General features: G+C 40.9%; 3 protein-coding genes across 3 annotated transcripts; 1 reads left to right on the top strand and 2 right to left on the bottom strand.

Moving 5' to 3' along the window:
• Nucleotides 1-10,726: 10,726 nt before the first annotated feature.
• dusp7 (dual specificity phosphatase 7) lies at nucleotides 10,727-19,171 on the bottom strand. Its single transcript, XM_015959100.3, has 3 exons — nucleotides 18,586-19,171; nucleotides 14,002-14,430; nucleotides 10,727-11,269 (listed from the first exon to the last, which is right to left on the bottom strand). The coding sequence occupies exons 1-3, from the start codon at nucleotides 18,992-18,994 to the stop codon at nucleotides 10,953-10,955; spliced, it is 1,155 nt and encodes a 384-aa protein (XP_015814586.3). The 5' UTR covers nucleotides 18,995-19,171; the 3' UTR covers nucleotides 10,727-10,952.
• A 16,992-nt stretch (nucleotides 19,172-36,163) lies between these two features.
• On the bottom strand, nucleotides 36,164-68,671 carry poc1a (POC1 centriolar protein A). Its single transcript, XM_015959101.3, has 11 exons — nucleotides 68,511-68,671; nucleotides 66,779-66,863; nucleotides 66,477-66,648; nucleotides 66,097-66,276; nucleotides 65,802-65,909; nucleotides 64,797-64,912; nucleotides 61,757-61,890; nucleotides 57,519-57,587; nucleotides 57,188-57,337; nucleotides 41,371-41,652; nucleotides 36,164-36,414 (listed from the first exon to the last, which is right to left on the bottom strand). The coding sequence occupies exons 1-11, from the start codon at nucleotides 68,523-68,525 to the stop codon at nucleotides 36,304-36,306; spliced, it is 1,422 nt and encodes a 473-aa protein (XP_015814587.3). The 5' UTR covers nucleotides 68,526-68,671; the 3' UTR covers nucleotides 36,164-36,303.
• b9d2 (B9 domain containing 2) lies at nucleotides 67,205-68,326 on the top strand. Its single transcript, XM_015959102.3, has one exon. The coding sequence runs from the start codon at nucleotides 67,643-67,645 to the stop codon at nucleotides 68,168-68,170; it is 528 nt and encodes a 175-aa protein (XP_015814588.1). The 5' UTR covers nucleotides 67,205-67,642; the 3' UTR covers nucleotides 68,171-68,326.
• Nucleotides 68,672-72,089: the final 3,418 nt, after the last annotated feature.

Below are 72,089 nucleotides of genomic sequence, written 5' to 3'. Positions count from 1 at the left end.
GTCAGCAACCTAGCTGCTGAATTCTGGACCAGCTGAAGTCTAGAGAGAGCTGCTTTACTGATGCCATATAAGCAGGAGTTAGAGTAATCCAGCCTTGAGGTGATAAAAGTGTGGACCACCGATTTCAGAAGACGTACACTCAGGATGTGCTTTAGTTTTGAGATGCATCTTAGTTGGTAAAAACATGATTTAACTGTGTTATTGACCTGGGCATCCATCTTCAGAGCCTGGTCCATTTTTACTCCAAGGTTGGAGATTACAGAGGATACATTAGGTGAGAGATAGTTGAGGTCAGGTTGTTGAGTTGCCGTGATACTGTTAGGACTGAAAACAATTAAGTCAGTTTTGGAGTCATTGAGATGGAGGAAGTTGTCAGCTAGCCATTGCTTGACCTCAAGGATACAATCAGACAGAACTTTCGTTGATTGAGTTGGCTTAAATGAAAAGTAGATTTGACAGTCGTCAGCGTAAAGATGGTATGAGACAGCGTGCTTTCTGAAAATGGCTCCTAAGGGCAGTATATAGAGGTTGAACAGTAACGGGCCGAGAATTGAACCTTGTGGTACACCCCAACGTAGAGGCTGTGACTCTGATGAACAGCCGTCCAACATGACCCTAGCAGACCTGTTACAAAAGTATGACCTAAACCAATCCAGGGCAGTGCCTGAAATGCCAGCCCAAGTGTGAAGTCTTGTGATCAAAATGTCATGATCGATCGTGTCGAATGCTGCAGATAGATCCAAAAGTACCAGAACCACAAGGAAACCTGAATCTAAAGCCAGAAAAATGTCATTAAACACCCGAACATGAGCAGTTTCAGTGCTGTGCTGTTTTCTAAAACCAGACTGACAGGTGTCAATTACCTGATATTCATTTAGATGTTTCACCAACTGTGCATAGACTATTTTCTCAAGGACCTTAGATAAAAACGGTAATTTGGAAATTGGTCGTAGATTAGCGTAATCGGTGGGATCGAGGCCGGGTTTTTTCAAGATTGGTTGTAGAACAGCGTGTTTAAAGGCACGAGGAACTTCAGCCAATGTCAAGCTACAATTTATAATGCCTAGCACGTTATTGCTAATTAAAGGAAACACCTCTTTCAGGAGTCAAGGTGGGATTTAGCTATAAAATAAATAAGCTATATAGCTTATTTAGCTATAAATATATAAACTAATGAAAACTAATGAACTGGTTCTCTAGCATTTGTCTAAAAACCTCCACCAATAGCACATTTCGGACCAAAAGTTGTATTTCCCTGGGTCCTCCACTCATAACGCCCTTGTGTATTTAGCAACAGAACACCACTGGTGTGAAATGTTCTCCACTCAATCATATCAGAGAAGGAGGAACAGCCGGCTGCCACCACTTCAACTTTAGAACAAATTACCAGAGTCCCAAAATGACAAACACCATTTGAAGTCACGGACAACTAAAGACGTTTGGACCTAGAAAACAGTGACTGGTGTTTAACACCATTTTGTTTAGTCTGGCAACATGGGTTTCTTGTTCCAGTGGATGCAGATTCAGTGTTCTGTGACCATGTTTACCTTCCAAACCGAGCTTGTTTGCATATTTGCTATAACCGAATATCTGCACGTGACTTTTATTTTGAAAGTGTTTGGCTGTTTTACACTTCTTTCATGCTTGACTTCCTTTCTGGCCTTGACATGAGCTTGATGTGTTCTGGTGGTGTAACGTGTAAAAAATAGTCAAATAGACACAAAAGTGTTGTGTAGCGAAATAGCTACGTTTTACACGTGAGCTCCCTTTGAACTGGGAGCAGTTCTAACACAAAACGAGAGCGAAAATGTTCCACATAATGTTTCACGTGAGGTCACAAAATCACGAGAGAGTTGGAGACACCATGCGTGATTTCAGAAGTCAACACAATACAAAGCAAGGTGAACATCAGCTGCACGTATCCAAATAGGGCTGTGGTTTATTTTCTGTTTTGTTTACATCAGCTACAGGGGGTTTCACAGGAATTCACTTTTATTATGAAAGTTTCCGGACGTTTTACACTGCCTTCGTGTTTGACTTCCTGTCTGGCTCGATCTGAATTGTGGAGTTTGACGTGTTTTGGAAGCGTAGCGCATAAAATACATTTGAAACGTAACGGACACGTCCAGAACGTTACACTTAGCTGCCGATGGAAAGAACCATGTCCACCAGAACAGCTAATTGCTGTGTATTTTGTTTCGCTGCCGTTTTGCACTGCTTTCAATTCCAGTGGAAGGAAGAGGTAGTTGCTGTGCACTATGTTTCGAGAATGCTACGTGATGCTTTGGTGGGAAGGCCCGGTATGACACGGGGCCTCGCAAGGCAAGGACTCCCCCCACTTATTTAAAACTTCTTTCCAAACAAGTTCATTTGTGTTGCAACCTCGCTAACAAAGATCTTTCCTGAGAATGTGAAGGTTTCAGAAAGCATCTTACGTGTTTAGCTACAATGTTTGTGTTTCACATGCAGCTAAAGTTGGAAATAATGTGTAACAGAGAGAATTAAAGACAAAAGGACACCTTTTTAATGACACACATTACTCATTGTGTGGTCTTGTTGGCTGTTTTCTAACCAGCTACTGCATAAAGAGTCATCTCCCCCAGGCGTTAATGCGGTCTTTTAGAAAACAAATGTAATTCATGTTCTGCTCAATAGATCAAGGTATGTGTTGTGGCAGCAAAACATTTAAATATTACTTTTAGGAATCCTATTAGCAGTCCTGTTATCTGAGGCGAAGCTAGGCTAATGGCTAAGTTGCAGAGAGCAGATAAGTTATCTCTTCAAACCCATTGTTGTGAGGAAAAAGGAAGTTATGTAACATCAGCATGAGGAATCTATGTTTGTGTTGTGGCAGCAAAAATACTGTGTTGCATAAGCAAAAAGAAATTTTGATTTTCCCTACCTCATTATACCACTCCCTCATTTTTTTAATCATAGTTCTTTCACTTAAGATATAAAGCTCATGAGAAGATGGCAGTGAGGAAGTGAGAAGTAGAGGAGCAGAGCTTCCTAGAGGCATCACTGTAAGATGAGCTGACTATAAATATCTCCACTTCTCTGTCCTCGTCTCTACCAGCGATACTGTTTTACCTCTTCTCTCTCCTCCAGTGTGGTGGGAATTTCTTCTGCTGGCATTCAAATGAGCTATTCAGTTGATAGTAATCCAGACAGCAAATTAACCTGACAGCAGGGGTGAAATAAAGGAAATTAAAACCCCATCCTATTGAAGGTCAGCTTCCTGACATCATAAGAGCTTCCCACATCCTCATCATCACCTTGCAATAACTATTTCCTTTGCCGTTTTCTGGATTTTATCTTCAACTAAAACAATGACGTCTTGTTATTAAGCCTAATGAACATATTTCAGCCTAGTATCCCAAAAAGGAAGATTACCGCTCCCTGCAGAGTAGTTTAGTGGACGACAGATAATTACAAGTAGATTGAGGTGCAACTGACGTTGGGATGTGATCGTTCTAAGATGTTATTATCCCCTTCTAAGGAGACCAAGCCTCTACACTTTTAAAGCCGAACACCAAGAAGATATAATTTAGAAATGGGACAGTTTTGAAGAATTACATAGAATAAAATAGCTGTACTTTCCTTTGTGGCACTGAAGGAGATGGAAGGAGCTTTTCATTGATCATTTTCCAGGCTCCCCCTCGGTGTTTCTGTTGACAGCTTCTAGGGAGCACATCACACTTAAGGTGTATTTAAGGCAAAGTAAGGGGACATTATCTCACATTAACTTAAGCATCAGTTGCATCCTCTGTGTATTTGTGTTCAGATGTTAATCATGCAATTATTGGACAAAGAAGGCAAAATGTGGTATTGACTGCACTAACAGACCATCCAAGAAGTCTATGCTCCATTTTTTCGGAAAGCAAAATTATTTTTCTGTTCTTTGATGGTTGAATAGGATAAACAGATGGTCATGTGTGTATTTTCCCTGGCGAAAGGGGGCAGCACATACTTAAATCACTGCAAGCAAGTGGTAATTGTGTGTTTGAGTAAGACCTTACCAATGGATAGCCATTAGGGTCAAAAGTCCCTGGGAGCTCAACCTCCAGCAAAATGACAAGCACATCAGACTCCCTTTAATCACTGGCAACGAGCAAAAAGGTAAATGTGTAAAACAACAATGTTTATGAATGGTGAAAGTTTTGTAACCGCTTGTTACACATCAGTAAAGGCATTTTGTCCTCACAGGCTCACGTAGGAGGAAACATGTCATCTCATATGGCATCACCCAGAGATGTATTGATATTCATGTTACAAAGCTGCAAATACTTTTCAACAACTGGGCATCATTTTATTCATTTTCAACAACTTTTTGATGGATATTTCCAGAGATTAACGGTAAAAACTACACAGTGTCTCTTTAACAAAATGCTGCTTGGTAACAAATGGGTTGAAATATGACGTGCTGGTAGGGCTGGGTTCCAAAACTCTGTACCGTCTCTGTAGCTGCATTTTTGCGGGTCTCTGACCACGGGTGCAGTGCACTCTGGCCATCCAGATCTGATAGCTGCTCCGAGAGACTGTAGCCATGCTGGCCATCTTTGGAACTTAGAGTTGCTCAACCATGATTTTCTGGCTAAAAGTGCCCACAAAGCTTCGTTAGCTTCAGCATGTCCCCCATTTCCCCCTACGTCTATGTCTCATAGCTTTCCACATCCTCAAAGCCCCAATCTCAGCTCCACCTCTTTGCCCATTTTTGAATTGTCCAGGAGTGATGAGACATGTGACACAGCCAAGATGGCGGTGGTGGTGGGAATGCCCATTGGGCTCCAATTCAGCACTTCAGAAACATAAGGAGGTTCGGTCCATATTTTCCACAGTCGTTGGTGAATTTTGAAATAAAAAAAATAAGCTTAGCCCAACTTTAGTCAGATGTCAGATTGTGGCAACAAACATTTCAGATCAGCTTGCCCAGAAATGAAATGATTCCCACCCCCTTACCTCAGAGGTCTGCAGTAACCCGTGAAAAGTGCACATTAGATGTTATGTCACCTGTGTCAGCTCCTGAGCTAAAGTGGTTATGCAACAAACTCCGGAAGAGCACAGATCACTGACATTTCATAATACTGCATGACTGCAAACACCATTTGTGTCTCAGCTGTGTGAAACAGGATCAAATTTATTTCTAACCACTATTAACATGAGTGTAAGTGTGATATCTCTGTGTGCATGAGCACTCGTGTGTGTGTGAGCTTTTGACTTTGACCCTGTTCTTGCAGAACAAACATTCAGTTTTTTTTTCTTTTTGTGAGATCAAAAGAACGCTGTAGGATTTGTATAGAAGTTTCAGATATATTTAATTCATTATTTTCAACATTAAATTCCAGTTGAAGCTATTTATTTGTATTTTTTAGTCAGAAAATCCCTATACTGGAAAGAGATGAACAAGTAGATCCACACAGAAACAGCAGCACAAATGAGAACGTAAACAAATTATATCTGAAACTAGTTCGATTTCTCTTTTTTGTCGTTTCTTTGTCCGATTCTTTCCCACCTCCTCCTTTGGGTGGTGCAACACGAGGTCCACGTGTTTGAGGGTCAAGAGCTCAGTGAGCAAATAAAGTGGAATCACACATCCGCTTCTGGGTTAATGGTTAACCGCAGCAGGTGATCACCACACAAGTAGGTTACCGTCAGCTTGACAAAACAAACACTCAGGTATCTTAGAAAAGCGAAAAGAAAAGCTTTGTGTCTGAATGTCCATTTATCCATCCGAAGTCGGGTCGCGGGGGCAGCAGCCTAAGCCGAGAGCCCCAGACCTCCCTCTCTCCAGCCACTTGGGCCAGCTCTTCCGTAGGAATCCCAAGGCGTTCCCTGGCCAGCCAAGGAACATATAGTCCCTCCAGCGTGTCCTGTGTCTTCCTTTAGGTCTCCTAATGTAAAAGAATGTCCATTTAAACCGTATAAATTCTCAGATGATCTGAGAATATCCAGTTTCATGGCTGTAGAGTTCTAAAACCCCTTTAAAACAGCCCTAAAATTTAAAACCACACCAATCTTCTAAAGGTGTCACCGTTTCAGTGAGGTGCATCTGGTTTATTAAAACAGTGTCTCATTATTTTTGCTGTCTGTTTCTTTTATTATTGACAGTGATATTAGTTCACAGTGTATGTGTCAACGTTATTTTTTACTGATGTGTTTTTGAATGTATCGTGTCAAATTTCTAATCATCTCTTGTGGGCGCAGATATCCGGAGATGTTCAGCACAGGAATCAGTCAGTGAAACCAGAGCGCCGCCGTACAGCATTCAGTGAGAAACAGGCTTAATTTAGCTGTCTGTGTAGACTCCAACCTGCATCCCTATGTAAGTCAGTAATGTTGCAATGGTTCAGTCTGACAAAATCTGGTTTAATATGACTTAAGCTTCAACACACTACCTTACATTTGAATCTCCCAACACACCTCAGTGTTGGCAATATACAGTATACACCTTTGTGCTAATGGTAGAACGATAGCCTGAGCTCTGCTAACTAGCTTGAGCTATTGCTAAGGTCCTTGTTGGACAAGAAAAAAAAAGGATGTAAAGGGAATACCCAGACCATGAATGAATGCCAGAACCTGCCCTCTGTTGTAGGACTTTATTATGGTGTTGTGGTTGGGTATTTATTAGGGATTATGGGCCATTGTGAGCCACAACAATGTTTTATATGATTTGTAAAGATTCAAAGAACAGTCTACAATAATGACAAACCTCCTTTTTGTTCACCTTTAAATTTTTCTGCAAGATCTGGCAGTGCTAGTCCAGTAATCAGGTACAATTAACTTTGGCTCAGCAGATTGTTCAGCTCGTTAGCCTCGGCCACTTAACTCCTCTGCCTCCATCGGCCCATGATCGTCAAAATGATCCCAATTCCATTTGTTCAAGATACCTGATAAAATGGTACAGCTGTTTAGAAGTTCTCAGACATTAACATAAATGGTAAATATTTACTATAGCACCTTCTATGGTGATACGACCTCACGAGGAGCTTTACAGCACAATCAGTCATTCACATGCTGGTGGTGATGAGCTACAGTGTAGCTACAGCTGGCCCAAGGCACACAAACAGAGGCAAGGCTGCCAAGCGTAGGCGCCACTGGTCCCTCCGACCACCACCAACATGAAAAGCTGGTTGGGTGTCTTGCCCAGTGACACAACTGCTACAGGCGGGCCTCGAACCAGCAACCCTCCAGTTTTGGGGCGGGCACTTAACTCCTCAGTCACTGCCGTCTCCGTAGAAAGGTGTAAAAAGCTTTACACTGGTCTATTTTTTCTTTAAGTAAATAGGGAGAGAAAAATAAGTGGCATACATGTTAAAAGAAAAATAATATTTCAATATTTATTTGCGGTACAAACATGTTTGTGTCGTTTCCATACACTGTACAATACATAAAGTCAATCATATTTCTCTCGACAGACAGAAAGGTGAAACTGCCCAGTCAACACACCCCTCAATATCTTTATACACTGACGAGATTGCATCTTTTAAAAACTGTTTACAGCACGATATAAAACAGCTACTCAACATGACTTTGAAGCTGTAACATGACGTAAGATGCATTGTCCAAAAAAAAATCCCTGAAGATTTCCTCACTGAGGTAACATTTTTCAAACTCATTCACTTTTTTCATTCGCATCACCACTCCTCAGTCCTCACTTAAACACACCTTCCCCCTCACAAGCACATTCTTTCTAAGAAGTACTGCGGCTACAGGTTTAAGGACACAGAAACATCCATTCCTGTGATCTGGCAAATTTACAAACAGAGAAAAAGACTTTCTCTTTCATCGTTAAGAGACAAAAAACACCAAGAAAGCAGCTCTAAATCAACTGCATTCTTCTTAAGTAGCAAAAGCTGCGTCCCGAACTATATTCATTCCTTGGGTACAAGTGATTAAGTCCTCGTCATATTTTTATTTTTCTCTTGTGAGTGGGCTACGACTCCAGGAGAAAAGTCCATTTGGATATGGTCGTGCTGTTTTATAACAGGAGAGGAACTTTGCATATGAATTTAAAACGCATATACTGAGATATACAGTATAGTCATATTAAAGGCCACAGGAATAGCATAGAGCACATTATATCAAAACATGACAGGGAATACTGTAATTACTTAAGCCAGGTGGTAATGTCTTCTGTTGTGAAAGCGTAGCACGCTGAACCACAGCTCTCTCTGTGTGTGTGTGTGTGTGTGTGTGTGTGTGTGTGTGTGTGTGTAACGGCCTGACTGAAATCTGACTGATGGGCTTTAGGTGAAAACTTGAGTCCACCAGCCACAGACAAGCTGGATCTAATATAATTATTTAGAGCAAATACTGTACAAAAGAAGACAAAAATAAACAAAACCACGGAGGTCTTAAGATGTACAAAATACTGCAAAATAAGGTGTTCTGATATATTGCAGAGTAACAAAGTTGACCTCGTATGACCCGTTACCGTAAGTGATGTTCTTTTTCAAATAACAGAAACATATTTCCAACGAGTGATATAAAGATTATTGAACAGTCAGAGCTTGAAACAAGTTACAAAGGATATTTAAGGCCAGCTAAAACCAACAGATTCCACTGCTGCAAAGCTCCAAACCCCCAGATGGTAGTGTCTGTTCACTTTGTCCACAGATGCACCTTTTTCCAGTTAATTGTAAACGTTGGATCTCGTGTGATGTCCTATAGGGTCTTGAAAAACCAACCCTATTCCTAAAATCAACCAAAATAAAACATCAATAATGAATGTTATTGTAAAATCTTTGCCTCAGATTTAATCCTATAAAATTAAAAAGTCTAAGAAACTTTGTTGGTTTTTCTGTATTTAGGTCTCAACAGGAAAGCAAACATGCTTGTTTTTCAAAAGGTCTCAATTACATCCAATCTGAAAACAGAGTGACATGAGGTACATTTGAGTTTCTATCAGGATGCTCAAAGCACCAGCAGATGTTACCCTATGTGTCTAATTAGTGTGGAGTTCTGTTCATTAAAAATGCTGCAGAAGTGCTGAACTTAATCACGTTTTTAGAGTTTCTCTTCGAATCACAGCAACATATCCATCCCTAGTTAGTCTGCTTCTTGAAGGGCAGATGTGGGCGAAAACTCAGAAAATGCGCCAACTATACGGACGGCGGTGGTTATCATTAGCAACAGAAGTTTAGCAGATAAATTCAAAAAGCAGGTCTGTTTGTTTGCAGTCCGACATGGTAAAGCACCATTCCACTTGTGATTCTATCTATGGTCAGAGCCTACAGCTCCACAGCATGCTCAGGTGTAAGAAATAATACCATTATGTTGACGATATGAATTCCTTTTGTTTACTAATTGATCTATTCAATCCTGCCAAAGCTTTGAGGCAAAACCTTCTTTGATAAAACGGGTGATCCGGACAAAGAGCCATCTCTTGCTGGTATGGGACATGAATCAGTCGACGTGGGTCTGTGGACGAGGCCGAACCCAGGATCCTAACACGAACACCAGCTTTTACACCCACAGCCTCCTGTTCTGGTTTCCTGTTGGCAATTGGCTCTAAAATAAGTGCTTTAAAGATATGAAAGTAACTCTCTCTTCTCTCGATGAAGCTATCTTTAAAAAAAAAAAAAGAAAGTCAGAGCTGGCAGAAAACTGTGATAACTGTAATAATACAGAGCGTTCTTTTTTGGGGAGCTAAACAAACAGCTGGTGGCAACAACTGGTTCTTCTTCTTTGGCAGCTGAATGAACAGTGATGAGGAGAGAACAAGAGGAACTGGGAGCTGTGGGAGGAATGGATCCATCCTCTACAACAAGTCCTACCTGCAGGGCTGACTCCTCTCTGCCTGTTTGAATCCGGACCTGCCCTGAGCTCAGTTCCTGCCCCCCCACCATACACACATCGCTGTGCAGCTGTCAGGACTCGTCGCAGCTTGGGAATGGCTGCTCCTCTGCTCACTCCTGCTGTCTGAATGTCTCTTTATCTGTCCGCTTCCAGCTCTAGCTTCAAGTGCCAGCAATTCGATGGCTTCACCACTGTGCAAACTGCATTGTCATAAAAAAAATCAATAATAAAAAGTAAAAATAAAAACCAACCATTCCTTTTCTTTAGTCTTACAACCTCTTAAATATTTAAAAGATTGAATTATTTTGTTTTTGGACGAAGATATGAGTATATATATATATATATATATATATATATATATATATATATATATATATATATATATATATATATATTTATATATATATATATATATACACATATATATATATATATATATATATATATTTATATATATATATATATGGTATAGATCTGTGTGTAAATGTACATAAAAATATACAAAAATGTGTATAGACAAACTGATTTTAAGGACTTCTCATACATGCTATGCTATGTACGTTAACATACATACAGCACAAACATATATACTTGGTTTAGTTGTGTGTGTGTGTGTGTGTGTGTGTGTGTGTGTGTGTTAATTCCTTGGTTTTTAAAAGCTCTACATTCAGTAGAGTCAGACTTCCATCGAGTACCTCTGCCCTAACAACAGTGGGCTCAGCTCCTGAGCCGAGACTCGGTCGCCTACATGTTCCCATCTTTGAAGCGGTCGCTTCGGATGCGGCCGCTCGGTGTCTCACCCTGCCAACTCAGTCACCCGTGCTCTTTGTGGCAAGACAAGCTGATCGGGACTTTTTTTTATCTTTGAATTCAATCAACACAGAGAACAACTCAGTCATGAACTCACAGTTCCCCTCTCTGGGTTAAAAGAAAATCCTCGTTATTCTCCTTAGGAGTGGCTTCCATTACCCCTCCTGTCGCTCCATTCCTGGGCCATGGCCAGGCTCTTAGGCGAGAAGCCCCGGGAGGCCGAAACATTCAATAAAACCGGCTGCTCTCATCCAGTGCAGCCACTTGTTACCATGGTAACCACACCATCTTATAACCCCTCCCACCTCTTGAAAGAAGAGAGGACAGTTATCGAATGTTCATTTTCAAGTGGACTCCAGAGTGTCCAGCTGAAACACGTTGTGATTGGTCGGGGTGGTGAAGAAGAGCTGGTCGTGTGGCGGGGACGCCGCATGGTTGTCGCAGGGGCTGTTGAGGCCCAGCGTCCGCTCAAAGTCCAGAAGCTGGCCCATGAAGTTGAAGTTTGGGGAAATGTTGGACTTCTTCCGCTTGACGAAGTCGTAAGCGTCGTTGAGCGAAAGGTTGAGCTTCTGCATCAGGTAGGCCACGGTGACGGTGACCGAACGGCTGATCCCGGCCAGACAGTGCACCAGGATGCCACACTTTTTGGAGCGAGCCTCGTCTGGTGGGAGGCAGAGATGGAGGAAAAGCAAAGAAAAAACAGATTTTAAAGTAAATCGTTCTGACCATTGCCGTGGTTATCTAAGGCAGTATCAGTATTCTGGTCATTTAAATAAAAGACATTTGTATCTTTTGGTTTACATTCCTTCGGAATTAATTATAATTACCATTAGTGACTCAGACTTTTGACACCTGTACATCATAACGATCTAACGTTAAAGGACTCGTAGACGGTGGAGCACGAGATAAAAAAAAATACACAAGAAAACATCTAAATAAAACAAAAATCTGGGCAGAGTGTAGTCGGTGGCATTTTACAGATCTAGTTTTAGAAACTGACCTCAACATGTCATTACGACAGCTAACTATACTTTAAATGATGTCATTCAAGTGTAGCCATTTTACCATTTTCTCCTTTAGTGTATGTACTACTACTGTGTTGGATCATTTTTACCTACATAAAATAATTACAATGGCATTACTTTAATTCAGATTATCTACTGAGTGACCTTTGCTGTATGAATGCCAAACACTAGCCGGTTCTTTAGGTAATTTCATAGGAAATTTCTAGTGTTAGTAAACATCAACAGGGACAAATTCAAATTCAGAAATACTTTATTAATCCCAGAGGGAAATTGATTAACAGTACTTTGTTACCATTAGAATTTAATATCTGCTTCATGCGTTCCAGAATGGCTTTCTCATTGACAATGACGACTATTCCGTGTCTTTTTTTCAGCTCTCTCTCTCTCAAGCAAACTGTGAATAAAAAAGCCTCCTACATTATTAAGCGCCTGCATCCATCCGCCTATCAGTTTCGAGCCCTTGCACTTGCATCCAGAGGCCATTAGAGCGAGAGTTAAGTGCTTCTTTCCTTCCTTTCTTTCATCCTCTTCTTGCTCTCTTTGCCCGCGTCTCCGGTTGTAAGATTGAGGTCAGCTGGCTCATGAGCTGGGCCCGCTGAGCCGACGCCAAATTACATTTATGAGGGATGTGTGCTCAAATTCCACAATAGAAGAAAGGGCTGAAAATCCTCGCCGGGAGAATAAAAAAAAACTCCACAAGGATGAGAAGTCAAATAAAAAGTAGTTAATCTGCTGGGACTGATCGGGGGGGTTGTGGTTTAAATACACACCAATGACACAAGCCAACATTGATCACGCTTTTTAGGAGGCAGAAAAACAATCTTGTCTCTTTTGACATTCTTTCCTACATGGAACATTATGTTCAAACAGGTTTTTTGGATATCCCAGAAGCTCCCAGCCTACAGTGGCTTGTTTACATCTTTGTTTCTTTGCTGTAACCAAACAAATCTGATGTAAATCCTAGAATATTACAGCTCAGGTTAACATCAGAGTGGCCTAGATGTGCCACGACCTGCAGGTCTGAAACGTGTCATGATTACTCCGACCGAAGACCAATCTTTACTTGAAAAGCAAAAACCGAAGGTCTGGAGAATCTTAAATAAGGTTTTTGGCAAGGACCCATCATTAGACGGGGAATCCACTGGCTCTAAGCGAGTTAAGTCAGATGGAATGAAGGGAAACATTCATGAAGGCTGAACTCTTCACTCAATCTAGTCCCATGTTTTGTTCACAAATTTTCAGTTTCAAATCAAAGTCTTCGGGGTGGCTGAGCAGGAGTAAAACATTTACAGATGAACATTATCTGCATGTATTTTAAAAAATCCTTAAAAATAGCTGTGGTTCAAAGGGAACCTTATGGCCCTGAAAGCGGTAGGACCTGATGTGAAAAACTGTTAAAAATACATTATTTGGATAAATCGTTCTCAGGCAAAAAGGTACTCGTAGTTGCTGCTTCCAGTTCGTCCAATTGTACTGTTGTAGTCCACAGAGTGAAGTTATGGAAATTAGACAAAAACAAGTCATTTAATGAGCTCTTGGGCTTCAAAACTACAATGATGTCATATTAGTCATTAACTCTCTGGAGGCACCTGGTAACTCCACATACATATTTCTATATTTTTTTACTCAGAAGTACCCCTGAAGAACTTAGTTGTTCATCCTGTAAACAAAACTTAATTTGAGCCTGAAAGGGTTAAACAAGATATTTCAGGACATTTTTATACAAATAACACGCTTTCCTACTTTCAAAGTCTTGTATATGCTTGGGTGAAAATACTAGTTGGTTATAAAATGATGTACTTTCTATGCACCTGATCTTAGCAGACACTTGCCTCCACTACTGCAGAGTGTGTTTACCTAAGGGGATGGCTGTTTGAACGGTTTGAACACACAGCAAGCTAAACTCAGATTAGCAGTTTTTAATTTGAGTAATAAAATTTCCCTCATCAGCAGCTCAATATGTAGAGATTCGGTTATTAAGAGACATAACTTGAACCGATTCAGGTTATTTAAACTTGGACTGTAATTAAACTACCAGCAAGATAGTCAACACACAAGTTGAACTCAAGTTTTATTTACTCCATGAACCCTGGATTCATTGAGAGGTTTATTATTTTTTTAGGAAACCTAAGAAACCCAAAATGTTTTTGTTAGTTTCTGACTAGATTTTAAATTCAAACATTAAAATATTTTCTGTCTAGCAAAGAGAAAGTAAACATTGTTGTGTTCTTACTTATGTGTCCCTTTAAATCCAGTGTACACTAAAACTCCGATAGTCTGACACACCCATGTATTCAAAACAAATGTGTGCTAACTCATATCCGCTACTGACATGGGACGTGACAAAAGCAGCTCCACTGTCACTTACCGATAAATGAAATGGCCTCGGGGAAAAACTGTGAAAGATTTTGGCTCCAGTGATCAGAGATGGGAATCTGTTTGTACTTGAAGTCTCCCTCGTGCTCAAACATGTTGGGCAGGTTGGGCGTCACGTTGAGGATGTACTTGATGTTGTGCTTGCTGAGCACATCAAGGTTTGTAGAGTCTTTGGCACAGCCCAGGTAAAGGTATGGCAGAATCTGGACGGGGAACGCTGACTGGTTGTTGGGGAGTGGGCTGCCCTCCGATTCAGTGGCGCTTCCCGGCTCGCGGTCGGACTCTCCATCTGAGCAGTCTGAGCTGATGCGGAGCCCTCCCAGTCCGAGGACAGAGGTTGGTGGAGAACTGCTGGGAAATGAACAGTCCAGATTGGTCTCGCAATGATCGGGATACTCTGACTGGAACTTGTTGAAACCTCCTGGAGAACATAAAAAACATAAATAATGAAGGAGGTCTAGAATTTAAAATCGCATTTACCTTGTTGAATATAGACAGCTTAATGTACCATACCAAAACATCTATGCCATCATCGACCTGCTTTCTTATGTAAATTAGTGATGTTGTAATGAGCACGGAGAAAGGGTTTGTTCTGGGAAAAGCTGGTTTAGCCCGTCATATGTGTAGACACATTACCCTGAATTTTCAAGTCTAACCCTACTTCATCATCTGCAATAGATAAAGGTTGGTGGTAGTAATGCTAACCATAGAACAACAGTAGCCAGAGCTATTGTTAAACATGCCATATGTAAAAATTAAGTTAAAATGACACCCTGTGGTCAAATTTGGTTACTGCGGGTAATTTTTCTAAGCTGCTGATCCATGAATTTGTGGCTGTTGCCATCTACGGATCAGCGCTAGAAGATAATCATACACAGTAAGCTGATAAGTAGCTAAATACATTGTCAAATCTGCTGCTGACAATATTGACCCTTTGCACCGACGTCACCTAATCACGTGGGTCCACCATGCTGGACGGCAAAAGCATGTAAACAGTGAGCAACACAATTACTAAACAAAGGGAAAAGTAGAGCCTGAAATTGTTTTTGCGATCAAAACAAAAACAAAACTCCTCCAGCATTCCTTCAACTAGTTCATGCCCAGTTCAGTTATCAGAAGAAGTAGCGCATCTAGCCAGGGCTCATAGAGAGCGGTATGTTAACTATTTTCTCACTTTATTTTAGTAATTGTCTCGCTTTACAGTACAGTAGACGGAGCGCAGCCTCCGTGGTGAAATACCCATCCATCAGGATTATCAATAACTAGTATAAACACATCACATTTATCCCTGTCCCTGTCCTCCTCGTGAAATAAATGAACGTTAATCTTACCCGGTAAAAACACGTTCGCTGCAAATCTGAGGCCTGCTAGTCAGCTTGATTGATTGATCGCTGCAGTTCATCTCCGTCCTCAGCCTCCATCAAAGTTATTAAAAAAACAAAACGAGTTGAGTTTACGTCCTTGTCTGTTAGTGCAGCAAACCACGCAGCAAGCTAAAACCATTTTACTGTCAAATCAACAAAATAAAAGCGATAAAAGGCTACAAACTGGCTTGTTTTCACTACCTTCACTGGAGTTTCTATGGGTGTAAACGGTCTTTTTGCCGTCGATCATGGCAAAGGGGGCGGTCACACGAGTGGCGTGACGTCACGTGCAAAGGGTCAATTGGGTGTAGGAGGCACCTACTACACTTATTAAGGTAATATGTCTCCAGAAGACATATGGTATTAGAGGACATGTGGTTATTTGCCATCTCGCTGTTAGCATGCTGTTATAGTTCTAAACGACCCACTAAAGGAAGTAAGACGTCACTATTGACTCATAATTCCTTTCACACATACATTTCACTGTAATATTGTGTTGTTGGTAATTGAAAAAGTAGCTTGAGATATTTTTAGAAATGACTTTTTGCTCCCAATTCACCATTAGCATTGTTTGTTCTATGTAAGCCTCTAGCCTACTTTACCCGCTATTAGAGTAACAAAAAAAAAAGATACCGTGGCTTCTGAGGGGTACAAGAAATAACTTCTGAGTAGCTCCGGTTAACTGGTTTTGCTGGTGTCGAATTACAAATGCTGGTGCTGCAGCAACGCAGACTCAGTGCTCGGGGCTAGGGACAGTTTTGCTGCTGTGCGTCGGCCATGAGAGCGGGGGTAGGGGGGTAATTTCATAGCCATGGTGCTAGAATTTCAGGCGTGGCACAGCACCAGCCTAGGTAGGGTCACACTTCTTCCTTCCAACAAGATTGAAATATTAGACTCTTTTGAGATTATTTCACTGTATAATTCTAATATTGCTCCTTTGCTGGAAGCCCAACCTACTGCTAAGAAGTGTAATGCTAGGGGTAGCCTAAGCTACTGCTAATGTCTTTGTTGGATGAGAGGAAAACAACAAAGAAGAATGTTGGAGCGCACATTTAACATTCCAGAATGTAGTGGGAAAAACCAGACTCTGAATGAGTACCAGATAGATCCATCGGCTTATCAAAATAATGCACACAGCTGTACATACAGATTGTAGCTTCAGGTGCATCATCGAGCCATCGGGGTATACCGACCAATCAGTATACAGCTCATTTAATATTCATATCCAGTCTTTCCATTGTAAGACTTTAATTTGAGGTTGTGTTTGATCATTTATCAGGACTCCAGGGTCATTTTGGGCCTTAAAGTTTCACACACAAATTTTCATTTCATTTCATCCTCATTTCATTTATTTATAAAGCCCCTTCTGCGACCAATGCAGACACCCAAGGTGCTGAACACAACACAATAAAAACATAAAACCATCAGAATAAAATCGAAACCGGGTAAAATTTGCTAATCCTGGAATGCCTTGACAAAAAATGGGTCTTAAGGCGAGTCTTAAAAAACCCCAATGAGGGTGACTGACGCACCACCAAAGGCAACTGGTTCCAAAGTGCAGGTGCCAGCACCGAGAACGCACGGTCCCCCCTTGACCTGCACTTAGTGCGTGAACGATCAACAGCTCCCTGCCGGCTGAGCGAAAGGCCCGCGAGGGGTCATGTCTATGCAAAAGGTCGCCAAGATATGCTGGAGCAGTTCCTTGTAAGGCCTTGTATGTCAGTACCAAGACCTTGAATTTTGCCCTGTATTGCACAGGCAGCCAATGAAGGGATGCCAACACAAGGGTGATATGCTCCCTGTGCCTAGTACCTGTCACGAACCTAGCGGCTGAGTTTTGTGCTAACTGCAAGCGTGCTACCGCACCCTGACTAAGGTCGGCATACAGTGCATTGCAGTAGTCGAGCCTTGAAAGAACAAAAGCATGTGTGACAGTCTCTAAACGTACTCTGGACAGCAGGGGCTTAATTCTGGCTAGTCGGCGTAAGTTATAAAAACACAATCGCACAACCTGGTTGACTTGTGCGTCGAATTTAAGGGGCTGAGTCCAGTTGCATCCTTAAAATAAATGTACACAGACCATCCTTAAAACAAATGTACACAGCTCATAGTAACATCGATGACACCTAGTGTCTGGAACTTTACAGGACACAATCATGACCTTAGATGACATAAAATGACTATTTTGTTTAATTAAGCAATGATCTATATTAAATTGTTGCTTTAAACAAAGTAAATATTTAAGATCTTTTCAAAGATGTTTTCATCTACATCATCGTTAAAATGCACATTCAACTCTCTTGTAGGCTGAATCAGAAGGATAATTATATTATTATAAACCCCGTATTAAAGCCTAGCATCAGAACACAGTAATACGTCCGATGAAAGGATGTGAACATGAAAACATGCTGGACAGTCGCGCTCCATTGATAAAAATTGCGGAGGATCAGGACAGTCAGCTCCAACATCACTGTTTTTTTGTGAATGGCAGCTCGGTATGCGACTCTTGCCAAACACATCTACTATCCGCGGCTCTGAAACACCCCTACCCGCTGCCACCCTCGAGTTTTTATCTCCGCTTTGTTAGTTTTTCGAATAAAATGACGTATTATGCCTCTGTTGTCTGAACTGAGTTGTCGTGTCCTCGTTTCTCTGTTCATTCATGAAAAAAGAGAAGCGGCTGTCTTGCTGAAGGAGAACAACATGGCGGGCCGTTTTAACCTAATTTAATTGAAAAAAAATTGCACTTTGCTTAACAAAAGCGATTTAAAACGGTTCAGCTTCGGGTTTAACCAATTACTACACGAAATTGTGATACTGTTAAATTGTGAAATAGTCACAAGACACGGCGGGAGCGTGAAACATCTGTCGGACATGAAAGTTGAAAAAACATTTTAAAGCTAAACAATCAGCAGGAAACGTCACGGACTCGGTTTTTATGTCAAACTTTAGCTTATAGATGACTAATAAACAAAATTATTTGTCACAATTAAGATTTTAAACCTTAATAAGCACCGAATAAAAGTAATAATCGTGTTGTGAAGGTTATGAGACATAAGTTTGATTTGTCAAAATAGACTTAAGACTTTCTGTTTCGGAATTACGAATTTATTCAGCACTAATAAACTAGTTCTTTTCGGTTTGGGGTGAAATGACATTTAAAAGATTGATTACTAACAATAAACGTTAAGAAAGGATGTGTAGGAAGTTACCTTCCAAAAAGAAAGCCTTGCACCCGTCGTCCCGGAGCTTCTGCAGGAGCAGCCCCATCACGGAGCTCCCCATCCCGGACTCCTGCCGCTCCGACGTCGCCTCGTCGTACAGAAGCACCACGTCCGTCTTGCACCTCTTGACAAATTTCTCCTTGTCCTCGTTGTTAGGAATGATAGATCGGATGGGTAGGTTGCCCTTCTTGAGCCTCCGCAGCATGAGGCCCGGGATGGCCAGGTTGATGGCCGACTCGATGTGCGAGGACTCGAACAACTCATGGGATCTGCAGTCCAGCAGCAGCAGAGAGCTGGCCCCGGACTCCAGCTCGTCCTGCAGCCACCCCACGCTCTTACTCGACATCATCATTACAGTCACGATCACCGAGCCTCTGCACAGACGATTAATTTTCATCAGGGAAACGTTAATCCACCTGTCCCTTGTTGTGACATGACAACAGCACGATAGAGAGGAGTGAGGAAAAAAAGAAGTCAAAAATCACTGCGTCCAACTTAGTTTCCCGCGGCCACCACCACCGCCGCTCCTGCGAGCGCAACCCAACACACACCTCCACACACACTCACGCACATCCAACACACACGCGCACCAATGCCCCTGTGGTCTGAGCAGGAAACTTGAACATGTAGATGTTTCTTTCGCTCCCTCGCTCAGTCCGGTATAAGTGGAAGTCACTCCAGTCCATCCACGTCCATTCAGCGAGTCAACTCCCAAGTTTTGAGGCCGATAAACCAAATGACGGGCGGACGGCTCGTTGACTCGTTCACATGTCCCGTTCGGGTGAGCGGCTCGATCTAAAGCTCATGATTACTGTTGTTATTTGACAAGGTGGCCCGCGGAGCGCCTCTGGTTTGTCGTTTCCTCTGGATGTAATGAAGACGGTCTGCGGGCTTGTCACGGTGAAAGGGGAGGAGCTTAGAGATTTAAAGGTACAGAGCTGCTGGACACACACACACACACACACACACACACACACACACACACACACACACACACACACACACACACACACACACACACACACACACACACACACACACACACACACACACACACACACACACACACACACACACACACACACACACACACACACACACAGCCTTAATGACCGAATCCATTCATGCAACCACTAGTTAACACAGACTCAGAGATGGCATAATAACTGACAGCCTCTGGGTCCTCGTTTCTTCGCAGCAACATTTCAATTGACTGCTTCAATAAAGGAGACATATAAATTTTTTAAGTTGTACTAGTTCGATGGTCTAAATAAAATATAGGGATTCTTTCAACAAAATAAGTCTCAAATAAAGCAATTTCAGCAGTTTTATTCTTGACCTTTTCAGTATCTTCCAGAATGAGTCTTTTGAGGGCTCTGTCACTGAAAGTAGGTGAGCAGTTTCCTGCTCTTCCGCCCTACTGGTTAAAAGTATTACAACGGTCGTAAATAACCCTGCAGTAGCTAGTGCTAATAACAAGCTAACACTAACATGAGCCAACTAATACTTAAATAAACAACGAAGTAAAAAGATCCTCAATGTTGGACAAAAACTATTATCACATACAAGTCCAAGGAAATAGGAATTAAGGAAAATAAGATTCTGCTGGCCACGCCCACCCTTCCCCTGATAGGCTGGTATTAGCAGAGACACTGGATATCTGGGAGGGGCTGGAGTAGAGCCGCTCTACTCCACTGGTTCTGAGCTAATTTCCCTGTCAGTTGTGTCACAAATGGGGATTTTTTTAAATGGCTTGTTTTAGAGACATACTTTCTAAAACAAAACAGAGATAAAGGATCAACATTTTATTTGTTTCCCACATTTAGGGTGTTTTTAGAGGTCTGTTCATTTAATTTTCCTCAATTCATGATTTAAAAATGTGTTATTTTGCAATACGGTAGAGAGAGAGAGAGAGAGAGAGAGAGAGAGAGAGAGAGAGAGAGAGAGAGAGAGAATAAGGGAACTCATGAACATGCGGCTACTGTGTTGCAATATTTATTTGTCTTCTTCCTTCTCAAACCCATCGTTCAGTCCTCTCACTACCAACACCTTCACATGCTTCACTCATAAATAAATTACTGGAAACACTTTTAACTGAAGCTAGCTTTTGTCCTCTACATGCACAGATCTAATCATGCATTACAATCTAATTTTTATTATGAGTTAAGATCCTCTTACATAGCAGAAAATCATTTAAATGTATTTAATTTTAGAGAATTTAAAAAGTTCAAACAAATATAAAAACTCACTTAAACATTTCAAGGTGATGCTTTTAATACTCACAATACATTTCTACAAATTTTTCCTAAGAAGAACTTCATGATTAACTTTGTTGGTGTTTGTCCATTAAACCTTTATCAATGTGTCGTCGTCGTCGTCGTCTTCCTCCGCTTATCCGGGTCCGGGTCGCGGGGGCAGCATCCCAACTAGGGAGCTCCAGGCCGTCCTCTCCCCAGCCTTGTCCACCAGCTCCTCCGGCAGGACCCCAAGGCGTTCCCGGACCAGATTGGAGATGTAACCTCTCCAACGTGTCCTGGGTCGACCCGGGGGCCTTCTGCCGGCAGGACATGCCCGAAACACCTCCCCGGGGAGGCGTCCAGGAGGCATCCTGACCAGATGCCCAAACCACCTCAACTGGCTCCTTTCGATCCGGAGGAGCAGCGGTTCTACTCCGAGTCCCTCCCGAATGTCCGAGCTCCTCACCCTATCTCTAAGGCTGAGCCCAGCCACCCTACGGAGGAAACTCATTTCGGCCGCTTGTATCCGCGATCTCGTTCTTTCGGTCATTACCCAAAGCTCATGACCATAGGTGAGGATTGGGACGTAGATCGACCGGTAAATCGAGAGCCTGGCTTTCTGGCTCAGCTCCCTCTTCCCCACGACAGATCGGCTCAGCGTCCGCATCACTGCAGACGCCGAACCAATCCGCCTGTCGATCTCCCGATCCCTCCTACCCTCACTCGTGAACAAGACCCCGAGATACTTAAACTCCTCCACTTGAGGTAGGACCTCTCCCCTGACCCGGAGGTGGCAAGCCACCCTTTTACGGTCGAGAACCATGGTCTCAGATTTGGAGGTGCTGATCCTCATCCCAGCTGCTTCACATTCGGCCGCGAACCTACCCAGCAAGAGCTGAAGGTCAGAGCTGGATGAAGCTAGGAACGACCACATCATCCGCAAAAAGCAGAGACGAGATTCTCCTGCCACCAATCTCGACACACTCCACACCACGGCTGCGTCTAGAAATTCTATCCATAAAAGTGATGAACAGAACCGGTGACAAAGGGCAGCCCTGGCGGAGTCCAACCCTCACTGGGAACAGGTCCGACTTACTACCGGCTATGCGGACCAAACTCACGCTCCTCTGGTAAAGGGACTGAATGGCCCTTAACAGAAAGCCACCCACCCCATACTCCTGGAGCGTCCCCCACAGGGTGCCCCTGGGGACACGGTCATAAGCCTTCTCCAAATCCACAAAGCACATGTGGATTGGTTGGGCAAACTCCCATGCCCCCTCCATCACCCTTGCAAGGGTATAGAGCTGGTCCACAGTTCCACGGCCAGGACGAAAACCACATTGCTCCTCCTCTATCTGAGATTCAACTATCGATCGGACCCTCCTCTCCAGTACCTTGGAGTAGACCTTTCCAGGGAGGCTGAGGAGTGTGATCCCCCTATAGTTGGAACACACCCTCAGGTCACCCTTCTTAAAGATGGGGACCACCACCCCGGTCTGCCACTCCCTAGGAACTGCCCCCGCTGACCACGCAATGTTGTAGAGACTTTATCAATGTGGATCCGGTAAATTACTCATGTATTTGTATTCAAATTTTTAAGGTCTTATAAGAAAAATTAAAATATCACCCAGCTGTCTTTTAATGTAACAACACATCGTTTTTAAACTAAGCTAGAGCTCTAACATTGATCTCAGTGATTGTTGAGTTAAAAATGGGATGATATTTGACCAATCTGCAGCCATTTGCTGACCAAAAACTGCACTTAATAGTTTTGTGGAGCAGGTAGGTGTCCTGGGGGCACTCCTTAGCTGCTTTTTGGCCATTAGCTGTAATGCTAGCGGTTAGCATTTTCAGTTTGCCAATCATCAATAAAAAGCACAAGAATAAGACAAAGAAGTTAGCTTTTTCTGTTGGCATCATGGTGGAGCCTGCAGTAAAAGTAACAGAGTAATGTCTTTGGAGGTGAAACAAAGGGCTAAAACTGGAGAGAACATTGGTGTGGTTTGAGGGAGCTAAATGAAGCTACAAAATCACGAACTGATGGTAACCTGCCTTTGTTGTTCCTGGAGTTGTAAGAAATAATATTTTTTGTTCAACAGTATGGATCTTTTAACGTCATGGTTTATTTTGGTATTAGTTGGAACATGCTAGCTACAGCACTGTTCTTTTACAACAGTTGTTATTCTACTTTCAACCAGTAGGGTGGGGGAGCGGGAAACTGCTCGCTGTTACTTTAATCTATAATCTTATTGTGCAAAACATTGAAGCAAAAAATGTATAAAGTTGATGATTTAAGACCAAAATTCAAATATTTTCTATTGAGTTTTAAAATATGTCTTCTTAAATTAAATCATCTCAAGTCTTGGCTTTCCACATAAACAAATACATTTTGTGCAAAGTAGCAAATAACTAACATTTTTGTGTCTTCCATCCTATTAATGTTATTTCTAAAAGTATATAATGTTATCATAAATATTCTATCATGTCCTTCAAAATGTCATTCTTTGATTATCTCAGACATATTAGTAAATCGGACAATAATGTTTTAAATCATAAACACTCCTGGTAATAACTTTTAATAATAAATGCCATCAGATATTTACGCTTGTTTTCAGAGTGGGTTTTCACACTGGTCTTCCACGTAACAGCTCGGCAGTTTGCCTACTACTCCAAACAAGCCATCACTACATCACAATGCATGACCTAATAAGGCATCAGCAGGTTGTGACAGAGGCCGCGTGGAGGAAAAGAGAAGCGTTTGATTTCCTCACAGCTGCATAGAGGAGGAGTGGGGGATGCACCAGCTGCAGACAATGGCTCTTTATCCCAAATGCACGCACACACACATTCACACTTAAAACTTTAGGGCTCTTGTGCTCCCTTCGTGGACAACAGGCTCTCTGAGAAAGGATGTTTTTGTTTGTCAACAACTGCACTCCATTACTAAACAAAATGGTCATTCATAGAGAAAAAAAGAATCAAATAAAAGTGCAAGCCTACTTTCACTTCAGCAACTCATGGTTAGACTCAGCCTCCATTCAAATTATGAGCATAAAATAGAGAAATACAGAATCCAGTCAATATTTCTCAGTTGAGTGTGTACATTTTTAACTGTAAATATAAATCATGATTTTTGCAAAGTAGAAAATGCGTAAAATAGCTAGTAGGTGCAGGCATGCTAGCTAGTTAACTAGCCTGGCATGCTAACACCTCATCAGGGTCGAAAACACAAAAGCACTAAAGTTTTAGTTATGTGTTTGCTGAGAATGGGAAATTACTGTAAGCTCAACAAAAAAGAATATTTTGTCTGTGTGAATTTGAAAATGATGATTACAAAATGCCCAAATCAACTTCAAAGAAGAGACTGTCTTGCCAGATTTTCCATAACTGGAAATTTAGCAGAGAATCTGCTCACATCTCTGGTAAATCCTTCTTTGAGCCTTATTTAATGTTTTTCTTCAAGGCTGAAATGTATTTGTTCATTAAAACAATTTACAAGATGTGTTGTTCTGTGTCCTAAATGTATCTAACCGATTAATGACATATGTTCAATCTTTTTTTCCTGGGTTGCCTGCAGATTATAGAACTCTAAAGAAATAAAAAAAAACTTCCCACAGATGTGGTGATTTTTTTTTTTACATGTTAAGGTCTGCGGTCTCTTTAAAGCAGCAGACTGTGGTTTAAACACTCACCTCGGTGATGGAGCGAGGAGGCCGCCCCTCTCCCACAACATCGCTGGCATTTCCTCTGCCTCCGAACATGCAGGTTGTAAACACTTTAAAGACAGCCATCGAAAAAGCACCAAGGAACCGCGTGCCTCTCTGTTCTTTCATTTAACCCATTTAAAACAAAGACATCAGATTAAAATTAAGGTCCCAAATTAACTGACAGCAGAGGACAAAGCACATACTTTTTATTTATTACTGTTCTCTGCTTTGCTCTAAATGGCAAAATCTTACAATGTTAACTAAATTCAAAAAGAATTAGTCAAGTTCAAACCAGAAAATCAGACAACATGCAGTCATTTCTGTTTCATCCCAAAAAATCTAAATGTTCTTTTATTCTCTAATTGACACTGAATGCACCACATTGACAGAAAACAACATTCAAACCCTGAGTCAGGTAAACATGATTGGTTGTTGATTCTAAAAGCAGGCTTGAAAGTGTTGTAATTATGTTGCTTTTACCCTTCACAGACGTTTAGTTGAGCTTGTAAAAAAGAGACATAACATTCATCCTTTAGAAGACGTTTCTTACAACTAGAGTATTGTTATATAGAACTCCATACAGTTCAGTTAATTAAAGAATTAAACAGAAAACAAATTTGCTATTTAAAACTATATTGAATAGTAAATTCATGAATATATTTAAATAACATTTTATGAAAGTCTGGCTTGATCTTTATCTTCACTTTAATTACAAGATAATTTATTGATGCAGAATAAGCATAGGCCTGTGAAAGCCCATCTCACCCATCTTAGGTTAGCTTACACTTTCTGACATGATGCATGAATTAGCTCAAGTTAGTTGATAAAAGAGCTAACACAGAAATCAGGATTTTTTAAAAACAAGGACATGCACAGATGCTAAGTCTGAGAAAATATTTGGATGTTTGTTGAAAGGCAGCTGCTAAATGAGACTAGATGAACTGCTGGGGATCGTCGTGTTTCCAGAGAAAGGAAGAGCTGATGGTAATAATGATGTCTTTGGCAGAAATGTGTGAGTGAGGATGTTATGAGATTTTTAGTTTATATTTTTTCTGAGTGACTAATGTACTTGAACTGTAACAGACAGAAAAGCTCAAAGATAAATAAGAGTGAATCTCAGAGATAAAAATTATACGTCTCTGCAGTCTGAAGCTGCAGCAAGAGTTGAGTCAATGAACATAAAAGATGAGATAAACCTGAAACTTTGTTCACAAAATAAAACAAAATCGGTTTGCAGCTTGTCTTACTTCTGAAGTCGAGATTTGATGTTAAACAGCTTTTATTTTCGTTAGGAGTGTAGGAGGAAATAGTATCATGAGAAATCTGATTTTGTTTTATTCAAACTGAAATAATCTGGGCATTACAAAAAAGGACAAAGGAGCTAAATGTTTCTATCAGTGTAAAAAACAGTGAGGTGAGAGAGTTTCCTTTATGTGGATTTGAAAAATTAAATAGAACCTGCGTAAGTGAGCTGAGTTTACTCTATAAATCCAACAACAAAAGATCGAAGCCTCAAATAAACGACCTCTGATTCCTGCAAACGAACCGTTTAATTGACCGACTTTGAGTGGCACTGTTGGATGAAGGAGAAAGGACTTTTTTGTCCTCCTTCTTGGGCTACATTGAGTGATTTGACTTTGCTGATATAATTTGACATTTGTAAGGGCTCAAAATGACTAAAACACAACGAAAAACAGAAATCTGAAATGTCTGGATCATTTAGTGATGCTGCAGACTCAAGTCCATGATGAAAAGAATTAAAATTAAGTCAAAGGATGTTTGAACTAACTTTTCTAATTTGCTCAAATAAGAAAAAAATCCGAAATTTGACAGCTGCTGATGTTATGAAGCAGCTGTTTTTCAAAATAAAACACCCATTTAAACAGAAAGTCCTTTTCCCGGGCTTTTCACAGGCTGCGTAAGAAGAGTGATGTAATAGATGCATTTTATCCATGAGCTCAGCAGCACTTCCCATCCCACCAGTGTTTCAGATTCCAATCGGCAGCAAAATCGTTCCACGCAGTCAATCCCACAAGGTTAAAAAATCAATGAAGAATTGCAAGATCATACATGATTTTGCCAGTTCACACAATACAAGCAAGGAGAAAGACGACATCATGCATCTAAGGTTCCTGGTTTATTTTGTGTTTGGTTTACCTCAGCTACAGAGTAATAACATTATTGAAAAGTAATATACTTTTTATTAGTTGAGCAACTGGACATGTGCATGTGTCCTTTACTTTGAAAGTCACTGGAGGTTTTACACTGACTCAAATCATACATTTAGCGGAGAGGTGCGAAACTATGCCTCTGGGACACGCCCAAGACACATTGCTTTGCGGCCAATGGAAACAAACCCATCCAACGTTACGCTTCGTGGCAGACCGCGACGCTTACCCCGGCTTTCACCAGCTTAAGTGGCACATTGTGTGCAACACGTAATGTTACATATGCATTTTCCCAGAGAAAACCAGGAATATTTCAGTGTTCCATGCATCTGCTCCTGTTAGGTTACACAACCATCAGACAATTGATCACAAATTATTTTGGCAGCATAGTTATCCAAAAAGGTCTGTGGTTTATTTTGTGTTCTGTTTACCTCGGCTACAGAGCATGTAAAAACAGACCGACCAACACCACGGTTCTGGGAAGTGTCCAAATCAGGATGCTATGCAGCCAGTGGAAACACACCCATCCACTATAACTATGGCTAATTCACGTACGTTACTGATTCTTATGCATCCAGCGGAAAGGCTGGGTTATTCCCTTTGCATGGCTCCAGTACCAAATAGCCCATGGACTGACACCGAACCTTGACCCAATGATTGGGAACCCCTATACTCTAAAAGATCATGGCATCTATCATGGTTCTGGCTGCTTTTGTCCTCTGTTTGTTCTGTATGTAAAATCTTCAAACACTGATATGTAAACCTGCCATGTTAAGCAATGGTTCAGAGATCAGGATAAAATAATAAATGATCTTGCTGAAGAACTTCCACCTTCACAAAACTGAATCGAAATGTGAGAAAATCCATCACGAATGTGAGCCACTCAACCAGTACAGAAAATCTCTCCACTGCTCTCAGTTTGGATCTGCTCCAGAAAGAACATTTGACTCATTTGCTCCCAGTTTGAGTGAGCATTTAATAAATCACTGAACCAACATGACAAACGCAACAATGACTGTCTTTATTTAAACATAACATTTTTTTAAGCATAGCCTTACCTACTGGATCTAATCAATGTGCAGAACAAACACTAAGTACGTAGACTGTAAAACCACAAGGTGACTCACCCTAAGTTAGCTCAGACTTCATCTCCCCATCGTTTTCTCTTTTCACAAACTCACACGCCTCCAACCTCACCCTGTTACATCACCATAACAGCACAAAAGCAGGGCCATAAAGACGGCTGGTCAAAGGTGGTCAAATCAAAGTCAACCGATCTGCTCAGGCTTGTTCCTGACCAGGAAATGCTCTCCAACTAAAAAGTTTGCTAAATCACTTAACAACTCAGGTAACCTCTACATGTAATACATTTTTGATCAGTATGTTTTTTGTTTCATTCAATATGGACACAAACGAGGAAAAATATTGACTCGTTGGTTCTAAGAGGTGCCTGGAAAGAAGCTGTGGGAAAAACTTTAATCTGAGCAGGGTTTTTATAATTAAATAAGCCTGACATTATATTGTGAATATTTATGACCAGTGCAAACAAGTGCCAGCAGAATAAACAGCTCACTCACTGTTAATGTGATTTTGCCACAGCTTTATGGCACAATAGATTCACATTGGAGCTCTAAAAGAACAGATATATGACCTGGATGTGAAAAAGACATGAAATAAAACCCAGAACAAATACACAAACAATTAAATCATCAGATTTATTTTTTTATTCTCAGCTGAACAGGCAAATATTTAAGGTCATTCTAAATTAATCAGCTGTAGTTTTTAAAGGGAAAATCTAAAATAGAGAGAAAAAAAGGATATAAATAATTATTTCCAATTTTGTTGAAGGAAAAGTTACTTAAAAAGAAAAACTATTTTGGCTTATTTCTAATATCAATGATAACTATCTGCAACTAACTAAAAACTAGTTTAAATGGAGGGGGTGGGACTTAAAATGTATTCTGCAGCCAGCCACTAGGGGGCACATGTGTAATTTTGGATTAAACAGCTGCATTACATTCTTGTTTCAAGCAAATATTCATGTTGATTTTTTTTTAACTATAAAAGTAGCAGAACAACTCATCAGTACTGCTAAAATCATTAATATTATTCTATAATTTTCTGATATCAGCAAAAATGAAACAAACATTTTTGGTTTCAGTTTCATTAGATGGTCTCTTTTTAACTATTTGGACAAAACGGTAACATTCTTGTGCATTAAAAGCGTACGAATGTACATTGTTAAATTTGTGAGACACTATAATTATGTTTGGGATTCAAGAATCTAAAAGCCCTATGCATTATTTGATTCTACAACTGTGATAAAATAATTGTTAAATAAACATTCAGTTATTGAACAAAACTATATGAAAATGCTGGAGGTTGCAAAGAGTTCATTAGGTTTTATTCATTCTAAAATCATGACAGTCAGACTCCTATGTTGATGTTGAACAGGGCCGGTGATTTGAACATAAACCCAGACATGGTTTATTGTTGGTAGATGGCCCTAAATTATAGGTGTGGGTTGCACCTTTAGAGAATCAGGTGAGGCGAAGCATTAAGAAGGGGCGGATGTCCTCCGACTTATCACCAGGTTTGTTTTACGGGCTTGCCTGCAGTAAAGCATGTCATTATTTTAAACTCTTAGCACACACCAACACACCTTAAAACATGTACAAGCTGGTTTCATTTATGCAGCCATGCAGGTCATGTTAGCTTAGGAGCTTTTCAGCTACACCGCACACACACACATTTGGTATTGAACTGGAAGGATGTTTTCCTTGAGACCAATGTTGTAGCGACGATAAATTTAGCAAATACAAATTACAGATGTGAACACAGTGACGGCCTTTTTGAAAAACGAGTTTATTGAATCCAATCTAAACATAAACTCAGAAGTTGTAGCCTAAGAAAAAAATAAAAAAATGGCAGATAAACAACCTTATTTATCCTTCAACAAAATTGAAAAGCATTTTTGGAGGGTTGTAAGAATACCTCTACCCTTCAGGGCTGAATGTAAAAGATGATTTTGAAGCAGAAGTTGAAGCGTGGGCTAAAGGAGCAGAGAGCCAAACCTCAATCACTGCCTTCGAGCACAAGCCACGGCCTCAGAGGGGGGAGGCGCCGTAGTAGGTGGAGAATGGGGGAGTAAAGACAGGGGTGAGTGAGGAGGAGGGGAAACAGGAAATAAGGATTATGGGAGTTCTGCCAAAGTCAATCATTGGTTAGAGACACAGCAGGACTAAGACGAATGGTTGTGGAGTTTCTGTGAACACGTCCACCTGTTAGCTGTCGTGTTCACTTGACCTCATTTGTCTTTTAGTACTTTTACCAACAAACCAGAAAACAACATCAGAAAAGAAAAAGTCACCTAAAATGTTTTACCAATCATTTTATATTATCATACAATGTCATTAAGCTTACAGATTTATTACCAGGTCCTCATCATAATCATCGATTATCATCAATAAGCAGCAAAAAGGGAATATTACAAAGTCATCTACCCAATTATTATTTGGAGCCTTGTTTTAAAACATATTTATCGTGGCACCAATGTGACCTGTTGACATGTGGATAATTCTGTGTGGGTTTTTTATTTTGGGTGGGGGGCGGGTGTGAAGTTTTTGTGTTCTGTTTTGATTCTGTCAGGGCTGCCGATGTTCATTAGCCAGCGGCTAACTCTGGTGCGATGCATCGAATGGCAACATTGATGATTAAGATTGTACATGGTTCTTGATAAAATGAGTAGTTTTTTATTTTACCAGCTACTACACTAAGTGGAAGAATCGTCCTTCCTGGTAGAATATTTCTATAACTATTTCTTTAAAGACCAAGTTCACTTGTTTTTTTCACTACAGTTGCAGTAGTCTCTAAAATAAATAAATGACGTATGTGTCATTCTCTGCTGGAAAAAAGCTCTGGCACTCCTGTTTCGGGAAGTAATAGTTAGCCAGAGTAGAGGGGCAGCAGGATTTGGGGTCTTAGGATATCTCACCTCTGATTGGCTAACAGAGATGCAACTCTACCACTGACTGTTTGCTCTGCAACGTTGTTTCATCCCCACAAATAACACAAGCCTGAAGGTATTCTGTCATTTTGTGGAGTTCCTAAAGCTAACAGTTAGCTTCTACCAGCTGAGACACTGGGTGTTTCTCAATGCCAAGGAACCTTGCCTTGATGTCTTGGCGCAGCCCCGGTTGCCTAGGAGATACGTCATCGGGATCCGCCAATGTTCATGTTCTACCGAGGCATGTGTTCTCTGTTTGACAGTCTTGTAGCCTAGCCTTGGTCAAAAATTACCCAGAATTCACTGCAGTATTTTCAAAAGGACAGCAGATCAGAAGCCGGCAGCTACTTAGGGGACAATTTTCAAGTTTAAAAGTAAGTTAACTAATTTAAAACTTTTTTTTAGATCCAAAGAAGTTATCTATTGTTGGTTAGTTGCTTAGTAGTTGCAGCTTTGTTGGCTAGCGGGTAGTAACTCACTTATATATTTAATTTAATAAACATGGTAAATGGCCTGTATTTGATATAGCGCCTTCTAGAGTCCTGGAACCCCTCAAGGTGCTTTACAACACAATCAGTCATTCACCCATTCACACACTGGTGGGGATGAGCTACGATGTAGCCACAGCTACCCTGGGGCGCACTGACAGAGGCGAGGCTGCCGTGCACTGGCGCCACCGGTCCCTCCGACCACCACCAGCAGGCAAGTTGGGTTAAGTGTCTTGCCCAAGGACACAACGACAGCGACAGACTGAGCGGGGCTTGAACCTGCAACCTTCCGATTACGGGGCGAGCACCAGAATTAAAATAAATAATTAAAGAAGTATGAACTCTAACGCGATATCTTCATCCATCGTCACCCGCGAGCTACACATGTAGGGAAATCAGTCTGACTTAAATGCCGGCTTCCAGCCACTCCCCCTGCTGCGTCCGTCTGCTCTCGTCTGTTTTCCAGGCGAGGCGCTGCTCAACTCGAACAAGCCTAAAGTAATCTAGACAAAACGCTTCTAAATTATTGGGACTGGCCAATCACAGCGCACTTATTTACAAAAAAAGATGTATTGTTTATATTTTTTTATGTGTTTTGTAGTTTTTCCACGATGGAATGGCGGACTGCCTCATTGACAGACATCCAAAGCACTCCAATCATAGTGCTCTATATGTTTGATGGGCCAATCATAGCACTCTGTCAGCGAAATGGGCGGGATGTACCTGCAAGTTAGCAAACCAAGATGGCCGCTGCTCCGTTGTGGTTCAGTCACAGCGTTGTTTTGGTTTGGTGGGCCAATCACAGCACTCTGTTGGTGGACGGAATGTTACTGATATAAAGACAGCAGTGAATCATTTGAAACGGCTTTGGTATCAACTTTGGACTATTTTTGACTTAGGGTTTTCTTTGAGTCAAGGGGAGATGGCTGGAGGTACTTAAGTTTATTTTGAAAAGGACGTATTTGCATCTTTTTTGATGGAGTAGGGCGGACCGCATCGTTGACTTGACATCCGTAGCCTTGAGTACGTCTGGTTGTTTGGTATCCAACAGCATGCGGAGAAAGACCGTAAATCCCACCCCGCGCTTAGTGCAGAGAATAGAAAGAGAGCTGAGAGCCGTCAAAGTACTGTAGACACTGCCCAACAATTTCTTTCTTTATTTATTGAATTTCTTTATTCATCTTGCCCTTTGATGTTAGGATTCATTTTAAAATACTTTTACTAGTTTTTAAAATGTTAAATGGTTTAGCCCCTCCTTACTTGGTATCACTACTTCAACCATACACCCCTTCACGGTCACTCCGCTCGGAGAACTTCATGCTCCTCTCTGTCCCAAGAACGCGCCTAAAGACGTGTGGTGATAGGGCTTTTGCTGTGGCAGGTCCTAAGCTTTGGAATAAGATTCCTCTCAGCATAAGGGCCTCCACCTCTGTTGCGGTTTTTAAGGCAAGGCTAAAAACATATTTTTACGACCTGTCTTTTAACCTTTCTATCTAGTTTTATTGTTTTACTTATAGCGATTTTACTCACTGTAGTTTTATCTGTATCGTGTGATACAATGTTTTATTTTCTGGACTTACTGTTTTATGTTTTTATTTGATCAGTGTAGCGCCTTGGTGGCATCTTTTTGCCTGTAAGGCGCGATTTATAAATAAAGTTGAGTTGAGTTGAGTTTCGGGTGAAACGTGAAAAACACACAAGTATTCCAAGTATTTCAATGATATTACAAAAGTAACTGTATTCTAAATACCACGTTTAAAAATAGTAACTGTACCAGAATACAGTTACTCATAATTAGTAATCTAAATACGTAATGGCGGTACTAGTATTCCGGTACTCCACAACACTGACCGTCGAAGACGCGGTCACGTGATTCAAGTCTGTTCCATCTAACTGTTTTCTTTGACCAAGGAAGGACAGTGTCCTCGTAAGCAAGGCGCCTGGCCTTGCAAGACATCGCCTTGCAAGGCCAGGCGCCTTGACATTGAGAAACACCCACTCTCTGCTCTCTCTTGGAGCTAAGATGGGTGAGTCCATGAATGCTACTTTTCAGTTTGACGTAAATTTGTGTGGCATTTTCTAATCCGAGCGTTTACCCGTCTATTTCCTATTAGCGGCTAATGCAGGAAATAGGAGTAGAAGAACATTTTCACATTTAACCTGCATTTAAAACTCAGAGAGATCATATTTCAATAATACGTTAAAAATGGTTTCTCTGTGAATTTGCTCTTTAAACTCATTCATCTGTATTTCTGATCACCCTATTTACAGACTCAATTATATCTTTTCGGTTTCTATTTTTTGTTGTTTATTTTCTGGTGTGTGTGTGTTCCTCATAAGAAGTGAGTGGACTTACATTTACACTTACATCCTCACATTTAGATGTACAAAAACCTCAAGTTCCCCCGTTGATTATTTAGAAGTGACTATTGCAGTGAAGGAATGGCTATTTCAGTGTTTTAAGCAGAAATGACAGTTTAGTTTGAAGTTCTCAGAATACAAACTGGCTACATGTAAAGAAATGTTGGGTAAATTGCCTCGCAGTAGTCAGCGTTGTTTCCACTTTGATAGAATGTCGGAATTTAATACAAGCTCTGAGGAAACGCAATACAAAGAAGAGTAAACAAGTTAAAAAACCTGACACAGTAAACTAGTAAAGGACTCACTCACACACACACACGCACACAGGCAAACAGCAGCGCCAGCCGCAGCGCACCAGTAAAAACACATCCAGATGTTCTCCTCATAGGATCACCAACCCCCTCCTACACACACTTGTGGCCACACATGGGCTACATATTACAACAGCCTGCTTCTCAACTTTTCTCTTTTCTTTCTCCTACGCCGACTCCTGCGAGGGCCGTTTTACCTCCCAAAAGTTTCTGTGTCTGGAAAAGGCGTCATACTTAGGGACCAGTTACATGTGATCCAGAAACCGAGGTTTCTCTGAGATCTCACTCGCCTTAGAGCTGGAATCATTTTTATCAACATGATCACAAAATAAATGAAGTTTCACATTATATAGTGAGTCTTTGGAAAGCCATCCACTCATCTGACTGGTGTCAATAACAGAATTTATGATGCAATTTTCCAAACTTTTGTCAATGAGCATAAAAGTTCCAAACTTTACAATTCAAAATTAGGAGATAAGTGTAACTCATTATCATATGACGGTTTCACTAAAGCTCTACCGTAACTTATTTTGACCATAAAAGTTTGAAAAGTCCAGTGAATATGATTTAATTTCCCCCAAATTAAACTTCTCCCATGTTCCAAAATGAAACTTGGTCCTCATAATGACGGTTATACGTGAGTGCTCCCACACACATCAGTTATTGAGCCTCCCCTTTTGGCTCCTCCTCTCGAGCTCTTGGCTAGTCGTCTGCTTGAGGCCCATAGTAAAGGGAGCCGTTTTCTCTGGCTGCCCCCCCCCCTCCCCATGTGTGTGTGTGCGCGCGCCTGTGCCCCAGACAGGAAGGAAAAGAGTGGGCCTGGCTGTACAGCTCCAGAATTCTGGTATAGTTTTTCTTCTTTTTCCATCAGAGGCAAAATAGGGTCATTAGAAGAAAACAGTCATTAATATATAGTTTTATCTTAAAGTAGATAATTCTCTCTGAGTAGCTGAGACCTTCAACCCAGGATTGAGTGACTCACCATCATAGAAACACTCACGTTACAGCTCTTGGAGGAAAAGGCAACAAGATGAACCGTGATGGCTGAGCTTAGCGTATTCCCTGACATATTACAGTAAGTGTGCTATAGAGCTGCCTCTGGCCCATTTTTATTCAAGCTACTAAAAATAAAAATTACTGATACAGCATCTGCGGTCAAGTTGCATAAATTACTCCGGGGGTGAAGCATAAGGATTTCGAGTGCGAGCAGACGAGGGGTACTTTTCCTTCCACCCACATGTTTTTACAATAAATCAGTCCCACAAAATCTGGCAGGGTTGAAAATCCCTCGCTGTGAGAGAACGATGACACAACACGCTGCTCATGATCCCAGCATCTCCCCTAAAGACAGGAAAGTCACAATGCCTCTGGGAAATGCTGCAGCTCAGCACACTAAACATTAAAAAAGATACTCGACAAGCGAAACCCAGAACATTTAAACTTTTATTAAAAATAACTTAAAACAGGTGGATCAAGACAATGTTGTCAAACCCAACAATTAAATACAAATCCAACATAGATGCAGAGAGAGAGGCTCCTTCATTCTGAAACAAACTCAGGATGATCTTCAAAAATAAACATGTTAGGCCAGTTTGTGACGGTGCTGAGGCTGCTGGCCAGCCCAGTGAGACACCGGCTTTAACAGTATGGAGGCGCTTGTGTGGGACGGGATAATAGACTAAAAAAAGATGATCTGTAAAACTAAACATATTGATAATATCAGTAAATGTTAATTTTTACCATTTTCACTGGATTTCTTAGTAATAAATTATCACCAGAGTTATACAATAACAGCATTACAATGACTCTAATGTGTATATTAGACTTAAAAACAGTCAAATCCAACCAATCAGTAATCTGGCTCTGATTATAGGTCCTGTTGATGGACTTTGTCATAAACAAGAACATTTGATTTCTTTCTACTTGTTACAAATTGAGATAAAATTACAAATAAACACAATGCTCAGCAAGTACTAGAGGCCCTCATGTGTTCTTCACTTGCAGACGCCTGTTCTACACACACACACGCACACACACGCACGCACGCGCGCGCGCGCACACACACACACACACACACACACACACACACACACACACACACACACACACACACACACACACACACACACACACACAGTGTATGCATATATACAAAGTGACTAGTCCTTTGTCAGCAGAAACATACTGCATGCTCAGCATTACCATAGAGGAACTTCTCTAATACTCAACTCCTTCACCCTGATATCTGGGTAAAATAACCCGCACATCAGAAGGAAGGCTCAGTGTGAACTGTTTCAGTACTTCTGAACATCTAGCTGTACGCCGTGTAAGGCCAAACATTTTAAATGTGATTCAAAAAGTTCATGTTTTCGGTGCAAGAGCAACCCGCTTTGCTCCCAGATACAATAGCTCAGCATCTCCTCCATCTTCAGTCCTCCTCTTTTCTCTGAAGATGTCGTCCAATCTCAATTTGGTTCTCCAAACACTTCTTGAGCTTGTCTTCTGTCAGCGTCAGACGCTGCTCAATGATTGAAACAGTCTGGATGGAGGAAAACGTGGAACAGGAGAGGAAGCAGTGGGAACGAAGACGTGTGAAAGAAAAGAAGGAAGAAGACGAGGAAGAGATGAAGAGTGTTAGAGAGATCTCACAGTGTTATGGTAACTTCACGATTGCAGAGGTTGTGTTTTCAGGACAATCCAGCTGGTTGCTGCTTTAGATGAGAACAGTAGATTGAGTGTGTCTGGCATGGACTCATTCTTGTTTTCTTCCTCGCACACTTGCACAAACACACACGACACACACACGACACAAGGAAGTCGTTTTCTGAAACAGGGCCAGCATGTGTGGGTAGTGAGATCACAGCATAACATACGTCTCCTCTGAGCATCATCCAACAGTTGACAGTATTTGTTGTGTGTTTGTGTTCCTCCGTCTGAGCCTCGTGCCATATGAGCCTGTTTATCAGGGGGGCGTCCAGGTGAAACTCCCAGGGTTCTCACCATCTGACTCCAAACATCAACATTTACACTTATTTTAGTCTCAGTCTCAGCAGCCACATTAAGACAGTATCCTGATGAGCCTCCTACAATAAACAAAAGGTTGGAAAAATAATTCCTTCAAGGATTTGGAATCTTGAAATTTTAGGAAATTTCATTTGCAACGTAAAAAGAGTTCAAGTTTTTACTAATATGCCTATTAGGGTCTGGCTTTTAATGCAGGCTGACATGAGCATTGTATTAGTTTAACCCTTATTTATTTGTAAATAACTATTTCTTAACAGGAATCAGAGTCTAACTCATTAATATCCGCAATGTTGGAACATCTGGTCTCTTCTTTCTTGGGTAAAAAATGCAACGTGAATGTTTAATCTCCATAAACAACACGAGCCTGAATGCTGACAGTTAGCTCCTACTAGCCAAGACGCACTATGCTGTCTCAACTCAAGTCAACCAAAGTCGTCTTTTGGAAACAACCTTCTGCATCTCTACATAAATGGTTTCCCTGAGCTTATGTTGCCAGGTGACAAACCCAAATCCCAGCTGCAGAAGTGGTTCTGAAAGGTGACACTAAGGAAAACAAATGTGACCAAATCAAACAACATATCCAGATAGCTGAAGCTCTACGGGTCTCAGGAACCTACAGTTGTATGATGTGTCCTCTTTGTGACAGTAACCCAAAATTCTAGAAAGCATAAGACATGAGTCACATATGATGCAGTTATTTACTACACGATGGGGTAAACATAAAAACCTGGATTCCTAACATTTACACTACAGTGAAAAAGTCTACAGACAGCACTTACATTTCTGAGTGGTGAATAATAATAAATTGTTTGAATTTCACTAGTGAAACAAAATGTATTTATTTATTTTATTAAATTTTTCAAAGGAAAAAGCCTCTTTAGATGTAACATCTCATTTTTGAGATGGTCCTCCATCCATAATGGACCTGGTCAGCTGGTCTCTCAAGGCGATTGACAAAATTTTCTCAACGATGAGAAAGGGAGAAGGGGCTCCCGGGTGAACCTCTGGGACAGATCCAGTTGGGCATATCATGGACTCCTGGAAACAGTGGAACCTGATCTGCTTATCTCAACTGTCTGTAGAGGATTCTGAAGACGTATGGATATTTGTGGTGTTGGGTGTCAGGTTTCCTACTTTTTGGCATTGGAGGTTACCTGGCTTACTGGAAAATTAACGAGCTGTCGAGGAATATTGGCGCTCTCCCCGAGCTCAGGGATGGATTGCACCGCTCTGTGAATTCACAGACTCATATAATTGTCGAGATGAGTCGTAAGCTTGGAACTTTGGCTGAGATTCAGGCTCTGGCACAAAAGATGGATGCAATCAAGGAGAGAGTGGACGAATCAGCACAGACTGGGATTGATTAATTTACGCCATTATTGGATTTTGAGAGGACTTTTAAGACAGAGAAGAAATGATCTCTGTCTGACCCCAAAAACAATTTCTTATCTGAATCTGGTGCCCTTGAGCCTGTGAGGCTGAAACGAATTCTCCCCCTCAGAAGAAATATGCAATGCTGCCGACGCCATGGCAACTCTGTCACCCTATCCAGCCTGGGCGGGACTGCGAGCTGTGAAGGCCGCTGAATCGTTCCAGGAGTCACTGTGCCATCTAAACCCAACGACCTCCTCCCCCTGTCCAGACGGAGGTGACGAGCGCTACTTATCGTGGCTGCATGTACTGACGTGTGGAGAGTCCCAAACCCTACCACCCCACCTAGTGGACACTTATGTTGTATAATGTCTGAAGTCTGTTGCATTTCTGTCTGAGGTGTTTTTTGCATAGCAAAGCTGCCCTCCCTGTGGAGGGTAACGCTGAAATGCCTTTTTTTTCCTCCACCTGACCCAATCCTCATGTAAAGCCTCTGATCTCTATTAAGGCAGCGCGACTCGTGTTGTGAATGACCACAGTCACCAATTCTTGTCATGTGTCTTGCCTTTGTTTGTATGTCTGATCTCAGAATTGTGTGTACTGAAACTCTAATTTCCCTCTGGGATTAACAAAGTATCTTTGAATTGAATTGAATATGGCACAAAAATAGAAAGATAGAAAGATGGTTAGCAGCTGAAAAAAATAACCAAAAATAAAAAGAACTTCAAGATGAAAAAACAAGACAAAACTACCTTTACCTAAAAAAAAAAAAAACACATCCAAACCAAAGAGAGGAAAAAAAAAACGTTCTGTTTCTATAATATTTTACCCCTCTGTCCTTGTGAAATGTTTCCATTTATTTTAATACAAGTTAAAAACATCATTTCTTGTTGAGAGTCAACATGAACAATACTAAAACAGTCACTATGACGACACTTTATTAAACAAAATCATGCTTTAAGAAATATCCTTGTATCAGCTTGTGTTTCATCCTTCTTAATATCCTTGAAATTACTTAGAAAATTTTAAGACGAAACTCATTCCTGTTATGAAAATCGTGATATTTAGTGTGGAAATGCCTTGTAATAAAGCAGGAACAATACACTGTTTAGTCACTGAAAAGATTTCAAGGCCGGCATCCTGTGGAGAAATCTCATTTCTTCCGCTTGTATCCGCAATCTCGATCTTTCGGTCACTACCCACAGCTCGTTACCATAGCTGAGAGTTGGAACGTAAATCGATCGGTAAATCGAGAGCATCGTCTTCTGGCTCAGCTCTCTCTTCACCACGACAGATCAGTACAATGCCCCCACCATTGCAGACGCAGCACTAATTCGCCTATCGATCTCGCGCTCCATCTTTCCCTCACCCGTGAACAAGACCCTTGAAATGCTTAAACTCCTCCACTTGGGGCAGGACCTCATCCCTGACCCGGATAGATATGGAATATTAAAAATGGTCATTTTGGACATTTTTACTTGTTCAGCAGACCTTAAAAGATACTTTAACTTCAAACCAACAAGCAACATTCAGACACCATCTTTCTAAAGGGGAGAGACAGAACAAGATGTCATTAAGGAACTGGTAAAGCTAAATAAACCCACATGATAATCAGATAAATATGAGCTGTGCACAACAGAGCATCGGGTTCAGCAAACTGTGGGCGAGCGACGGTTGTCTGAAAAGATATCTCTCTGTTTCACGCTTAATTTGAGCACTTTTTTTTCCACTCTCTCTCACTTTGCCCCTCTCAATTTTCAGATCAATACAACCCTGTTTATCTCCCCGGCCTGATGCAGCAAGCTATTCCTCAGCACAGCCAGTGTGTGTGCGTGTGTGTGTGTGCGTGTGTGTGTGAGATTCTGGATGAATCCCTCAGGCAGCAGCAACAGGATACCAGCCTATGGTTTTCATCTGGAGTGGAATCCAAATCTTTTTGCTCCTACAAATAGAGCAAGCTGCTTTTCTTTTCTCTCCAGAAGACATTATACCCCACTGTACTCAGAATCACCGTCTTCTGTTGCAGTCACACAACTTGAGTACAAACTATGCTTCAAGTCTTGCAATTTGGCGATAGACAGGATAAGAAAGAGATTTTCTTCTAAATGTAGGGAGCTAAGCTAAACATGCTAAAAAGTGGGAATATGAAACAAGAAGAGATAGAGTTGGTGCAGATGTGAATTAATCTTTGAAAGTTTTAGAAAACACACACACACACACACACACACACACACACACACACACACACACACACACACACACACACACACACACACACACACACACACACACACACACACACACACACACACACACACACACAAATTCAATAATGCTTACTAATGCTTAATAATGCACTTATTATGCATTATTATTATGTATGCACAAGTACCATCAACAAAGGGGCCCTTATTGTAAAGTGCTACCGTTAAAATCTTTATATAAATGGAGGCAAATCAAGTGTTTATCAATGAAAACCCTTCATATGCAGAATCAGTAAATGGTATTAATTTTAAGACTATTTCATCAGAGTTTATTAAATAGATAATATGTGATTTCCCATCAAAAAGCTTCAGTTTTGTCATTTTTTAGGAGCCTCAAAGCCTCTGTAACATTTACTTTACTGGCACCGAAATGTCCATCGCTGAAGGACGGATGCAGCCAAGATGCCACAATGTATAAAAATGACCCAAATTGATAAGCTGAGCTTTTAAGGTTTCACATGGTTGCTGTCCTTTCCTGTTTCGTTCAGTAATTTAGTTCTGCAGGCTCTGGCTTCAGACTGTATCTGGTCTTCAGCACACACGCACACGCACACGCACACGCACACACACACACACACACACACACACACACACACACACACACACACACACACACACACACACACACACACACACACACACACACACACACACACACACACACACAGAGAGAGGAGAGCCTTAGAAAACACACACTACCAAAGTGTGGCTGTGTAGAAAATTATAAGAAAAATACATGAGTGGGATGTATTGTCAGTTGTGCGCAGAAGCTATTTTTCACATTTCTGTGTAGCTCATTCACCTCTGGCCTCTACATGCCGTTAGCTCCTGCTTACCTGGGTGAGGATATCCAGCTGGCCCATGATGTGCTCCAGGGTGTTGGTTAGACCAGAGGGAACCCCTCTCTCTGGAGGATGGGACTGTGCTTCTTGATCTTGGTGCGGAGGCTGCTGTAGACGTTTGCTCGGACTCTGCTGGGTAGGCGACGGACTTACGGTGGGCTCTCTGTGGCTAGAGGCGTGAGCTGCTCTGCTGTGGCTGCCGTTACAACTAAAGCTCCGCGTGTGGGCCGTGGTCTGGGAGTCCTTTCTGTTCATGTGATCTGATGCTTCAGAGGTCTGCAGAGAGGTCAGGGAATAGAAATCAGACAGGTGTGACATCTGCATTAAACCACTGACATAATAGAAAGATGTTTTACAAGCATGATTTTTAAAAACCACACATATCCCACAAAAAAATTCAAAATGAACCACCCAAATAATAAAACCAAAAGTAGGAAACCACTGACTTGTGTCTCGGACCATGATGCAATCACAAACCAACTGAGCCCTGTGTCAGGAGTCATTGAATGAGGCATGAGCACATGAGGGTCAGTGACCACATTTCTTCATGACTGTGGGTCAAAAAGTGCCGACATCTACAGGTTTCTTCATGCTTCTGCCCATCATTGTGGCCTGATGACCTAATGTTCCTTACTACTGTGTTTTTGTATTTCTCATCTTGGAAAGAGAGACACCAACTATTTTACCCTCATGATAATAAAACTAATCTCTTTCAGCTAAACGTGGCTTAAATGAAGCCAGATAAACAAAGCTGACTCGTCCCTTTTACCACAAACCGAAAAAACACACTTACTGTCAAAAGGAAATGAGGAAATATGACACAAAAGAGTTAGAAAACCTCTGACAAAGCATCTTATCTGCTCCTGATATGAGCTCAACTCCTTAAAACCAGTAAAATCTGTATCCTGAGCAGAGATAAAGACAAAATACATGTTAACACGACCAAATAATATCCAATAATCTCTTTAAACGTTCTTTTTGGAACAAGATAACTACACATCCTGCTTTAGTTTTAGTAAACAATGATAACATATCTTTTAGGAGATTACTTACCATTTAACTCGTTAGAAAAATAAACAGAAATTAAACAAATCATCATCCATTTAAAAAGATGTTTAAGTTTTCTAGATTTCAGTAAAAATATATCAATTTGAAAGTAATTCTGGATGTTTTCAGTACAAAGACACATACCTTTTATTAGTTTTTAATTTTAGTTCATTTTTAATAATTGCTTGATGAGTTTATAAATTAAACAATAAAGTTTCCTTCAGCAATCAAAAGCTTTCCTGATAGTCAAAAAATCCCATGAAAAGATAATAAATGATAACAAAATGGATATTACCTGCATGTAGACACTAACCACAGAACTATTGTAATCAAAACTCCATGAGGATTAAACCATTACTTGGTGTAGTTTTAACTTTTAAAATGAGATGATCAGAAACTTCTATTTCTTTTACAAAATGAAATTGCTTCAAAACTGTTAGTTTAATCCATTTCCAAGCACACACACAAAAGAATTTCCAATAAATGCTTTCATCTCAAATTTAACATAAATATAACAAAAATACTTTGATCATGAAAATAACCAAATCACACTCAAATGAAATAAGATTTATGACAGGTTTTGGTTGGTGGCAGTAAATCCCTTTAGATTATGCTGATGTGGGCGATTTTATGAGAACCAAATGACACTAGAGCTAAAATAATCATTATTCAGTAATCACCAAATGTGCTGGAGCAACGTATTCCAGTGTGGGACAGGGGAAGACCCTGTGACACAAAAATGCACACGCATGCGCAGACAAAGGGCCGAGCAAACACAGTAACCACCCTTTTAATGAATCATTTGAAGTGGAAAAACCAACGGTGGAAAATTTCTTGAGGCACAAATGAAACTCTGACACCATCAATACCAAACCCTTTCTCCGCAGAAACGTTCCCTCAAGAGTGGATTCCTCTAACCGCATGGTCCATGTATAAACAATTAAACCTCATTCTGCAAAGCGTGTTCCAAAAATAAACTCAGTTCTTTGCAGGTTTAATTCACACAACACGCTACAATGACTAAACCTAATGGGTAATTATTGGATAAGTACATTTTCTATTTTCTGGGCGTAATAGAAGAAATATCAGCTCCTTGTGAAGTTGAATTTGAACTTCTGGAACAATGTCTTTTGAACAGATTTTTAAAACCCTTTGATTAATCTGAATATGAATACAAACACCCCGAACTATTTTTAAGAGCACGGTGGTGGAGGGGGGTGATGGTCTGGGATTGTTAGTGTTCATCTTGAGTCCTCTAGATATCAGAGGCAAATGTGATCCAGCAACTACACTACTGTGTGTTAATCCTGCAAATAAAAAGGGGACTTAAAAGGCCATTTTCCTCAACCTAGAAATCAAGACAAACAGTAGCCGAAGCAAAATTATTTTGCACTGATGTAAGACTAGCCTCAGCAGGCCCGAGAAGCCTTGTGCCTTACCAGTCACAGTGCTCTATTGGTTTGGTGGGCTGGATGATGCAACAGAACAGAACAACCAAGATGGCTGCGGCTAGTTTGAAACAGCTTTGGACTTTTTAGACTTGTGCTTTTCTTTGAGTCAAGAGCAGCTAGAGGTGCTTAAGTCCTTTATGTAGAAAAAAAGATGTATTTGGATTTTCTTCAACAGCGTATGACGGACTGCCCCACTGACTGACATCCGTAGCGGTGAGTAAATCTTGTTGTTCGTTGTCCAGTAGCATGCAGACACAGTTTGAAAGACAACTGTAGATTCCGCCCCATGACTGAGCTCCGTCGGTGAGTGATAGCCAGACTATACAGACATGGACAAAAATCAAACCTGAGACAACTGGAGCAGTTTGCTCATGAGGAATGGGCCAAAATACCTGCTGAGAGGTGCAGAATTGTCATTGACAGCAACAAGAATCATTTGATTGCAGTGTTTGCCTCAAAAGGTTGTACAAATATTAAGTTAGAGGTACCATCATTTTCGTCCAGGCCTGTTCCATGAGTTTATTTATTTTACATAATTTCATTGAAGCAGGTTTGAAAAAAAATGTCTGACTTTCATTGGTTCAATTTCATATACATTTTTTATTATTATTACTTTTGTCAGATTAAAGTTATTTCTGTGACCATTGAGGGTTTTTGTTTCAGTGACCAAAGGTACAATACTGTCCATGTCTGTATATTCACATATATAGGATTGCTCGCCTTGGCTACCTTTTCCCTGCATTTCTTACTTTTTTCTGTAAATTGTGTATAACAATACATTTTTGACTCCTAATTGCACAAAATCCCCCATTTGAATAAACATGTGAGGCTAGGTGTGTGTTTATCATACAAGTGAAGACAAACATTCTCACCAGCTGCTTCCATCTCAGTTAATTAGTGCTCAGCAAACATTTAATGAAAACTGTGGGTGATGCTCTTTAGTGAATGAAGCCTGTGACGTGACTTTTGGCTCAACAAGGGAGGGTGTGCTTCTTCTCCAAATTTGTCTGTTGCTCTCACTTTCATTTACAATTTGCTTTTTATTTCTCAATCATCCATCTACATTCTCAATTAACAAACATGAACAGAGGTCTTTTGCTAGCTCTACATGTGTATTTTTAATCACCGCCTTGCCTGGCTCATTATTTTGTCTTAAGTGACCTCGTGTTGTCTAGCCTGCTCACGTGCTTGCCCCCATTTCCCCATTCTCTCTACCTCTGCTTGCTTCACACTGCTGCTCATTCGCTCCACTAGACCATTAGGCTCTTTTCCTCTGCTGTCTTGTCTTCAACGGTAGCTCGCCTTACTCGTTTCCTTTTCCTTTACCTCCTGCTGACAAATGTGTTCAGCTCCTGCTGTCAGAATAATGCCACCTGCTTTTTACCAATTGCATCTTACAGATGCACAACCACCATAGAATAATGACTGGTGATTTGCACTGGTTTCATTGTGGTTAAAAGTGCAGAAAACTGGACTGTAACTGCAACAACATTACAGTCGATCAGTCTTTCTCTTTGTTCCATCTGATCTTCAACCTGAGGAGTGTCGTGGTTAGTGTGTGTTGAGCTGTGAAAGGAAGCCTGCTGCGAGAGTACTGCTCGTCTGTCAGCACACGTGAGTCAGAGAAAAGCCCACATGTGAAGCTAGAGACGGGTTTTGGAGTGGTGGGGTGGGGAGGGGCAATGTGATCAGAGGGAGCTGATCTGCCTGTCAGCAATGGTTGACACTCACAAACACACAAACATGCATCAATGCATCTGTTCTCTCACAAGAAAGCAGCCGCAAAAGCAAATTAAGATTTGCTCAGTTGTTGTCAGCAGACAGACGACCAAACTGAGCTGCAGAGACGTCATTTAAAGCCGGATTGTTGTGTTTAACTAACAAGCCGACACGTTTCTGGTATAGTGCTGATATCTTACAAATAAAACATGCAGCTTTGGGGGTAGTTATGCAGCAGAGAGAAGTGTCCTTAGCCTGTGTTTGAATCCACTCAATTATAAGCTCGTTTGTCAGTTTATTTCCAGTAAAAAAAAAAGACTATATTATGCTACTTGTCAGAAAAGTGTTTTTACTGATGCTTGATTTTAGATGACTTGATCTTAACACTACAGTTATCTGATTTCAATCATTATTTGAAATTTTTAAATACAAAAAAAAGTTTTCTGATAATAATTCAGTTAATGTTCATTTATGTGCTGAACACATATGAATCTTAGTAGATGTTTCAAATATGCAACAACCAAGTCGATGGAAGCAGTCAATTTAAACATACAATTTCAATTAATTAAGAAGTAAATGCATTCATGCTTCACTTCTTTTAATAAATCACAAATTAGTATAGCCTAGAATCTAGAACGTCATTTGCCAAAGCAAAATTGACGGTCAGCAATGCTCCATTGGAACCTTGCAGCTCATTGTGGCTGGCTGATCACAGAAAAACGATGTATTATTTTATGATTTTTTAAAAATATTTTATGTAGTTCTTCCATGATATACAGGGAGTGCAGAATTATTAGGCAAGTTGTATTTTTGAGGAATAATTTTATTATTGAACAACAACCATGTTCTCAATGAACTCAAAAAACTCATTAATATCAAAGCTGAATGTTTTTGGAAGTAGTTTTTAGTTTTAGCTATTTTAGGGGGATATCTGTGTGTGCAGGTGACTACTGTGCATAATTGTTAGGCAACTTAACAAAAAACAAATATATACCCATTTCAATTATTTATTTTTACCAGTGAAACCAGTATAACATCTCCACATTCACAAATATACATTTCTGACATTCAAAAACAATACAAAAACAAATCAGCGACCAATATAGCCACCTTTCTTTGCAAGGACACTCAAAAGCCTGCCATCCATGGATTCTGTCAGTGTTTTGATCTGTTCACCATCAACATTGCGTGCAGCAGCAACCACAGCCTCCCAGACACTGTTCAGAGAGGTGTACTGTTTTCCCTCCTTGTAAATCTCACATTTGATGATGGACCACGGGTTCTCAATGGGGTTCAGATCAGGTGAACAAGGAGGCCATGTCATTAGCTTTTCTTCTTTCATACCCTTTCTTGCCAGCCACGCTGTGGAGTACTTGGACGCGTGTGATAGAGCGTTGTCCTGCATGAAAATCATGTTTTTCTTGAAGGATGCAGACTTCTTCCTGTACCACTGCTTGAAGAAGGGGTCTTCCAGAAACTGGCAGTAGGACTGGGAGTTGCGCTTGACTCCATCCTCAACCCGAAAAGGCCCCACAAGCTCATCTTTGATGATACCAGCCCAAAACAGTACTCCACCTCCACCTTGCTGGCGTCTGAGTCGAACTGGAGCTCTCTGCCCTTTACCAATCCAGCCACGGGCCCATCCATCTGGCCCATCAAGACTCACTCTCACTTCATCTGTCCATAAAACCTTAGAAAAATCAGTCTTGAGATATTTCTTGGCCCAGTCTTGACGTTTCAGCTTGTGTGTCTTGTTCAGTGGTGGTCGTCTTTCAGCCTTTCTTACCTTGGCCATGTCTCTGAGTTTTGCACACCTTGTGCTTTTGGGCACTCCAGTGATGTTGCAGCTCTGAAATATGGCCAAACTGGTGGCAAGTGGCATCTTGGCAGCTGCACGCTTGACTTTTCTCAGTTCATGGGCAGTTATTTAGCGCCTTGGTTTGTCCACACGCTTCTTGCGACCCTGTTACTGTTTTGAATGAAACGCTTGATTGTTCGATGATCACGCTTCAGAAGCTTTGCAATTTTAAGACTGCTGCATCCCTCTGCAAGATATCTCACTGTTTTTGACTTTTCTGAGCCTGTCAAGTCCTTCTTTTGACCCATTTTGCCAAAGGAAAGTAAGTTGCCTAATAATTATGCACACCTGATATAGGTGTTGATGTCATTAGACCACACCCCTTCTCATTACAGAGATGCACATCACCTAATATGCTTAATTGGTAGTAGGCTTTTGAGCCTATACAGCTTGGAGTAAAACAATATGCATGAAGAGGATGATGTGGACAAAATACTCATTTGCCTAATAATTCTGCACTCCCTGTAATGGTGGACTGCCCCGCTGACAGCGCTCTATTTGTTGATGGGCGGAGTATTACTGTAGCCACCCTACTGCAGGTACACAGAGCAAACTAACTCGACCCAGACGCTGCTCAATTGACACCTTGCAAAATGTGCCATTATCCTATACCTGTGATCACTGGCTTCAGAGGAAGGTCACACAAAGCAAACTGCTTTCGCAACCTTCAAAACCTCCGCTCGCTAAAACCAACTCCCACCGAAGACACCCACCTGTCTATGGGACTGTGGAACTGCCAATCAGCTGTAAACAAAGCAGACTTCATTACTGCATATGCAAACCACCTGTCACTCGATGCACTGGCTCTCACCGAGACCTGGATCAAACCATGTGACAATGCTACCCCATCTGTTCTCTCAATTAACCACACTTTCTCCCACACTCCTCTGGCCAAGTTAGTGGAACGGGTATGTAGATTTCCAACAAATGGATATAGTCAGTTGCTACCCATCACTAAATACAACTCCTTTGAATACCATGCCATCCAGCAAACTGTACCGAAAAAATTCATTTTCGTTGTCATATATCGCCAACCAGGTCAACTCGGAGACTTTCTTGATGAACTCGACACCCTGCTCTCCTCCATTCCTGAGCACGACTGTCCCACAATGGTCCTTGGAGACATGAATATTCACCTGGACAATCCCAGCTCATCAGGCTTCCTGTCTCTAATGTCATCATTTGATCTAAAACTAATACAAAGCCCTCCAACTCACAAAGCTGGAAAAGCACTTGACCTCATTTTCACCAGAACCTGTGCCATAGACACAATCTCTGTCACACCGCTGCATCTTTCTGATCATTACTTCATCCATTACAGCACGACTCTACAAGGGAGGTCCACTGCTTCCTCCCCAATGGTCTCATTCTGCCGAAACCTCTGCAATCTGGCACCCAACCACTTCTCTCTTGTTGCCTCCACTCTTCCATCTCCCAGCACATTCTCTGCTTATGAAGTGAATGATGCCACCGAGTCACTGTGCTCCACACTCTGCTCTTGTCTTAACAACTTGTGCCCTTTAGCCACTAGACCAGCTAGATCCTCTCAGTCGCACCCTTGGCTAAATGATACCCTCTGGTCTCTACGCACCAATCTTAGAGCTGCGGAACGGAAATGGTGCAAAACAAAAGATCCTGGTGATCAATTGAAATTTCATGAATTACTGTCCTTACTCTCTGCCAGCATCCCTGATGCAAAGAAAGCTTTCTACAGTGACAAAATTCTCAGCTCTACTGACTCTCAGAAACTATTTTCAACATTCAAAACTCTGCTCAACCCTCCATCCCCCCCTCCTACCAACAATCTATCAGCTGACACCTTTGCCTCATTCTTCAATGACAAAGTAGCAGCTATAAGCAAACAGTTTACTCAACTGGCCACTCCTGAACATTCACTACCACAAACTCCTTCTAGCCCAACCATCTCAAGCCCTACTGCTTCATTTTCCTCTTTTTCCCCTCTCACTGAGAACTGTGTCCAAGCTTCTCACGTGCAGCCGCACTGCTACATGCCCACTCGACCCCATTCCGACTAAGCTGCTCCAAGCTATTGCTCCTATAGTAGCCGCAGCAGTCACACATGTAATCAACGCTTCACTGACATCCGGTGCATTTCCCACCTCTCTCAAGCATGCTCAGGTTAAACCGCTGCAAAAAAAAACCCCCATCTCTTCCTCCAAATCATGTGGAGAACTACCGACCTATCTCTCTCCTCCATTTTCTGTCCAAAATCATTGAAAGGGTAGCTTTCAAGCTGATCACAAAATACCTCTCACTAAACTGTCTGCTTGACCCTTACCAATCTGGGTTCAAAAAGGGCCACTCCACTGAAACTGCTCTGTTAGCAGTGACAGAATCCTTAAAAGAAGCTAGAGTGACTGCCAAATCCTCAGTGCTTATCCTGCTCGACTTATCGGCTGCATTTGACACTGTCAACCATGGTTTCCTTTAGTCCACACTCTCTAGCATGGGCATCACAGAGAAAGCACACGCCTGGTTTGAATCGTACCTCACAGGACGATCATTCAGTGTATCTTGGCTTGGACAATCCTCTACCGTGCACCGTCTTGCCACAGGAGTCCCCAGGACTCTGCACTAGGACCTCTTCTCTTTGCCATATACACCACCTCACTGGGTGAGATCATTCAATCACATGGCTTCTGCTACCACTGCTATGCAGACGACACCCATCTCTATCTGTCATTTCCACCAGACGACCACACTGTCTCTGCACGAATATCAAACTGTCTCTCTGACATATCAAAATGGATGAAACCATCTCCAACTCAACCTATCTAAAACTGAACAACTTGTCATCTCAGCAAAACCCTCCATACAGCACAATATCTCAATCCAAAATGACTTCCTATCTCTGGCTCCTTCAAAGGCAGTTCGAAATCTGGGTGTTGTGATTGATGAACACCTGACCTTTAAAGATCATGTTGCCTCTGTTGCTCGTTCATGCCGCTTTGCGCTGTATAACATACGAAAGATCAGACCATACCTAACACAACATGCCACCCCGCTCCTGGTGCAATCTATGGTCATCTCCCGCCTCGATTACTGCAATGCCCTTCTAACTGGTCTTCCAGGCTTTACTGTGAGACCTCTTCAAATGGTCCAGAACGCAGCGGCACGTCTGGTCTTCAATCAGCCAAAAAGAGCACACGTCACCCCGCTGTTCATTGAGCTCCACTGGCTACCGCTAGCAGCACGCATCAAATTCAAATTGCTAACACTAGCATACTAAGTCTGAGATGGTACGGCTCCCATCTACCTGAATCCTCTTGCAAAGGCTTACGTCTTGGCCGCTCCGGTCATCACAGGATCGTCGGCTAGCACTGCCTACACCACGCTCAGGACAATCCAGACTCTTCTCATGCATCGTTCCACAAATGTGGAATGACCTTCCAAGCACTACCAGAACAGGGGCTTCCTCTTCAATTTTCAAGAAACTGCTGAAGACCCTGCTCTTCAGAGAGCATCTTCTTAACTAGCACCCTCCCTGCCCCCCCCCCCCCCCCTCTACTGTCCAGTCCTTGTTCCCTCTTCTCCATGATTGATGTCAAGTTGTTGTTGTTATTGTTGTTGTTAGCCTCAAGGGCAACATGCCGATAATCACTTGTAAGTCGCTTTGGACAAAAGTGTCTGCTAAATACATAAACATGTCCACTCGACCCCATTCCAACTAAGCTGCTCCAATCTATTGCTCCTACAGTAGCTGCAGCAGTCACACATGTGATTAATGCTTCACTGACATCTGGTACATTTCCCACCTCTCTCAAGCATGCTGAAGTTAAACCGCTGCTAAAAAAAACATCCTTCCCTCCAAATCATGTGAACTACTGACATATCTCTCTCCTCCCGTTCCTGTCTAAAATTATTGAGAGGGAGGCCTTCAAGCGGATCACAGAACACCTCTCACAAAACTGTCTGCTTGACCCATACCAATCTGGGTTCAAAAATGGCCACACCACTGAAACAGCTCTGTTAGCAGTGACAGAATCCTCAAAAGAAGCTAGAGCGACTGCTAAATCCTCAGTACTTATTGTGCTTGATCTATCATTGACAGCACACTCCTAGTTTGAATCGTACCTCTCAGGACGATCTTTCAGCGTATCTTGTCTCGGACAATCTTCTGCTGTTCCCCATCTTACCACAGGAGTCCCCCAAGGCTCTCTACTAGGACCTCTTCTCTCTGCCATATACACCACCTCACTGGGTGAGATCATTCAATCACATGGCTTCTCCTACCACTGCTATGCTGACAACATCCAGCTCTATTGGCCATTCCTGCCAGATGACCACACAGTCTCTGCACAAATCTCGGACTGTCTTTCTGACATCAAAATGGATGAAATCCCACCATCTCCAACTCAACCTCTCTCGCCTACATCATGCTCAGGACAATCCAGACTCTTTTCATGTGTCATTCCACAGATGTGGAATGACCTACCAAGCACTACCAGAACATGGGCTTCCTTGTCAATTTTCAAGAACCTCCTGAAGACCCAGCTTTTCAAAGAGCATCTTCTAAACTAACACCCTCCCAGCACCCGTCCCCCAATCTAATGCACACTCCATGTTCGCTTCCCTCTATGATTGATTATGTTGCCTCACTGCCACCTAGGATTGACTGAATAGTGTTTGTTGTTAGCCTCAAGGGCAATTTGCTGGCTTGATTATCACTTGTAAGTCGCGTTGGACAAAAGCATCTGCTAAATACATAAACATAACTGATACTAAGATGGCAACTGGTCCTTTGAAACCCAGTTTGAAATGGCTTTGGCATTAACTTTGGACTATTTTAACTCGGGCTTTCGTTTAAATCAAGCGCAGATAGAGGTACTTAACATTTATTTAGAAAATGTCTTTGTGTCTTCTTTGACAAACTATGGTGGACTGTCCCGTTGACTAACATCCATAGCGGTGAGTACGTCATGTTGTTTGTTGTCCAATAGCATGCAGAGACAGTTGATCCCACCCCATGACTGAGTGCCATCAATGGACCATAGCCATCCTATATATTCACATATATGGGATGGCTTGCCGGGGTAAAATAATTATCCTTATTGCTCTATAAGACACTATGAAGACTAGTTTTAGTAATTTTCTTCTTTGAAATCCTGTTTTCAGTAATCAGCCTAGTGAGTTGCTGTCATAGAGGTCAAGAATAAAAAATAGAATAACTAACTCTTACAAAACCTGTAGTAATAATTATTTAATACATCACAATCTTACTTAATACAGCACCTACAGTAACGACCTCAAAAAAAGAATATTTGTTTTAAAAATACTGTGTTAAAAAACATTTTCTTGGTTTGTTTGGTCCTGAATTAGAAAAACTATTTTCTCATAGTGGAATTGTTTATTTCCCCACTTGCATCTTGTGAATGCTGTCGAAACAAAATGTTATCTAATAAGTTACACAAAAACAATTTCTGTGTGAAATGTACATAATACCGTCAGCATCACAACCAGCCACTGAGTTTATTAACAAACCTTCACTAGACTCTTTGACCTGAAAACTACAAGCTTTTAACTCTAAACTGCTCAGCATGCAGACAAATCATTACATTAAACAGCTGTGGCTAATTGAATGGTTTGTTTAGAAGTTACATTTATTCCTAAGCACATCTTTATTCTGATCTGAGCCATGTCTTCTAATTCTAAGACTCAGATTTTCTTATTTCCGATTAAATGGACTCACACCACCACTACCATATTGTGCATCTCTTTATTTGGGCAGCAGCTGATAATTGGATGCATGACTGGCATCACTGTCCCACAAACTCCATCCATGGCTGCTTTCAGCTAGAACATCCTGTTTACTATTCTGCTTCTCTGAAAATAAATCAGATTCTATAAGCACATCAGACACACGTTTTCCAGTAAAGTCTGTTTCTTCTCTCTTCTTTAACTCATAAAAGCTTTGAACACTTTCTCCAAAGCCATCAAACCATCACAAATCCTCACATTTAGAGGAGGATGTGACATTTTCCTTTACCCTGCTTCCTTCTGGGGCGACACGAGAATGAGACTTGCAGCCGTGCGCAAGATAAAAGGACTAGTATTAATAATAAATTATGAATGGCTAAATTATAAATGAAAAAGGAAGAACTAGGAAGCTTGTGCTTCCAGGTAGAGCTCCCACTTTGGATGAAACAACTGTTGTTGGTCTGTTTCATGAAGTATCTCAGGCTAATGATGCCGTCTGCACGTTCTTGGTTCTGAAGCCTTTTTTTTCCTCTGGTATGTTCTCAAACCATGTTGGAACCTTAAGTCCTTATGGGAAACAGATATGGGTTCTAATTAAGTAAATCACCTTTTAATGCGTCCTAAGGCTAAGAGTGTGTTAAGTTAGGTTAGAGATGACATCACACTGTTTGATGAAAGGGTGAGTTTGAGTCTGACCACATGACAGTAAGCTGTTGTATTCTCAGGCATCCAGATCATGAAGGCTCTTGAAAACCACACATTAGGCAACAATTGTACTGAGGTGTACTGTACTTGTTCACGTGGATCACTTGTCTCTACACAAATAAACAATGATAAACACATTTAAATATAATTTCAAAACCATAGGGTTGCATTCAACTAATGACAATGTTCTCTGTGACTGAAAATCCTGCAAGACCATTTTACTCTATTGTGTGTTTACAAAGTCACAATTATATATTAATCACTATTGTTGGTAATGACTCGGTGTTTCAATTAAGCTTGCTGAAGGATAATAAAAGCAACATGATTAAAATGTTTGAATGCAGCACACACACACACACAGAGAGAGAAAGAGAGAGCGAGGGAGAGAGAGAGGGTGAGTGAGCGAGAGAGTCCAGCTCTATCAGGTCTGTTTTGACTCAAAATATTTTTTTCCCTTTAAAACTGATTATCAAAATATACAAATATATCTACTGTCCTCCTAACTATAAACGAAAGTAGCAGAAGAGTTAAGTGCCCATCTCATAACTGGAGGGATGTGGGATCAAGTCCTGCTCAGTCTATGGCACTTATTTTGTCCTTGGGCAAGACACTTAACCTGCGTTGGCTGCTTGTGGTGGTAGGAGGAATAGGTGGTGCACAGGCGCACGCCCAGGGCAGCTGTGGCTGTAGCTCATCACTACCGGCGTGTGAATGTGTGAGTGTGAGTGTGTGTGTCTGTCTGTCTGTGTGTGTGTATGACTGTATGTGTTGTAAGGGGTCTTGTTTGTATAACAAAAACAATCTGAAACTTTATTAATTTTGTTTATCGTCAGTGAATCTATTTAGCATGATTATATGTCTGATTTAACATTTTAAATTGTTGATTTATAAAATTGATAAAATCTGGATTTTGATCAGAAACAAACAAACAAACACAACCTCAGCAGCTTTTATCATTTAAATATATTTCAGCTAAGAAATAAAAGCTGCTGATGAAGAACATGTGATGTAATGGTTGAAAGTTAATGTGTGGGCTTCAGATGTCCTTGGAAAACAAAATATTCTAGTGAGAAAGCTAATTTGAGTTATAAAAGCTCACAACTTCTTAGAATTCAAGAACAAGTTTTAAACATGTGCTCCATCTTCACCTGGTCCAGCAGCCCATTTACCTCCTGGACTCCTTTCAGACTCATCTGTAATAATGGCTGTCAAGTAGAGCAGCTATTAAAATCCATTTACTGTCTTTTTCTTACATCGCAAAAGAATCAGAAAAGAACAAAAAAAATGTCTTGAGGGTTCCACGAATATTATTATTTGAGTAAGAAGACATTATGAGTTACTCAGATTGTTAAAGCCTTTTTTGGGTCAGTGTTAGGATTAATCACCCTCTCACAGCTTTCTGTGTGTTAGAACTACTGCACCATAACACTTTTCATCACAACTGGGACATAACTGATTAATGGATATTTGATGTTCTCATTTCTGCAGAAAAACACAAGTTCCAGCAAGATATTCTGAAGTTTTCTCTAATATTCAGTTAACTTCTGCATAGACTTATTTTTAAATTTCTTTTTTCGAAAACTCTGCCTCACAAACTAAACCCTAGATTTGTGTTTCTGGTGAACAAAGACAATGTTCCTTTCTTTTCCCAGGTAAATCTAAAGGGGACATTTTATGACTTGTTTTCTTAAAGGTTCCAGATCATGCTATTTTAAACCTTTGAGAGGAAAGGTATGGCACCATATATGATAAAATAATTACTGTTGGCACTATCGACATGTCTTTTATCCTAAATACAAGTTATTTTGGTCAGCCTGAATTTATACCCGTAAATGAAACGGTGTGTTTCAGTGAATGTTGGTCCACTCCCTCTTTAACTGAACGCACTTATAATACTGTCTAGGCAAGCCTGCTATTGTTATTAGTCCAGTGGTTTAAGTGCCTGCCTTTTGTCTCATTTTGCCATGAGCTGAGGCCGGTTCGACTCCTGGTGTTGGCAGTCATGTATTTAGCCAGCTGAAGCAGATTTCATGTTTTTATCATTCTGCTTTATTAATTATTTTCTGCAAAATATTTTGTGTCTCCAAAGATCTTTGAATTTGGTCATTCTCAAGCAACATTTTAGTTTATACTCTGCTCACCTCACATTCGACTCACACTGGCTAAATAAACAAGGAAACTAAAATAAAAACACATTAGTCCTTATATTTTAAACTGTTTACCAATAAAGGGTTGAAAAAATAATATTGGCAAGTGTAGCTAAAAAATAAGAAAAAAAGTTACTGCCGCAATCGGGAGGCGAACCTGCACACCAGTCTGGCACTCTAACCACTGGACTACCGAGTCCGTTACAAAACAGTAGTCACCTAACACTCTTGTCTTGCGCTGGCCATTATGTGCATCTTTGTAGACAGGATATATGGCTTTTATGGTGATGTTTTGTCCTCAGTACTGAAGTAATTTTTCTGAATATCCAGGTTTCAAAACAGAGACCATTTAGACACATGCTTCCTAAAACCAAACACTGACAGAAAATGGTTGGACAGGTTTTTCTCAGGTTTGGAGTGTTTATAGAGGCAGTAAAGACTCACATGGCAGCACAAAAACATCAGTTTTGCATAATATGTCCCCTTTAAGTAAACTGGAGAAGTGTACAAGTCAAACATCTTAATAGACTCCTGATTTATGCCATTAAGTAGAAGGTTTAAGGGTGAAACTATAATAAACAAGATGGTTGAGTAAATGACTTAGTCAACCTTTATCTAGTTTAGAGTTCTTTAAGAAAGTCATTCGGTGGATCTTTATGAGGCTAAATGTCTTAGCAGCTCATGAATTATGCTTTCTACATATCCATGTGTTGCTCTCAGTGGCTGACCAGGGAATTAGAACAAAAAACTTCCACTCCGCTGATTGGAAATGGTCAGGCAGTCAAAAATGGATTTGCGAGAAGTCGCTGACCTAATGACAAAATCGAGACTTACAATTTTTCCACAAAAACCAAAAGAGTGATCTCACAGCAGCTCTGTCCATCTTTCATATATAATTTGATGGGAACCACTGAACTTTTCTAACCACTGTACCCCTTTGAATGCACATAATGTGTATTTAAATAAGACAGGAACAAAATCCAGCCAGGTGGTAAAAACCCAGCAGACAACTGATACGAAAATTCTCCCAACAGTTGGGTCTTGGTGTGAATATTAGTAGGCTTCCATATTAACTGCCCCTGCTCTATTTCCTATTACTTTTTTTTCTGTTGGACCAGCTGACAAACAATGAGAGCTAGCCTATGTCCCTTGCTGCCTGGACCTACCTGGCTGCGAAGCACAGATGGGTGAGAATTCAGGGTGAGGTGAGGCACAGAGCTCGCTGGTCGTGACAGTGAGCCGCCGCCATTTTTATGTTGCTGTTTGACACTGACACTGCATTCAACACTGTCAAAGTTGCTTTTCCAGACCATTACCTGTGGAAAGATTATGAATTTATTCAGAAATCAAAGTCAAAATAAAAATTAACCAACCTCTAAAATATTACAAGTAAAGAAAAACAGAAGTTCAACAGCTATCTAACACAGATCAATTCCTCCAGTTTTATGCAACTTATTAAGCAGACAAAAATAACTAAATAAAAGAGTTCTCCATCACCTGTTCATCAGAACCTCCTGAGGAAAAGTACTCTCCTGTCCGAGAGAAGGCCACACATGTGACTGGACCCTGGGGTAAAAAAATGGAAAAGGAAAGATGTCAAATCAAGATATTAATTGTATAAACTCAATTTTCGTTCTACAAGGTCCCTGATGATCCTGGAATGAAGGTAATCATTAGATTGATAATAGCTGGGCTGTGCTACAAAACTGCAAAGAACCCTGGGGTGAAGGAAATGGAAACAGAGGAAAGGTGAGTGAATGTGATCCTTCAGAATCAGCATTTCTCAAAACTGTAGCATCCAGTTTACAGTTTTATCAGCTTTCCAGTTATGGCTATAACTATTAATCCTCCTCAGGGGCAATTTTCATTGTAGCTGTTAGCTATAAGCTATGGTCTTTTATGTAATAAACCATCACAACAGAAAATAAATGTCTACCAGGTGCCATTTTTCTGAAATGTAATACTTTCAAGGCCTTAAATTTGGCTCTACAGAATGTAACGCTTTTTTAATACTTAAAGACACCGCGGCTACCCTTATATCCTGCTTTTACTGTCTGCTTCACTCATGCCAGAATTTGTGTACTATAGGCTAACCACAAGAATGCTGACGTGAAAGGTTGCATGTCACTGCCTACCTTAGCAGAGTGAAATGCACTTCATTCAATAATTCGGTTTTCTAATGTACATGTAAACTAGGATAAAGACTGACAGTTTTACTTGATTATTGCCATAATGAGTGATAGTGATTGTGGGGGTGTTTAACTGAAGCAGATAAGTAATATATGTGGTATGGTTGCTCTGAAGCTGTGTCAAAAGGTAACAAAACACAGATAGCGTCGGCCCAAATTTTCATACGACTGCTTCCCTAACAAACCCCCCTGATGATAACGTGAACGGTACCTGCACATAAGAAATAAATCCTTCAGACCCGCTGAGCTGTCAATGTGTTGCTTTCAGGCCATTCATTCATTAATGTTTCATTCCTATACACACACTCATATAAAATAAATCATTAAATGGATCTCCTCTCCCAAGAGATGCAGTGGATGTGTAGGTGTTATTGGTGTAGATATAAAAGAGTAGGTTATAGATATGTGAGCTTAAAAACACAAGAACTGGTTATTTTTGGACCCTTATTCTAAGTCATCTGTATTTTTTATACTTTCATAAGTCAATGCGAGTCCCGAATTATCACCCCCCCCCCCACACACACACACACACAAAAAAGCATGATGAGAACAAAAGCTCCCGAGTGTGTGGGTGTGTGTGTGGGAGATTGTGGAGGATGTGTGTGTCAGGCTGAAGCTGAGCAATCGATAAAATTTTCAGCAAAAAGAACAGACAAAGGTTGAGTGGGGTTAGTTGTGGTAAGAGCCAAAATCAAGATGACCTACAGGAAACAGGACTGCACTGAGAAATGGTTAAAACTCGAGAAATTTGTTATTTTACTTCACAAACTTCAAATTTTGTTCAAAAGTAAAAGAAGAAAAAGAAATGACCACATAAGCTGCTGAGAGGTAAAAAGGAGAACTGTGTCCTGTGGCTGGAACTCAGATAGGTTGGTTTGGGTGAGGACAGTTTCCCAGAAGCACCTGAGAGAAGCAGACTGTGTCGCTATGGCAACGCGACAGTCTGACCGACAGCATGTTCTGTCTCTGTTCTGACTAATGCGCGCTGGCACTTGCTATGAACACACACACACACACACACACACACACACACAACTAGCTTATTTTGCCTACTGATGACTGAACAATAATCACAGAAAGTGGACAGGTCCCATACGGCATCACGGTCTGTGATCGTATGCTTCACAGGAGAATAAACTATTAGTTTTTTGACAAAACGTTTAATTTATTGGTTGCCATTGGTATGTGAAGAGCATTTCAAGAAGTATGGCAAAATGCTTCAAAAAACCCATGTCGTACCCCACCTTTGAAGATTTTCTAACCATTAACAAAAAGCTAATTCAAGAATTTATTTAGCATCAACTGGATACTTTGGATTTGCTTAATAGTTTTGTTTGCAGCAACAACAGCACATTGCAAACCATGAACTAAATGCCATCTGATGCAAAGATGGAGGGGCAAAAGAAGAAAACCCACAACAAAAATTCTGTAATCTGAATTGAGATTTAGATGACAGGTAAGTGACGCCTAGCGTCTGCGAAGCGTGCACGTGAAACTTGAAAAAACGTTCATTTATTTCAGTATTCCATCTTAAAAGGGGAAACTAATAAAATGACATCAAATAGACTGATTACATGCAAAGCAAGTAATTTCAAGCTTTTATTCGTTATACTCATTTTGGCTTACAGTTTATGAAAACCCCAAATTCAAACTCAGACAATTAGAACATTGTGAAAAGGTTCAATATTCTAGACTAAAGGTGTTACACTCTAATCAGCTAATGAATGGCTTCCTGAGCCTACACCCCCCCCCCCCACACACACACACACACACACACACACACACACACGATGAACTGTAGCGCTCCTATCGAGCATGGCTACACCAATGTTCAGAGAAAACCCTTTTTTCAGCTGCTACGGTTTGTCTAGATTTCTAGGCCAGTAGTATTAGGCCAGCAATTAGCCGCCATTAAAGAAGATATGTGTGTATGTTTTCAATGACTGCAAAGTGGTGTACTATGGAAGCATCCCAGAAGCGCAGTATTTTTTATGCAATACACTTCCAGAATGCGTCAAGTTCAGTTCAGATCAGAGCAAACAGGAAGTCAAACACGAGTGCATAAACTACAGACCTTTGTGGATACATGCAGCTTTCTTTCTTCTCGCTTGTTTTTACGTGAACTGCCAAAATCACGCGTGTGGCATGCTCTTAGAGTTCTCCTGGGATTCATGATGCTGCAGAACTGACTGCATGGAATGCTTTTCACTCTGGATTCATGTCTGAAATGCTCCCTGTGGGAAGGAACGCACTGAGCTCACGGAAAGTGCGTCTATTACGTTACTTGATGCTTACGCGTCCAGTGGAAATCCGGGGTGAGTCCATCCATCCATTTTTGGCTGCTTATCCAGGGTCCGGTCACAGAGGCAGCAGCCTGGGAGGCTAAGACTTCCCGGGGTGAGTCCTCTATGAAAATTTGTCCAAGGTTCTTTAATGTGTAATCACTGACTGCCGTCTACTGAAGGCACCAACTACACAGAAGTACTCCACACAGCCTTGCCTTAAAACCTCCATTTCTTTTTTACTTTACTCATCATATATCAAACCCAGCTCTTTAAAGTCCTCCTGAGGCTGAGTAAACAACATATTTATCAGGTCCATCATCACTTGTGTTTTCATACAAGTACAGGCACACGACTCAACACGGATACACAGCACAACACGTGTGTGGAGACATTGTCCTACACGCCCATGCTGAACAGATGGGGGGGCTCTCCTCTTTCTAGCTAGGCGACAGGAGAGCCAATTAACACTCTGAGTGGTCCCAGCACCAGCAGATTGGTTGTGTCACCACAGAGCCAAAAAGAACAACAGGCACTGAAACAAAGTGCAGAAAAAGACAAATCTGCAGGTGGGAAGAGAGAAGAGGAAACAAAAGTCCCCCCCCCCCCCCTCCCAGCTCGACAAAGAGGTGGTTTTTGGCAAGCAAGCAGGAGAGAAATACAGGTGACAGAGACAAAAGACAGAATGAAAGACAGACAACATGTGCAGGGGGATAGATAAACAGACGGACCACATGTGGTATTGGCAAGCCACCGATTTCCACAACTAGCCAGCAAGCCAGTCCATCAGCTGTTCAAACAAACAGACACAGTCAGTGCGCCGTCAGGACAGCAAGTCCAGCCAGCAACATGAATTCATCAGATGTGGAACAAAGAGAGGTGAAAGGATCAAACGCAGGAAGGGAAATGCAGATGAAGTTGGAAAGAGAGCTGGGCTGAGGTCCGAGAACAACAGCAAGACAAAACTAGAGGTAGTAGGAGCAGGAAGAGAGAAGAACCAAAGGAATGGGGGCAGAAACATGGTTCTGTTTCCTTCCAACAATCCTAAGATGAGTCATCATGAGTGGGCTGCCTGCTCGCCGGCCGAGTACTAAAATAACACCAAATACACAAAAAAGGCATCAAACACACACACACACACAGGAAAACAGAGCAGACTTCACCTTTACTGGTCATGTCAACGAAACAGTAGGATTTAAAAATAGAATATTGTTGGATTTTGTGGTGTGTGTGTGTGTGTGTGCGTGCGTGCGTGTGTGTGTACCTGATGTCCATGAAGTGTATACAATAGCTTGCCCTCCACAAGGTCCAGTATCTTCATTGTGGAGTCGCTGGACGCAGTGATCAGGAAGTTTCCAGCAGGATGGAAAGACAAAGTGTTCACCATACCAGTGTGAACTGGAAGACACAGACAACAAACATTTAATGTTGTTTTTCAAACACAAATCCTGCGTCAGTTACAGCTTTACCTGTTCTGAATGTGAAAAAAAAAAACAATAAAATGACTGGATTTTTAAAAAATGATTTCAGAATATAACAGCAGCTTTTGCAGTCTCTCAGAGCTTCTCAGACAGCTTATAACACAGAAAATTTAATTAGGATTTCAAGTTATAAAAGACAAAACTGCAGCTGAAAATAAAGCATGTGAACTTTTACAAACACTACAACCGTAGGATTAATGAAACGCTAAACAAAAGAAATGGTTTTAATCAAATTATGAGAAAGTTAAAGAAAATAGAATAATAACTAAAGATACAAGTCAACTGTTCGTTCCACAGCTTTTACTGTGCACACACTCCGCTTTCAATCTTTTGGCGAGCTAGAAGGCAGCGAGTCAATGTTTATCGATGTGACCACATCAGTTAATAATAAATGATCTAAAAGGCAGGGAAGTTATAGAATTATTCATTTGTTCAAATGATATTTGAAAGCACTTAATGACCCAATTTACTGTCATTTAAATGAAATTTCACATAAAATACTCCAGAGAGGAGGAATAATATCTGACTGGAGACTTTGAGTCAAGATGAGTTTCAAACTACAGCATAGTAAATTTGTCTCTTGTTTCAGGTTTTACAAGCAGGAGGACCTGAGACACTTTTCCCATTTTTACTAAAAGACATTGTAAACAGAAAGTGAAGTGCTTCACAGCCTTTCCCATGTGCTGAATCTGCTGAATCCCTCAACAGCAAAAGGAGGAAGGACATTTCATAGCGATCGCCCCCTCTTCTGGCTGACTGGTGCTACGACATATCGATCCAGCTGAGGAAAGATGCTGAGCAGCTGCAAATGAGCGTAAGGAGAGCCAAGGACATATTCATTACAATAACCCAGGTTCATCCAGGGATAGTGAGTAAAAAAAAACCTAAACTAGTGGAATTAAATACCAGAAAACAAGCTGAGGCAGCTAAAGCCAAGTAAGCATATCATTCTGCTTTTGCAGCACTGACTGCCCACACCACACTCCTGCTAAGGGTTTATAATGCAGCACCTTATGCTCACCAGTGTCTAATTACTATGTTTCCACTGAGGTATCTAATTGTTACTTCACAACAATTTAACAGTTTGTCACGTCCAGCAGAATAAGTTGAGATACACTTTATGTAAAAAGAAGCAGAGTGGAAGAGAAGAAGAGATGTTATTTTCCTTCATGCTCAGTCTCCTCCAGCAGATGTGACTATCCATTATTAGATCTCTCAACAGAAATCCATTTAGGAGCAATGATTGGAACAATCAACCCGAGCGGCAGGCTCAGACAAAAGCATCAAGGTTCAGTTTATTGAATTTGTAACACATCTTTCATCTTCATCACCCTCCTATGGGATTTAAATACTAATGTGTTTAAATATTATTTCTGTTTTTTTTTTTTTGTTAATCTAATTTGCACGTTAAGAAGAATATTGTGTATGAACCAATTCTTGTAAAATAACTAAATGTAGGTACAGATAAGCCAGTTAAAATCTATTCTATACACATTAAAATGGGTCTTATAACTGATGTGGTTAGGAGTAACAACAGTTTATGCTTTAAAGACCAAGTTCAATCATTTTTCAATACATTTGCAGCAGTCTTTAGTATAAATGAAAGAATGTGAATCAATCTCTGATGGAAAACAGCTCTGGCACTCCTTTTTCATGAACTACGAGGGGGCTAGGGGAGTAGGGAGAAGACGACAGGATTGGAGTCCTATTTCCTGATATTACGACATCTCGCCTCTGATTGGATAACAGCAACACAACTCTACCACTGCCTCTGTTAGCTCTGCAATGTGGAGGTTTTATCTCCATAAAAAACACAAGCCCTGAAGGAGCTCTGCTGTGTGGTGGAGTTGCTAATGCTAACAGTTAGCTTCTGCTAATAAAACTGTGCTATGCTCGCTCTTTGATGCTAAACCAACAACAGCCTTTCCTGTTGTGAGCCTAGATGGGCAAGTGGCTTTTGTAATCCGAGCGTTTCTGAGTCTATTATCTATAAGCGGCTAACGCAGGAAATAGGGGTAAAAGGCTATTTTTCCATTTAGCTTGCATATGAAACTGAGTTATTTCAATAATAACAAGTAAAAATACGATGTCACTGTGAACTTGTTTTTTAAAACAGAAATCCAGTCTTTTCTCAGGGGGCATCATCTAGACACAGAAAACAGTATTGCACGTTAAGCCCCTCTTCAGCTAAAGCACATTGTTTTCCTATTATTATTATTCTCATGTTATATTGTTTATTATTTTCTATATATTAAATATTTACTTGTCAATAAGAAATGTCGCCAACTCTGCATCAGTCTAGGTACTTCTGCAAATGCACACAACGCTCTGTGATTGGCATCTGTACATAAGTGCAGGGTTTCCCCCAGTGCTTTAAAAGCCTGGCGGCCCGCCAGGCTAAGCGTCATGCCCCGCCCCCCTCCCCGACCCTACCGTGTCCGCTAACATGAACGGCGCAACGAAACTAGAGCTGTCCATCAGCTGATACTGGTGAGAAACAGCAGAAGAACGTGTGCAACCCCCCGCCTCTGACGGCCGAATCTGCCAGGCTTAACTCATTTTCTGGGGGAAACCCTGAAGTGGCTGTCTAACACTATTAGCTAATGCTGATCGACGCTCAAGCCAAACTGCATGGGGCTTTTTGTGATGAGGGTGTTAGCAAAATGAAAAACTAATGCATTGCCTAAATATCTTACAGAAAAGGGTAAGACTATCACATTTACACATTTCTAAAAAAAAAAAAATCATACATAATTCAGGCTAAGGGCGAAAACTCCAAACTGCTGCTTTAAAGATAATTAAATGTCTTTTATCTTTTGTTACCAGGGTAGTGCTGAAGCATCTTATGGGATCTGATGTCCCACACCTTCACAGAGTGGTCGGTGCTCGCTGCAGCAATGCAAGTTCCACTGGGATGAAAGTCCACATAGTTTGCAAAACTATGGGAAAAACGAGAAAGCAATTAGATCCAAACATATAATTTAAAATGCATCTGAACAAGTTCCACACTTTTAAACATGAGCTGAAGTTCCTTGTTATGTTCTAGTTCCATAGTTTTTCTGTTCTTATCTTGTACACAGAGTAGAAAATTTTCTGTTTTTTTTTTACCTTGTTTACTGACAGTTTCGGCATCAGCAAACATGGTAAAAAAGAACAGAAACTTTGCTACTCTGTGTACAAGATAAGAACAGAAAACTTATTAAAGTTAGAATATTGAATATTTTAATAAAAAGCTATATTTAAAAAATATTTAATTCCTCTGCGGGGTGTTCAGAGGTGTGCAGAATGGGTGTACAGTTTCTCCTTTTAAAGCTATACATAAAAAGAAAAATAACCCAATTTTGATTCTGTCGGCACGACATTGCATTTATGTTTACATCTACCAGCCACTAGAGGGCACCGTTGCGCTAAAAAGTCCACTCAGCAAGGTGAGGTTGGGACGGTGTAAAATGGCAGACTTGACAAGTCAAGCAGCTGAATCTGAGCCCAGAAGATGTTCTAACGGTAAATACTGTTGTAAAATAAACTTATTAGTAGAAATCAGTTCTGATCCTGTATGATTTGTCTCTGAACTTGGTGCTGGAACGTGTCAGCAGTGAACCAACATCCCAGCAGCTGGAAAATGTGTCCTGTTGTTGCAATACCACCTTTGAACACCAGAGTTTGCCAGATTGTCCATGTTCCATAGTCAAACTTTAAATGAGCTAAAATTCAATACTGTAAGATTTACCTTTAAATACACTTCAGATAAAAATATTAGACATATCTTCATACTTCTACTCTTTCTTGTGCACTCATCAATACATTTTTTATACATCTCGAGCTCACCCAGCATGTTCAAAGAAAGAATGAATGCACTCTCTGCTGTTCTTGTCCCATAGCTTTATAGTTCTATCATCACTGCAGGACACAATTAAACGATCATCTGGAGAAAACCTGGAGAAAAGCACATTAAAATTTTAAAATTAAACATTTGAGAGGAAAAGTGTAAAAAAAAAAGGTGAAAACTTGACATCACATATTAAATTTTTTAAACACTTGTACAACACTTTACTCATCATTACAAATATCACAGGGAAACTTGCATGGTGTGGTATTAAATGGGAGTGTGTGTGTTTCATACTTGGCACAGCGGACCCAGTTGATGTGCTGGTTAAGAGAGAAGAGGAACTTCTGCCTGTGGACCGTCCACACTTTGATTGTTTTGTCATTAGACGCTGTGACCAGGCTCTGTCCATCACCGGAGAAGTTAACACAACGCACAGTGGCAGTGTGAGCCCTGAATTCAGTTGAATCAGCCTTCCTGCAAACACAAAAGGTATTATTCATACATAAAGCAGACAAACACACTGTTTATTCAGGGCGCTGGTATGATGAAATTAGAGTAATCAGCAGATCTTGTTCTTTTGCCTTTAGGAATCCACAGCTTTGTCTTGAGTGATAATTTCTGGAGAAACTTGATGAGAAGAAAACAACATAAAATGCTGCTACGTATAAACTTACATGCTGGGCACCCAGAGACGTACAGTTTTGTCTCTAGAGGCCGAGGCCACAAGGTGACCAGATGGAGAAAACTGGACAGAGTTTACAGCTTCTCTGTGTCCATCGAAACGATAAGCTCTCATCTGAGGCTTCAAGTTCCAGATCATCACACAAGAATCCATAGAGCCTGTGACTGAGAAAGGAGGAAGCACAAGCTGGTTGAAGCAAGAGATTGGTATTAACTACAATGTGCACACAACAAACTGGATAACAGGTGAATATATAGACGGACAAAGGCTCAGATCAAATAATAATAATATTACCAATTTGTTTCATGTTGCGGCTGAAGTCCACACTTGTCACGACGTCCCTGTGACCCTTGAAATTTCTCTCTAGGGTTGGATCAGACTATGATGAAATCAACAGAGATTTTCAATTATTTTACAAGTTTATGTTTGGAAATTATTTTTTCATTTGTTTTATGACCACTTTTGTTATTAAATGATATTTTCTTCTTTTTTGTATTTTATGTTTTATTTTTTATGTAATTTTCATTGAAGAACTTCATGATTTTCTTTTCTACAATAGGTTCTATATAAATAAATTTTACTTTCTTTAGTTATCCATTGAGTTATATAAAAGTTGCAAGATGAACAGTCATCAGGAAAAGCAGGAGAAAGCATATCTAAATAAATAGCTTTTTAGAATTTATAACCTTAAAAAATAAAGCACCATTGAGATGTAAACAATACATTAAAAAGTACAGTGCACTTCATTTGCCATCTTGTTGAACTTGCGCTGTTAAATAGTTATTCGGAAAAAAGTAAACCAGCGGTTCTTGTATACCCTTTATTCAGTCTTTCAGGTATGATTGTAATTTATGTAACAGCTGCTTCACGTCATTAATTAAATTGGTTAAAATTCGTAATTAGTTTACTAAATTAAAGGTTAAGTAATATTTTTTTAGCAAGAAGATATAAAAATGTGTCTCATTTGCCTTCAAAAATAGAACCAGCCCTAGACAGGAAGTGCTGCCTGACAGACTCTGCTCAGGGAGTGCTGTATTAAGAGCACACTATGGCAGGCTGGGTTACCAAGGAGACGTGAGCTGCGTTTGTTGCTCTGTAGCCTTTGATAAAAGCGGGCTCCGTGTGTCGCATGTTCTGGTTAAAGCGGACAGCTGTGAAATGGCAGAGCTTCACATTATAGGACAGATCATCGGGGCCAGCGGGTTTCCTCAAAAAAGCCTATTTTGCAAATGGGAAGTTCATACGGGGGGAGCATGGCGTCTTCTCTCGGGGCTGAAGGAGGGTCAGACTCAGGTGGATTCCCCCCACAGCGGAGAAATGGCTTACTGGAGCCACCCAATTGATCTGCACTATGCGACCAAAGGTCTCCAGGGCTGGCCGAAGCTTCATCTGCAAGTGTGGCACCAGGACTCATTCGGCCGCTACCAGCTGTACGGATACGGGTACTGCCACGTTCCCTCCAGCCCCGGACATCACCGCATAAGCTGTGTGACATGGAGGCCGCTCGGCTCCTGGCAAGAGCAGCTAGCACGAATATTTGTCGGCGGAGGCCCCCAGCTCCGCAACCCGGATCTGATTTACAGTGGAGCGGACAGATACAGACTGCACACCGAGGCCATGGGCACTGTGAATCTGGAGCTGGGCGTCATCATAAGACACTTTGACAAACATGGCGTCGAGAGCTGAGACGTCAAATAAGAATGTTGTATTGATTGTTTTCTTATAAAAAGTTTGTTTTGTCGCAAATGCCTTTGAAAAATTACACACGGCAAAGTTTTGTACATTTCTATGCTGATGTTTTTACACCTGAAATACAGCTATAAATAAACACTTATCATTGAAGTTGGTTTCTTATTCATCTACCGTTTACCATCAATCCAACTATACCTAATATTTCATATTTGTAACGTTATGAATATTTGAACATGTGTGTGTGTGTGTGTGCGTTAACCAAAACAAGTAGTCTACTACAAATCAGACACGAACTTCCTCAGTTGCTACAGTAACAAGTGCTAGCCAAACTCACCAGTGCAGAAGTCATTTTTCCCGGTATTTAGCACGTACACCCGAGTAAAGAGGCTCGTTGCTGCTTTGGCTATTATGACCGAAATACAATTGTTCTCAACTGTGGGTTTTGAAATGAACAGAGGGAGGAAAATATCGCTCCGGTAATTGGAATTGTTTTTTCTAATGCTAGCTGCTAACAACAGAGTTCAGTTTACGCGCCGTGATTGGGCGCTGAGCTGTTGGCCAGAGTCCTTAAAGGGGACGCTGGACATTAAAGGACGTTTGTGTCGAAAAAAGACTTCAATCAAATGTAAAAACGATGAATAACAAAATAAGAAGTTCCGGATTGTACAAGCAGTTATTTTCTTTTGCACAACAAATCCAAATGACCAAGGGGCACACGAGTGTAGTAACCAAATATGACCACAAGATGTCAGTAGCGGTGCAGTGATGTTTTGGAACAAATGTTTTTTTTTTTTTTTTTGCATTGACGGGGAAAAAACATCCAAATTAAACAATTGGATGGTCTTTTTGCAGAAGTCAGTAGCTTAATTCTAAAATAACAAAATAGCCCAATACAGAAGTTACAGTATAAAATATTTTCTATGCACTCCTAAGAAATTGGAATATGCGGAGATACATGCACATAAAAAGTAAAAAATCTTTCCATTATGAGCTGTAGGAACATTTTACTTCCTTCAAGGCCCTTTCTTCTGCTTATTTGTGTTTAAAATATGACTTAACACATAATAATATACACAATTCAACAGTAAACCATCAAGACATGAGTCTTTTTAGCCTCTCAATTTGTTGTCTGCTGGGTAATACAGCTGAGAGCATCACTTTAGTAAATATGCCTCATGTTGCCATAGCTTATAGAGAGGTAACCTGACTGAATATAGGTCAGATGGTCTTACTGAACTGTAAAATATCTTGTTTCGTATTCTTCAGCTTGTTTTAAATGAAACAAACACAAAAACAAAAAGATAAAAACCACAAATTTTTAGAGCCAATACAAATTATGTTTTTTGATTGCAACTTTTTCAGGATGTAACCGTCTCTGTTGACCATCTCAACATAAACATTGACTTAAGTTCAATCTCCCTTTAGACTGCTCCATCTGTAAGGTTAGTGTGTCACATGACAAGACACACCACAAATGGTTTCATAACTCCGTAACTTTGATCATGTTGCTGTGACATCACTGAATGAATATGTGTTTTGTGTTTTTATACCTTGTATGTTGTCATGACTGTTTTTAGAATGTTGTGACATACTATTAAGGGGAACCAGAATCCTGAAAATGGTGATCACATACTCCTTGAGTCAAGGTTAAGTTAGAAGCTGCATGTGAGGGATGTGAAGAGTTCGTGTACCCAGTTGTGTCTTTTACAAAACCAAAACGCAATGGGTCATTTTGCTTCACTTGTTGATCATCGACAAACTCCCCACAAAAAAAAAATCAATTAATCTCTCATCACAGAAAATTTGACTAATCCCCCCCCAAAAAAGAAAGAAACATGATCCATTGCAGGTATTTGTGTTTTTAATTCAAATAAGTTAGAAAAACTGCAGAAAATAGATTTACTCATATGTTATTGTTTTAGTCACACAGTCTCCCTTAGAGATAGAGTGAAAAGTTCGGTCATTCTGGAGGGGCTTGGAGTAGATCTTCTGATCCCCCACATCAAGAGGAGCCAGTTGAGGTGGCTAAGGCATCTGGTTAGGAAGCCTCCTGGATTCCTCCCTGGTGAGATTTTCCGGAGACGTCCATCCGGGAGGAGAACAAAGGAAGACCCAGGACATGCTGCAGGGACCATGTTTCTCAGCTGGCCAGGGTACTCCTTAGGATTGCCCCAGATGAGCTGGCCCAAATGGCTGGGGAGAGGGAAGTCTGGGCCTCTCTGCTTAGGCTGCAGCCCCCGCGGCCCAACCCTGGATAAGGGGAAGAGAATGGTTGGATGGATGGAGGTTTCTTATTGTAAAATCTATGTTGAGTTAGTTGAAATGGAATTAAATGAAGTTCTTCCTTGTTCATTAGCTGTAAAAATGCATTAAGTCTTTGTCACAAATAAACACACACACACACACACACACACACACACACACACACACACACACACACACACACACGATTAAACACAGCTAATTTAACTTTTTAATAAGTCACTTAAATAGCATTTTAGGATGAGCAAAGAAGGAAATAATGTCCACTTTCCAGGAAGCATGAAAATCATTTTCCTTTTTCAGAGAAGTAAGATGTTTTATCTGTTACTCATTCATGACTCAAACTGAGAACTTTTATCTCCTTAGAAACTCTTTATTTATAGGATTTGTGGGATTTTAAACAGATTACAATTAGATTTGACTGGTTGCTTTACTAGTTTACGGTGCATATTTAGGCTATCAGTTTTGTCACAAACACCACAGAAGCAGATTTTACTCAGCCTGGGAAGTGCTTTGTGCGTTTTTCATTGTGTGATAGAAGCCGTCCCTAGCATCCTCTCTCCTGCAGATTTTAAAAGGCACGCCTTAACTCTGTCTGAGTTTTCAGATTACAATAACCTCAAAAAGGAACATTTCCTCATTGTTTCAGACCTAAAAGCTTCAGCCCAAACAATGCTGGACAGAATGATGGTTTATTTTTAGATACAGAGGTGTGTTTCATGAATGCGGAAATATAAAGACTCTTGAATTCATCTTGGCTGTTTGGTGCTTCTGCAGCTTTTATCTTAATTCTTTCCTTTTTTGCAGATTGAGTTAATATGAAATAAAGTGACTTGATTTAGAAATAAACAACTGACAGTATTTGGCATGAACAAAAATAATTAATAATTTAGTTATTAATAAACAGCTCTATAGTAAGGCTAGTTTGAGGGTCAGAGGTCACGAGCCTCAGGAAAGAAGCTGTTCCTCAGCTTTGTTGACTTGTTTTTAAAGAGCAAGTCACACCAAAATCAACATTTTTTTTGCTTATAACTTGTATAAATAAGTGTATTATAGTGTTGTAGACATGTGTAGTTGTTATTTTTGCAATTTAGTGCATTTTCTTTAAACACTTAAAATTCAGCCTAAAACCTTCAGTCCAGCGCCCTCTTCAGCTCAAAAATATTCTACACAAATTTACAACAGCAGTTTGAAATCTGTCTGACCAATGGGTGAAAGGTAACATGCAACGTAACCAGGTCCCATGTAAAGCCTGCCGCACACGAGAGCAATCTGCTGAGCAAACGGCCTCGAATGACCGTTTGCTCAGCAGATTGCTCGCTGTGTGCGCCTGATTTTCACAGAGTTTTCCATCTCACGAGATGCTGAGCCAAATATCTGACCAGTTCGATATTTTCCGCCTCACGGGGGTAGAAACTCGCCGTGTGCTCACTACTGAGCTGCCAGCTGAGCTGAGACATTCTAGTGGCCAATCAAAGCGCATTTTCTGATCACATGATTCCAAGATGGCAACCCCCTGTCTGCATGTCAGAAAATAAACAAAACGGAGACAGAGGTGGAAACGGAGGAAATACCTCTACTTTTTTTGTTGATGAAGCGTCGCCATCACCAGCATTTCAAGGTTAGGAAAGTATTTGTTCGGTGGCTGAAA

This window comes from Nothobranchius furzeri, chromosome 3 (genome assembly GCF_043380555.1).
Source record: "Nothobranchius furzeri strain GRZ-AD chromosome 3, NfurGRZ-RIMD1, whole genome shotgun sequence".
NCBI classification, from domain to species: domain Eukaryota; kingdom Metazoa; phylum Chordata; class Actinopteri; order Cyprinodontiformes; family Nothobranchiidae; genus Nothobranchius; species Nothobranchius furzeri.
This window is presented reverse-complemented; position numbering and strand designations above follow the sequence as displayed.

Coding starts and splice junctions, on each gene's coding strand:
- b9d2 (XM_015959102.3), top strand. CDS start 67,643: ATGGCAGAGCTTCACATTATAGGACAGATCATCGGGGCCAGCGGGTTT.
- poc1a (XM_015959101.3), bottom strand. Junction 41,653..57,187: donor CATCTGTGCTTCGCAGCCAG/GTAGGTCCAGGC, acceptor ACCTCTCTGCAG/ACCTCTGAAGCATCAGATCA. Junction 36,415..41,370: donor AGCTGGATATCCTCACCCAG/GTAAGCAGGAGC, acceptor TCCTCCATCCAG/ACTGTTTCAATCATTGAGCA.
- dusp7 (XM_015959100.3), bottom strand. CDS start 18,994: ATGAAAATTAATCGTCTGTGCAGAGGCTCGGTGATCGTGACTGTAATG. Junction 14,431..18,585: donor CAAGGCTTTCTTTTTGGAAG/GTAACTTCCTAC, acceptor TATGTTCTCCAG/GAGGTTTCAACAAGTTCCAG. Junction 11,270..14,001: donor CGAGGCCATTTCATTTATCG/GTAAGTGACAGT, acceptor GCCTCCCACCAG/ACGAGGCTCGCTCCAAAAAG.